This window comes from Hemiscyllium ocellatum, unplaced genomic scaffold (genome assembly GCF_020745735.1).
Source record: "Hemiscyllium ocellatum isolate sHemOce1 unplaced genomic scaffold, sHemOce1.pat.X.cur. scaffold_96_pat_ctg1, whole genome shotgun sequence".
In the NCBI taxonomy this organism is placed as follows: domain Eukaryota; kingdom Metazoa; phylum Chordata; class Chondrichthyes; order Orectolobiformes; family Hemiscylliidae; genus Hemiscyllium; species Hemiscyllium ocellatum.
In genome coordinates this window covers 387,069-448,073 of record NW_026869333.1, presented here as the reverse complement: position 1 = coordinate 448,073, position 61,005 = coordinate 387,069, and the positions used below count along the sequence as shown (strand labels likewise).

Here is a 61,005-nt window from a genome sequence, read left to right as displayed (position 1 = left end):
GACATCGCTCAGCCCCATAGCAAAATGAGGTTTCTCGTTATTACTTAATACATTGATAGACTTTGATGATTTAATTGTTGTTGTTATCTAATAATTTTTAATATTCATTCAATCCAGTACATTGTGCAAATGTGGAATTACGGCACAGTACTTGAACTACTGTAAAGATTTTGCAGTGTACAATGTCACAATCATTGTTAATATCAATTTTTATTTTACCTGTGGAAACATAGTTGAATTCATTTAATTATATGTCACTTCAATGCTAAGATTTATCATGTTTGGAATCACAATAAGACTTAAGGATTTTTCATGCAACAAAATCAAATGATAAAGAATTAACATCTCTTTATTGTTTCATTCAAAAATAACAATAAATTTTGGATTTTTGTAAGTTATATATTTTTGGAAAGAAGGAATGTTGTCTTCAGTCGAATGCTCGCATTGAATCACTAATTCACAGTATCTGCTGTTTATTCTCTTCGAATTTTCAAGAAAATAAATTAACTAGTTCTGCTGTTTCTAAATTCTTGGATCATATTTGAGAATGTTGTAGTCTTAAAGGTGAAAAGGCGAAGTGATCGTAAGTGATCAGTTTTTTTTGTTCAAAAGAGCTTGATTCAAACATTTCGAACACATACATTGTCATTCTGCAGTATTTCAAACGTGTAAAACAAGTCACTTTCTTCATTTGTAAAATAAATATATGCCACTTCCAATTATTCATTAGTCAGCTAATTACCTACGTTTGTTATTAAAAATTGCAATTCGTCTAAATATTGTTATGACCTTTGATCAAATTAAATTTCTAATTAATGTTTAGTCATGATTTTTTTTTTGTTTTCCATTCACCTATTCATATTGAATGTAAATTTGACATGCTTTGACAATATCGGAGTGTGTTCATTTGAAATATGTCTTTGCATATGTATCACTGATTTTACTTATTGCATATGGTTGCACGGTGGCTCAGTGGTTAGCATTGCTGCCTCACAGCATCAGAGATCTCAGTTTGATTCCATTCTCAGGTGACTGTCTGTGTGGAATTTGGAAGTTTTAAAACTGTTATATTCAGACATCTTAATTTATTTTCTTTAATTTTATTTGCTGTGCAAAAAATTTCAAAAACATCTTAAAACCAAAATTTACAAACCTTGTGTTACAGATAAATGTTAAATAAAATCCATCAAACCATCCCTCACTGAAAACTGATGTGGAAGTGCAATCTCCTGGAGAATCCCTGCTCACTCCTTCCTACCCAGGCTCCATGGCTATATACAGACCTGGGAGTTAGCAGCAGGAGGCCATTCAGCCTTTCAATCCTGCTCCACCATCCAATGGGAAACAGCTGACCATCCAGCACAGTCTCCTGTTCCTGCTGTGTTCCAATCCCCTTTCATGACTTTACCTCGAAGAACTATATCTCAGTCCTCCTTTGGCTTCACTGCCTTTTGTACCAGTGACGTTGCGGTGTTACTGTGTGGGTGTAGGCAGGGGTAATGTGATGGTGCTGCCTCCTGGAGGATGCACTCAGCGTCCCTCATCATCCTGCAGTAACATCAACTGGGTTTCAGCAACTAGAGATAGAACCCATTTCCAGGATATGGGCATCACTGGCTCAGCCAGCATTTATTCCCCATCTCTAGTTACCCTTGAGAAGATGGTAGTGAGCTGCTGTCTTGTGCCATTCACAGTCCATTTGGCGCAGATAGACCAACAATGCTGTGAGGAGAGTGTGCAGGATTTTGGCCGAGTTATTCTCCATCTGTGGTTCTTCAAATGCTGGGTAACTTAATCACAATCTGCACGTGATGGTTAGATTTCAGTCTGCAAACCTTCACCATCTAGCACCCTGTATAAAGGAATATGTACAGGTTAGAAATTCAGAACAGACAATTCTAGTTTCTGTGGAATATCTTTTTCCCCTTTCTTTCCCCAAAGCTGTAACCCTCCAGCCCACTTACTCTCCCACCATTCTGACTCTGCTACCCCGTAACGTACACGCTCCCCATTCTCATGGAGTTACTGATAAACAGATCCATGCCACCACTTCCCGTCCCTGGTTAGACTCTGCACCCTTTCTGGGTTCACTTCCTTTCCCTTCAGTTGCTGCAAGTCAATAATGTAACAGCAGAATGAAACAAAAGGAAACAGAAAGGGAGGTGTCAGATCCTGGACAGAAGAGGAACCTTCAGTCTGGGAGAATGGGTCAGATCCTTCTTTGTTTCCCATTAGTTGATTCCCACCATTACAATGAATTGGGGATGGAGAGTGGTCCTACGTGGGAGTGGTGACACTTTGACCCCCCAACAGATCAATAATTTAAGTAGACGCATTCCTCCTCCAGCCAGTGTGAAAAACCTTCCACAAAGTATACTTACCCAAAGCACATGTTCCAAAACCCGCCCACATTCTGTACATGTACAGTGCAGAGTTTCCCCACACACGTGTGGTCCCTGCCACAGGACTGTGGGAGTTGTAGCTCCCATGAAGCCACTGGAGTCCTGTCTCTAGAAAGTAAATGAAAAGTATAGACTGGAGGGTGTTGTGTATACGATCCCCATTCAGACAGACAGGACCTGTGGGCTGTCACTGGGTTTTACTGAGACACCTGCTTCCACAACCTGATTTTCTGATGTAAGGAATATAGATTCAGCCAACTGGAGGGTGGGGAGGTTCATAGGAGGAGCAGATTTTAAGCAGAGGTGGCTCAATGGTTAGCACTGCTGACTCACAGCATCAGGGACCTGGATTTGATTCCAGCCTTAGGCGACTGTCTGGAGTTTACACATTCTCCCCATGTCCGTGAGGGTTTCCTCTGGGTGCTCCAGTTTCATCCCACAGTCCAAAGATGCGCAGGTTAAGTGGATCGGCTATGCTACATTGCCCACAGTGTCCATGCATGTGCAGGTTAAACCATTAACCATGGGAAATACAGGGAATGGGTGAGTCTGAATGGGATGGTCATTAGAGGATTGGTGTGGACTCCATGGACGAATACCCTGTTTCTGCACTGTAGGGATTCTATTCTATTCTCATGAAGAAGAATGTACCTATCTCAATGTGCTGTGAATCTGTAGATTTCCCTATTCAAAATGCGGTGGATGCCAGGACAATGAGCAGATTTAATGAAGAGATACTGATGTTGAATTTGCAATGAGATGAAGGGTGAGAGAGAGCAGGCAGGAAAACCCAGCTGAGACCGAGGTGAGCTCAATCATCACCGGAGTAAATGGTGGGGCTGGTTCGAAGGGCTGCATTGCCTCTCCTGTGCCCAGTGCTCATCTTCTTACGGTAATAACTGGAAAGCTGAATCCAAACATCATCACCTTCACCAAAGGAGATTTTAGGAAAAAGCAGGATAGTCAGGTGGATTAGTGTTCCAAACTTAGATAGTGAGGAAGCATGTGGGAGATAATGATTTTGCAATTTTAAACTGAGGTGAGTTAAAAATCACACAACAGGTTATAGTCCAACAGGTTTAATTGGATTATGATGAAGGAATCTAGTGTGCTTCCAATTAACCTAAGGGACTATAACCTGGTGTTGTGTGATTTTTAACACACCTCAGTTTAAAATTGCAAAATCATTTTCTCCCACATGCTTCCTCTCTATCTAATACAAAGGTATAAGAATGGGAGCCATACATCGGACAGGCGGGGAGTTACCTGATGCTGCCTGGAGGTGTTCTGCATGTACACTATCCAGGTAACTGCCATGTCTCATCAATAAAGATTCAAAGAAGACCTCTCAGAGTTCTGCTAATGTAGTTATTGCTATCCAGCAGGGTTCAGGAATATGAGTACACAGCAGTCAGTCTTCACAACGGAGAATACGAAGAACATGCCTGTTATTGATAAGGAAACTGAGGAAGATGAGGACAAAGAAACAACTATTATCACGAGAGAGTTGGAGCTGGGCAAGCTAATGGAGCTAAAGGTAGACAAGTCTCTTTGCCCTGATGGAATACATCCCAGTTTGCTACCAGAGATAGCAGGAGAAATAGTAAATATACTTGGAGTCAGAGTCCTGCAGCAGAGACAGGCCCTTTGGCCCAAACTGGCCCATGCCGACCAGAATGTCCATCCACACTAACCCCATTTCCCTGCACTTGGCCCATCTGCTTCTGACCCTTTGCTATCCATGTATTTGTCCAAATGTCTTTATATGTTGTTAATGTACCCACCTCAACCACTTCCACTGGCAGCTCAGTCCATATACATACCACCCTCTGCGTAAAACAAGTGCCTCTCAGGTTCCCTTTCATAATTTCTCCTCTAACCTTAAACTGATGCCCTCCACTCCTTCATTCCCTGGGAAAGAGACTGAGTGCATTCACCTTACCCAAGCCTCTCATGGTCTTATACACTTCCAGAAAAGATCCCCCCTCTGTTTCCTCTGCGCTAAACAAAAAAAAAAATCCTCGCTTGTCCAACGTCTCCCTATAACTCAGACCCCTGAGCTCTGGCAAAAATTCTTGTAAATTTCTTCTGCACTTTTTACAGTTTAATAACTGAAACCTACACTGCATCCATCACATTTCCAGTGTTTCCCCACAGCACTGGAATGGACGTGACAACGCCAATGGATTACAAGCCATGATCGATAATTAACTCCTTAATAACAATCCCGTTTTCATAGCATTTTCCATGCTGCAGGTATCCTTGTGTCTTTCTGGTTGCATGGTCAATTAAAAACTTGTCCTCATACAAAACAAATCTGTCGCTTAATTGTTCCTGGGAAATGTGCCATGTTGTTTCAGACTTTTAAAAACAAATTAAATCTCTCTCCACAGTCACCACACTAACATGGACTTGGCTGTGTCGCAGTAATTTTTCCAGTCACACTGAGATTTGAAATATTCGCCCACGGACAGAATACACACCTCTCCTTCCACATGAAAAGGCCAATGATATTCAGACCAGCACGCATCAAGTAACTATCAAAACTGAACATGAAGTTCATTTTGAATTTCTCATCCACAAATCCACCCTTTCAGTACTCTACAACAGAGAAAACAAGTCACCACCGTTAACACAGGATGGAAATTCATAAGACAATTATAGTATTAAATTTTAGTTTCTTTGTTTCCCCCAAAGCTTTGAATCTCAGTCTCACAATTTCTCTCTTCTGTGAACTGAAATCCAAACCAATCTCCTCACTCCTTTCCTCTACACCCAGTTCTAACACTCTCTCCTCTCTTTGAATTCAGCTTCCTAGCTCCTGCCTGCAGAGGAAGAACCAAAAAAAAAGGGCAGCACGATGGCACTGCTGCCCCGCAGCACTAGGGTCCCAGGTTCGATTCCAGCCTCGGGCTCATTCTCTCTGTGTCTGCGTGGGTTTCCTCTGGGTGCTCCGGTTTCCTCCCACAATCCAAAGACTGACAGTGCAGGTCAGGTGAATTAGCCACGGTAAATTACCCATTGTGTTAGGTGCTTTAGTCAGAGGGAAATGAATCTGTTTGGTTGCTCTTCGGGGGGTCGGTGTGGACTGGTTGGGCCGAAGGGCCTTTTTCCACACTGTAGGAAATCTAATCAAATCAATGAGTCTGACTCAGAGCCTCCCGGGTGTTGATGAATCCTCCCCCCATCTCCCAGGGTTTCCTTCCTGGTCAGACCCACATTGATGTTTTTCCCCCCAATCTGGAACCGCTTAATTATTTCCCCCACTCCGACCTCTAATGAGAACCATCCTGCACACACTGGCCAAATCATATCTGGTTGAACTAAAATGAAACAGATTAGAACTCTATTTACAGGCCCACCCCTGTCCCTTTCCATAACATTCCTGAATCTTCACAAGAGTTCTGATAACTTTCTGCAAAATGCTTCCCCATTGATACTTTGACCACTCGTCAGGTTACCAGGGGAGGGGCCAATCCCCTGGGTCCTGTTTTCAGAGGGAGGAAGTTGGCAATGACAGATTAACCCCACACACCCACAGCCTCCCTGGCACTGACCCATACTGCACATATGCCAACAATTAGCCAGCACCGTGCCTGTGCACTGGTCTCCCCTCTTACAGCACACGCTCCAGATCACACAGGAGCATGGGTGATTGACAGCAGCTGCTGCCCAATAGGGTGAAGGGGCGGGGCTGCAGGACTGGGACACTGGGATTGTAAACAATGAATGAATGTGGAGGGACACGGGGAATGGACAGGTCAGTGAGGGACAGGAGCAGTGCAGCAGCAGGAAGGGATCCTGGACAAACTGAGCAATGGGAGAGTCTAACAGGAGAGAAACTACAGGAAGGTTCTGTTTGGAGGCTCAGGCAGGGACAGCTGGGAGACAGTATGGCCTGGTGGCTTGGGCAGGTTTCCTAATCAGCCTTTTCAAAGATGCTGTTACTCAACTCTGACCCCAATCCTCCTGGTCCAGAGGCAAGGACACTACCACCATTTCCTGGTGGGCTAGTGGAAAGAAGGGAAGATGTTCTCAATCTCACTCACATGGAAACTCTATGAGCTCCTCCCACTTACTGTCTACGGTGGGGATGGAGGAGACAGAGCAGATGGGAAGGGGCAGGGATATAGGGACTGCCTTTCTAATGGAACTTACCGGTGTTGGTGATATTAACAAGACTCAATACACAGTCACCAACACAAAGCTGGTGTACGGGAACTTTATCCAGAATATTAACACCTATAGGTGGGCGACGCTGACCCCAATGTAGAGTTAAGTCCTGGATATTAATAACAGCTTTGTGCGTGGAAGACTCAGTTTTCTGAAGAAGTAACAGAGAGGAAAGATGAGGGCAGAGCGGTGGACATGATCTACATGGACTTCAGTAAGGCGGGCGACAAGGTTCCTCATGGGAGACTGGTTAGCGAGGTTAGATCTCAGAATACAGTACAACTAGCCATTTGAACACAGAATTGGCTCAAAGTTAGAAGACAGAGGGCGGTAGCAGATTGTTGCTTTTCAGATTGGAGGCCTGTGACCAGTGCAGTGCCACAAGGATTGGTGCTGGATCCATTCCTTTTCGTCATTTATATCAATGATTTGGACGTGAACATAAGATGTATAGTTTGTAGCTTTCCACATGACACCAAAACTGGAGGTGCAGTGGACAGTGAAAAAGATTACCTCAGAGTACAATGGGATCTTGATCAGATGGGCGGATGGGCTGAGGAGTGGCAGATTGAATTTCATTTACATAATTATGTGGTGCTGCATTTTGGAAAAACACATTTTAGCAGGTCTGATACACTTAATGGTAAGGTCCTGGGGAACGTTCCTAAACAAAGAGACTTTGGAGTGCTGGTTAATAGTTCCTTGAAAGTAGAATCGCAGGTAGATAGGTTAGAGAAGAAGGCAGTTAGTCTGCTGTCCTTTATTTGATGGCATTCCAAAATTGGCCGAGACAATAGAAACATGATCTCCCAATTGCTATACTCAGTGCACTGCTCAATAACAGCTGGCATACCAAACCCTACCTTCACTGACCTGGCTACCTTTAACCCCACTTTCAAGGAACTATCAATCCACACTCTAAGTTCTACTTGTTTGTCAACACTTCCCAGGAACTTGCCATTATGAGGTTGAGTTCTATCCTGGTAACGTCTTTCTGAAATCAGGAAGAATACAACTGAATGCAGTATTCTAAAGTTGACCTCACCGATGCCCTATACAGCTACAACATGACCTCCTAACTCCTATACTCAGTAACAGAATCCCTACAGTGTTGAAAGAGGCCATTCGGCCCATGAGACCTAACCAACCATCAAACAGTTTCCATGTTTCCGAGGATTTCCCACAGCTATTCCACATCTTTGGATTGTGGGAGGAAACCAGAGCACCTAGAGGATGCCCACGCAGACACACAGAGGGAGAATGTGCAAACACCACACAGAAAGTGGAATCGAACCAGAGTCCCTTTACTAATCAATGCCCTAACCAAGAAAGGTCAGCGTGCCAAATACCACGTTCAACACCTGATCTCCCTGAAACTCTACTTTGCAGAAACTATGCAGTTGTTCTGAGCCCTTCAGAGAGATTGCAGGGGACGGGGAGAAAACAGGAACAGGGTTGATCTACAGATCTATGGAATAACGCTCCATCCCGCCTCTTCCGCTCTGTTGCCCCCTGTCTGACCCCCCCCACCGTGTCCGCCTCCTCAGACCAACTGCCTCCCTTTGTCCACCTCCCGAACCGTACTCCCCTGTCTCCCCCTACCCCCCCACCTCCCCCCGGATGTTCCCCACCCTCCTTGTCCCCTAGTTCTGGACTCCACACCACAGGAAAAGACCTTGTCTATTTACCCTACCCATGCCCCTCCTGATTTTATAAATCTCTATAAGGTCACCCATCAGCCTCTGACGCTCCAGGGAAAAAGCCTATTCAGCCTCTTCCTGTAGCTCAAATCCTCCAACCCTGGTAACTTCCTTGCAGTTCTTTTCTGACCCCTTTCCATTTGGAGAATATCGTTTTGATAGGAAGGAGAACAGAGTTGCTTGGAATATTCCAAAAGTTGCCTAACCAATGTCCTGTGCAACCGCAATATGACCTCCCAACCCCTATACACAATGCTCTGACCAATAAAGGAAAACATACCAAAACCGAAGCAACTGCAGATGCTGTAAACCATAAAGACAAAAAAGGTTTCTGGAAAAGCTTAACAGACCTGTAGCATCTGTGAAGAGAAATTCGAGTTAACGTTTTTGAGAAAAGGTGACCAGACCCGAAACTTTAGCTGATTTTTCTTGACAGATGCTGCATGACCTGCTGAGCATTTCCAACATGTGTGAAAGTTTAAAGGGAGTTGTGTCAGGCAGGTTTCTTGTGAAGGTGGTGGTAGGTGACTTCAACATACTCTCCTGGCAGATGGTAAAAGCAGAAACAATCACAACGTTCAAGAGGCATTTGGGCAGACACATAAGCAGGCTAGGGTTGGTAGGGATATGGACCATGTACAAGCAGGTGGAATTAGTTTGGAATAGCATCGTGATCCACACAGACATAGTGGGCCAAGTATTCGGGTGCTGTACTGTTCTGTTTTATGGGACTAGAATGTTTTTTAGAAAAAAAATGATTGATGAGGGCAGAGTGGTGGACATGATCTACATGGACTTTAAGAACACATTCGGCAAGGTTCCCCATGGTAGACTAGTTAGCAAGGTTAGATCTCATGGAATACAGGGAGAACTAGCCATTTGGAGACAGAACTGACTCAAAGGTAGAAGGCAGAGTGTGGTGGTGGAGGGTTGCTTTCAGACTGACCAGTGGAGTGTCACAAGGATCGGTGCTGGGTCCACTCCTTTTCATCATTTATATAAACGATTGGGATGTGAACATAGGAGGTATTGGTAATTTTGCACATGACACCAAAATTGGAGGTGTATTGGAGAGTGAAAAAGGTGACCTCAGAGTACTCCAGGACCTTTATTTGATGGGCAAATGGGCTGAGGAGTGGCAGATGGAGTTTAATTTAGAAAAATGTGAGGTGCTGCATTTTGGAAACGCAAATTTTAGCAGGTCTTATACACTTAATGGTAAGGTCCTCTGAGCATTGCGGAACAAAGAGACCTTGGAGTGCAGGTTCAGAGCTCCTTGAAAGTGGAGTCACAGGTGAAGATAGTGAAGAAGGCTTTTAGTATGCTTTCCTTTAATAGTCAGAGCATTGAGGATAGGAGTTGGGAGATCATACTGAGTCTGAAAAGGACATTAGTTAGGCCACTTTTGGAATATTCCGTGCAATTCCGGTCTTCTTCCTATCCAAACAATATTGTGAAACTTGAAAGGCGTCAGAAAAGATTTGGAGGATTTGAGATACACGGAAAGGTTGAATAGGCTGCTTTTCCTGGAGCGTCAAAGGCTGAGGGGTGACCTTATAAGAGGTTTATAAAATCAGGAGGGGCAGGGATAAGGTAAATAGACAAGGTCTTCTCCCCTCAATGTTGTGGGAGGGGGTGATGAGTAGGGGGAGAAAAAACAGAGGGGGGAGGGAGACACAGTTATTTTATAGATCTACATCTCAACCACATTCCTGCTTTCTCCCCATCCCCTTTAATCCCTCTGAAGGGCTCAGAACAATTGCATAGTTCCACGGAAGTAAAGTTTCACGGAGATCAGGTGCTGAAGGTTGCGTTTGCGACACTGACCTGTATTGGTAAGTGCAGTGATCAACAAAAAGAACCGGGTTCGATTCCACTCTGTGTGGTGTTTGCACATTCTCCCTCTGTATATTTGTGTGGGCTTCCATTCTGTGTCTGTTTCCATTCCAGACACCTCTATGACTCTGTTTTGCGAAACGTGAAGGGTTTCAGAAAATATCTCCAAGGTTATTGTTCGGATTGTGGAGTTAAAGGGAGAGGCTGAATAGTCAGAGTATAGAGATGTCCAGCATGGAAACAGACCTTTTGGTCCAACCCGTCCATGCCGACCAGATATCCAAACCCTATCTAGTCCCACTTACCAGCACCCGGCCCATATCCCTCCAAACCCTTCCTATTCATATACCCATCCAAATGCCTCTTAAATATTGCAATTGTACCAGCCTCCACCACTTCCTCTGGCAGCTCATTCCATACACATAGCAGAATAGGCTGAGACTTTTTCCCTGGAGCATCAGAGACTGAGGGATTACCTTATGAAGGAGCACAGACAGGATGAACAGTCAAGATCTTTGTTTCCATCCAGTGTCAGGGAGTTCAAAACTAGAGAACATTAGGTTTAAGGTGAGAGGGGAAAGAGTGAAAAGGGATCTGAAGGGCAAACATTTCACTCGGAGGTTGCTGTGTATCTGGAATGAGCTGCAACAGGAGTAATGAATGCATGGAGGGTTACAACATTTAAAAGGCATCTGGAGGGGCACATGAATAGAAAGTGTTCAGAGTGATATAGGCCAACTCTCCCAAATGGGACTGGATCAGTGTAGAATATCTGATTGATGTGGATGAGTTAGATTGAAGGGTCTGTTTCCTTGCTGTAAAACTCTATGACCCTAAGTGCCTCAGCAAAATGGTGGAAATCTTCAATAAAAACAAAAAGTACTGGAGATCCTCAGAAGGTCAGGCAGCATTTGAATTGATGACAGATGTAGGAAACACTGCAGAAGTTTTTAGATGACCACAACAGGCATGTGTGCTTGCTGACCGGTATGGATAAGATGGGGACATTGTGTTCAACAGTTTTATACCAGAGACTCTGACCCCATTTTATTCTGTATTTCTCTGTGACTCCCTCTTTTCGGAAGCTGGCAGGATGGGAAGCAGTAGAGGATGTAAATGATGTGTGACCTTCCTAGTGAGAGGATTCGAGTACAGGAGCAGGGATCCCTTTCTGGAAGGGCCTTGGTAAGACCACACCTGGAGTACTGTATACACCTTGGTTCCCCTTTCCCAAGGAAGGCTCTCCCGGTCATTGAGAGACAGTAAAGGAGGGTCACCAGACTGAGCCCTGGGATGTGGAGATAGTTAAGGGCTGCAGATGCTGGAAGTCAGAGTCTATACAATGTGGGCCTGGGGAAGTGCAGCAGGTCAGGCAGTATCAGAGGAGCAGGAAGGTTGATGTTGTGTGTCGGGACCCTTTGTCAGTCCTGATGAATAGTCCTGACCCGAAACATAAACTTTCCAGCCCCATCGTATTCACGCTGGTCATCAAGCACCTATTTATTCTAGCCCCACGTTCTGGCACTCAGCGTGTAACCGATATTGTAGTGTTCTGTGTGATCATCTCAATACTTCTTCAAGGCTGCAATGTTTCCTGCTCCTGTCACCATTTCAGATGATGCCAGACCTGCTGAGGATCTCCAGCATGTTTTGTTTTTATTGTAGATTTCCACCATTTTGCTGAAACATTTGGAGACAGATTTTATTGACTCTGATTCCTGGGATGACAGGACTGATGGATGAAGAGGGACTCAATCCTCATTTAATCCTCCTTTCCTTTGGCTTTCTGAGCTGCTGACTACATCACTAATATTCTACCACCCGTTCCCTGACCCGAATCTGACCCATCTAAGCCTACACTTTAGTTCCCATTGCCCTGCCAGACTAGTTACAACCTCACCAAGGGAAATGCAAAAGCCCCCACCAGAATTGTCTCAGCTCTACCCAGGGGTAACCTGTCAGGGTGGTATAAGTCCCACCTAACCCGAAACAGTCCCAGTCCCTGAACAATCTAAACCTTCTCTGCTACACCATTTCCCCAGCCACACATCCAGCTGATCTGCCCTCTTTTTCCCTCTCTCACTAGCACATGGTACTGGGAGCAAGTCTCGCATTATTACATTTCAGGAACCACATTTTACTGTATCCCTGATCTCTCTGTATCCATCTTTCAGGCTCGGATCCCTTGTTTAGCGATGTCGTTGGTATCTGTGTTCTACAACCACTAGCTTTACCCTCCACACACCATCCTGGATTCATGTCTTTGGCCACAGAAGTGCCCACCCTAACCCTGACCATTGAATCCCCAGTCACTATAGCCGTGTTTCCTCTCTTTCCTCCCGTACTGTGCAGCATAGCTATCTGTGGTGTCATGAACCTAGCTGTTGCTGATTTCTCCTGAGAGACCACCCCACCTGGTCCCCCCAAACAGAATCCGAAGTGCTATACAGCATCTGTTTGACAAAGGGAATAACCACTGAGGACTCCTGCACTCCCTTCCTGAGCCTTTTACTTGATCTGATGCTCACCCATTCCCTTTCTGCCTGTGTAACCCTCACCTGCAGTGTGACTAACTCACTAAACGTGCTGTCAATAACATGCTCAGTATTACAGATGCTCCACAGTGAGTCCACTCACAGCTCCAGGTCTGAAAAGCAGTTTCCCAGTAGCTGCAGATGGGAACCCTTCCTGCACACATAGCCCGTCAGGGACACTGAAAGCGTCCGTTATTTCCCACATCGTACAAGAGGAGCACACCACGGGTCTGAGGGCTCCTGTCACAACATCGCTCTAGATTCATCTCATTACTCCCATTGAGAGAATTTAAATGAGTGAACATTTCACTTCAAACATGTCCATTATAATTAAAAATACACCTTTACTTAAGCTGATATATCATACTTTAAAAACTTAAATACTCCGCAGGTGTCACTTACAAACTGGCTGTTCCCATTGGGACCAGGTGAGTTTCTGAACGGCCAGAACTAAAACTGAGTTTCAGTTTCACCTTCTCCTTGTCTCACTTCACTCTATTTTCATCTAACTCCAAAACACACTCATTGAGCCAAGCAGCCCTCACAGTGCAGCCCTGTTATTTTCATTGTCTGGTCACACCTACACTGCCCTCAACCTCCTGTCCTGTTCCAATGCGTCTCAATGGGAGCTCAGGAACAGCATCTCATCTTTCAGTTCAGCCCTTTGTAACCCCAGAGTCAACATGGACCTCAGCAGTTTCTGAATGAACAGACAGTTGTCAGAATCTGGAACGTTCAATCTGAAATGTTGTTGGAATTTGAGTCCATAAGGAATTTTAATGGGAAGTTTGCAGGGAATTGGAAGTAGAGAGTATACAGGTTAACATCATGGAGTGGATGATTGGGACTAAATCTGACAGTTCCTGCAAAGAGACGAGGTGTAATTTGGATAAATCTGTGCTCTCTCTTAAGACAATACCTCCTTCCACAGCTGCAGGGCCAAGAATTGAACACAAACCCCAAGGGTGATCCAACTATGAACTTGAAGATCTTCCTGCTATTTGCTTGACAAAAATATTGGAGATATTTTCCCACAGACCGAACAGACAAACCTTTCTCCTTCCACAGTTAAATGCCAATGGTATTCAGATCCTGATGACTCAGCTGACTGTAGAAAATGGTTTTTGAGATTCCAGTCTCAATTATTCTCAATATCCTATAAAAAGAATTCACAAAACAAAGATCACAGTCAGTGCAAGATAAATAGTAAAGGCACACACTTCTCTTGGTATGTTTGATGTGTAAATGCTCCTCTTCAAATCACCCCTCCCCCACCCAGGAAGAGGACATGTCCGAGCGCCTCGCTGTACCTTAGCACCAAATAAAGATGGTGGCCAAAACCCAGGACCTCTCACTGCCCGAGGCCCAAGCCATCTTCCCTTTTGCTGCAAATGTGGGACCAAGAGTTTCTAATTCAGACTAACGACCTGCACAGAGTGTAAGTAAACCCTCCCAATCTACACTGAAACATTTCATCCGGTTTCTGCTGCCGCCCTCCCCTTTCCCGTTTCCTCCCTCTGCAAACATCAAGGGTTTAAAGTCTGGTTGAAGATTTGTAGCTCGGGTGTCCGTTGTTGTGGTTCTGTTCGCCGAGCTGGACGTTTTTGCTGCAAACGTTTCGTTCCCTGGCTAGGGAACATCATCAGTGCTATTGGAGCCTCCTGTGAAGCGCTGCTTTGATGTTTCTTCCGGTATTTATAGTGGTTTGTTCTTGCCGCGTCCGGGTGTCAGTTTCAGCTGTAGTAGTTTGTATGTGGGGTCCAGGTCGATGTGTCTGTTGATGTCCATCAACAGACACATCGACCTGGACCCCATATACAAACTACTACAGCTGAAACTGACACCCGGACGCGGCAAGAACAAACCACTATAAATACCGGAAGAAACATCAAAGCAGCGCTTCACAGGAGGCTCCAATAGCACTGATGATGTTCCCTAGCCAGGGAACGAAACGTTTGCAGCAAAAACTTCCAGCTCGGTGAACAGAACCACAACAAACACCAAGGGCCATTCCGGGTCCCATGACCCTTCCTCAGAACCGACGGTAACTGGGAACATTAGAATCCCTACAGCGTGGAAACAGGCCCTTCGGCCCAACAATTCCACACCCACCCTCCGAATGTTATCCCACCAGACCCATTTCCCTTCTCTGTTACTCTCCATTTTCCCGGACTAATGCACATCCCTGAACACTACGGGAAATGTAGCTAGATCAATTCACCCAACCTGCACATCTTTGGACTACATGAGATAGGGGTTAAAGAGTAAATAAGAGGTGGGGACAGGGACCAAAGAGAGACAGGAACATTTGGAAAGACAAAGGAGTGCATAACGATCCGGATGGGAGGGTGGAAAACTGTTAATGGAGGAGACTGGAACCTGGTAGCATCTCAGTGGAGGGGGTGGAAATGGCGGCTGATGATCTACATTCTGCTGCAAAACAGACCCTGAGCTTCCAGTTGCCTGTCACTTTAACACACGAGTCTGTTCCCTGGCCAACATCTCTGTCTCATGCTTACTGCAGTGTTCCAGTGAAGCTTGATGCAAGCTGGCAGAACACTCCAGAACATATCAAATGGCTTCCGATTTCAAGTACTGCAATTTCCCCTCCCATGTGGTCAACAATACTCTCCAGTGTATCTCCTCCACCTCCCACACCAATTCATTTGAATTCCATGCCTCCAACTACAACAAGGATGGAATTGCCATAGTCCTCACTTTCCACCCAGATACAATGCATCATCCTTTCCCATCTCCAGCACCTGCAATCAGACTCCACCACCAGAGATATATTTTCCCTCCGAATCCCTTTCAGCTTCCATAGAGACCATTCCCTCTGTGACTTCCTCATTAGATCAATGTTCCCCACCAACCCATCTTCCACCTCCCAGCACCTTCACTTTCCACTGCAAGAGGTGTAAAACCTGTGCCCACAGCTTCCCCTCACCTCTGTCCAAGGGACCACAGGATCCTCCCACATTCTGCAGAGATTTCCCTGCCCACCCAAACACCTCACCTATTGTGTCCGTTGCTCTCGATGTGGTCTCCTCTACACAAGTCAGGACGCCAACTTGTAGAATACTTCAGGGGACATTTCTGGGACACATGCACCAACCAATCCCATCACCCTGAGGCTGACTACTTCAGCAACACTCCCTCCGCCGCCACGCTATCAAGGGCATACAAGTCCTGGCTGTCCTCCACCCCCAAATCCGAGCCACCCGACGCCTAGAGGAAGAACACCTCATCTTCCATCTTGGGACCTTTCAACCACACAAGCATCAACGTTTCCTCATCTCCCCTCCACCACCTTACTACAGATTTAACCCTCCAACTCGGCACCACCCTTTTGAACTGTCCCACCTGTCCATCATCCTTTCCAATTATCCATTTCACCCTTTCACCATTACCCCCCATCTGCAACCACCTATTGCCTCCCTAGCTCCCTTCCCCCAACCCCAACACCCCTCCCTACTTATCTCTCAGCCCTCTTCCCCCACCACCCACATTTCTGATCAGTGCTTATATGCCCAATATGTTGATTCTCCTGTTCTCCTGACCTGCTGTGCTTTTCCAGCACCACAGTTGAACGCAAGCTGGAAAAACAACACCTCATCTCCCACTTGGGAACCGTGAAATCCTCTGGCTTCAACATCGAATTCAATAATTTTAGGTCCTGAACTCTCCCACGACTTAGTTTATTTGCCCCCTATCCGACATACCAGGCCTTGTTATTTCATAGCCTGCCATTACACACGACCTATGGTTTAGCCACTAAAAGTCCTCATAAACAGCTTTTAACCCTCCCCCAGCTAGCTTGTTATCGACTCCTTTGTCCAACTGTTCCAATCTCTCTCTTTGAACTCTATCCCCTCCTATCATTTACTCCCTAACCCCTACCTTCTGCATATAAACCGACATTGCTTTCGCAGTAACATCAGTACCTGAGGGAGGGTCACCAGATCCAAAATGCGAACTGATTTCTCTTCACAGATGCTGCCAGATCTGCTGAGCTTTTCCAGTACCTTCTGGTTGTTGTGTGTGATTTACAGCATCCGCAATTCTTTTGGCTCTAATTTACCCGGAGTATCTATTTCAGGTCTAGCAGACTGAAACAATGTTTATCAATCTTCCCAGTCCATACTAACTGCATCTCTCTCCCAGTCCCTTCACACTCACTGAGTCCCCCCAATACAGTGACACTGTGCCTACAAAGCTCATGGTCATGTGTTGGTCCACTAGACCCACCCCTCACTCACTCCCATTGGCTGGAGGATCACACCAACTCTCCAATTGGTCTGAAGCTGTGTCAATCAGCCAGGCCCCATTGTGACATGAGTGTTGGGATCCTCCCAGGTGCATCGGAGGCTGAGGGGTGACCAAATAGACATTTATAAAATCATGGGGGGCATTGATGGGATAAATAGACAAGGTCTTTTCCCTGGGGTGGGGGAGTCCAGAACTAGAGAGCATAGGTTTAAGATGAGAGGGGAAGGATTTAAAAGGGATCCGAGGGACAATTTCTTTCACACTGAGGTTGGTGGCTGGATGGAATCTTCTGTTGGGAAGTGGAGGAGGTTGGTACAATTATACCATTTGGCCTCTGGATGGGTATATGACTAGGAAGGGTGTAGACGGATATGTGCCAAGTGTTGGCAAATGGGACTAGTTTAGTTTGGGATATCTGGTAGGCATAGACCAGTTTAACCAAAAGGTTTGTTTTCATGCTGTACATCTCTACGGCTTTGCCCTGTGATGAGCTTCATCATTCACAGTGAATGGGGTAGTATCACTGAGCACAGGGGCCATATCCTTCTCAACCTTGCCTAATCACATATCCAATCAGATGCCTTTTAAATGTTGCATTGTACCAGCCACCACACTTTCTCTGGCAGCTCATTCCATACACATACCACGTTCAGCCTGAAAATAATGCCCCTCACATCCCTTTTAAATCCATTTCCTCACACCTTAAAAGCCTGTGCTCTCTGGTTTTGGACCCACCTAACGTGGGGAAAAGATCCTGGCTGTTCACCCTTACCATGTCCCTCACGGGTGTATCAACCACTGAGGTCACCTTTCAGCATCCGATGCTCCAGGGGAAACAGCCCCTTCCAATTCAGCCTCTCCCTATATCTCAAACTCTCAACCATGGCAACATCGCTGTGCGCTTTTCCTGAAGCCTTTCAAATTTCACAACATCATCCCTATCGTGAGGAAACCAGAACTGAAAGCAGAATTCGAGAAGTAGCAGAATCAATGCCCTGTACAGCCACAAAAAAATGTCGCAACTCCTATACTCAATGCACTGACCAATAAAGGCAGGTGCTCCAAACACCTTCTTCACTACCCTGCCCAAGATTCCACTTTCAAGCAACTGTGAACCGTCACTCCAAGGTCGCTTTGTTCAGCAACACTTCCCAGGACCTCCCTATTAAGTGTACAAGTCCTGCCCTGGTTTGCTTTTCCAAAATGCAGAACCTCATATTTATCTACATTAAACCCATCTGCCCCTCCTTAGTCCATTTGATTGAAGTCCCATTGTACTGAGGTAACCTTCTTCACTGTCCATTACACCTCCAATTTTGGTGTCTACTGTAAACTTACTAACCATACCTCATATATTCACATAGAAATCACTGATATAATTGACAATAAGCAGTGGACCCAGCACCCATCCTGACAGCATGTTTCTCACACAGGCCTCCAGTCCGAAAAGCAACCCTCTACTACTACCAAAAGAGAAAATGCTGGAAAATCTCAACAGGTCCAGCCATATCGTGCAAGTATCTATAATCCTGGAGGCTGCATGCAGGATGGAATCTGAACTGAAATCCACGTGGACTAAGTCAGAGGAGAAGACAGTCACTGAGGAAGGAAATATGGCTGTGGAAGCGAGTCTTATAAATAACATGTCCAACACTGAGAGAAAAGAAAAGCAGTAGAGGTGGATAGGGGGGAGAGAGACAAATGAAAATCCTGTCGGAGAACACAGCAATACTTTTTCAGGGTAGGCATTCCTGGGAGAGGTGGCAGTGGGTTAAAAACTGGATAAAAGCAAATTACTGCCCATGCTGGAATCTGAAACCAAAAGAGAAAATGCTGGAAAATCTCAGCAGGTCTGGCAGCATCTGTAAGGGGAGAAAAGAGCTGACGTTTCGAGTCTAACTGACCCTTTGTCAAAACTGATTACAGGTATTTGCACGATATACAACATTTTTCCAACTGCTGTTCCATTCACTACTACCCTGGCTGCTTAGCAAGGTTAGAGCTCATGGAATACAGGGAGAACTAGTCATTTGGATACAGAACTGGCAGAAAGGCAGAAGACAGAGGGTGGCGGTGGAGAGTTGTTTTACAGACTGGAAGCCTGGTGACCAGTGGAATACTACAAGGATCAGTGCTGGGTCCACTTCTTTTGTCATTGACATAAATGATTTGGATAAGATGGGAGGTATAGTCAGCAAGTTTGCAGATGACACAAAAATTGAAAGTGTAGTGGACAACAAAGAAGGTTACCTCCGAATACGACAGGATCTTGATCAGTTGGGCCAATGGGCTGACAAGTGGCAGATGAAGTTTAATTTAGGTAATTGTGAGGTGCTGCATTTTGGGAAAGCAAATCTTAGCAGGACTGATACACTTAATGGTAAGGTCCTGAGGAGTGTTGCTGCACAAAGACACTTTGGAGTGCAGGGTCATGGCTCCTTGAAAGTGAAGTCGTAGGTAGAGAGGATAATGAAGGAGGTGTTTGGTATGCTTTCCTTTATTGGTCAGAGTAATGAGTACAGAGTTGGCAGGTTATGTTGCGACTGGACAGAACATTGGACATTCCAAAAAGCCACTTTTGGAATATTGCGTGCAAATCTGGTCTCATTCCTATCGGAAAAATGTTGTGAAATTGAAAGGGTTCAGAAAAGATTTACAAGGATGTTGCCAGAGTTGGAGGATTTGACCTATAGGGAGAGGTTGACCAGGCTGGGGCTGTTTTCCCTGAAGCGTTGGGGGCTGAAGGGTGCCCTTATAGACGTATATAAAATCATGAGGGGTGTGGATAGGACAAATAGATAAAGTCCTTTCCCTTGGGTGGGGGAATTCCAGAACGAGAGGGCATAGGTTTAGGGTGAGAGGGGAAAGATATGAAAGAGACCAGAGAGGCAACGTTTTCATGTAGAGGGTGCTGTGTGCATGGAATCAGCTGCCAGAAGATGTGGTGAAGGCTGGTACAATTGTAACAATGATAATCCATCTAGATGGCTATATGATTAGGAAGGTTTGGAAGGATATGGGCTGGGTGCTAGCAGGTTGGACTAGATGGGTTAGGGTAAGTGGTTGGCATGGACGGTATGGGCTGAAGGGTCTGTTTCCATGTTATACATCTCTATGATTCTATGACATTCTAGACAATTCTGTATCCAAATAGCAAGTTCTCCCTGTAGTCTACAGTGTCTAACTTGCTAACCAGTCTGTTATGTAGAACCTTGTGTCTTCCTGAAGTCCAAGTTAGTGACTTCCATGTACAAAGCCTTGCTACCTCTCCCTAATCATTTCTTGCCTTTCCAATTACAGGTAAATCATGTCCCTGAGAATCCCTTCCAACAACTTCTCTGCCACTGACTTCAGGCTCACCGGTCTATTGTTCTCTGGCCTTTCCTTCACACCTTTCTCAAATTATGGCGCCCATCTTCCAGCACCCCACCTGTGACTATCAATGACACAAATATCTCAGCGAGGGGTCGAGCAAACGCTTCCCTAGCTTCCCACAAAGTTCTGGGTTACACCTGAGCAGGTCCCAGGGATTTATCTACCTTGCTACCGTTTAAGATATCCAGTACCACCTCCTCTGTAATATGGACACTTGTCAGGTTATCACTATTTATTTCTCCAAACACTCTCACTGCCACATCCACTTTTAGTAAAATAATCTCTCCCATCTCCTGCGGTTCCACAGACAACCTTGATGATTTTTGTGGGTACCTATTCTCTGCCTGGTTACTTGTTTGTCCTTAGTGTATTTGTAGAATCGCTTTGGATTCTCCTTAAACCTATTTCCTAAAACTATTTCATGCCTCCTGGTTTCCCTCGAGTATACTCCTACTGCCCCTACTGCTGTACAGAGGGAGCTGGGTGTCCTTGTGCATGAATCACAGGAAGTTGGTTTGCAGGTACAGCAGGTAATTAAGGCAGTGAAGGGAATATTGTCCTTCATTGCCAGAGGGATGGTTATGCTGCAGCTGTACAGGGTGCTGGGGAGGCCACACCTGGAGTACTGTGTACATTAGCAAGGATGTACTGGCACTGGAGGGAGAACAGAGGAGGGTCACTAGTTTGAGTTGGGAGTTGTGAGGGTTGGTGTATGTGGAGAGATTGAGAAAAATGGTTCTATACTCATTGTAATTTAGAAGAATGGGAGGTTGGATACGAATGAGGGGAGTAGATAAGATAGAAGCAGGTCAAACTACAGAGCATAACCTCAAAATAAGGGGGAGCAGATTTAGGACTGAGTTCAGGAGGAGCTTCTTCAGCTAAAGGGTTGTGAATCTGTGGAATTCCCTGCCGAGTGCAGCATTTGACGTGATCTTCTTGAATGCCTTTAAGGCAAAAGGTAGATTTGGGAAAATGAGAGGAATTCAGGGTTATGGTGGGAGAGCAGGAAAGTGGAGCTGAGGCCATGAAAAGATCAGCCCTGATCTTATTGAATGGCAGAGCAGGCTAGAGGGGCCAGGTGGCCTACTCTTGCTTCTCTTCCTTATGTTCTTATGTTGCCACTTTCCAGCCATCCCTTTCCCTGGGAATAACATCCCAAAAACAAATTTTGAAAGTTCTTGCCTTGTGCCATCAAAATTGGCCTTTGTCCAATTTAGAAACTTAACAATTAGATCTGGTCTATTATTTTCTGTAACTATTTTAAAACGAGTAGAATTATCAGAGAATCCCGACAGTGTGGAATGAGACCATTCTGCCCATCACATTGATACTGACCCTCAGAACCACCTAACCTTCACCTGTAACGTTGCATGTCCCCGAACCATCCAACCTGCACATCCCTAAACACTGTGGGTAATTCAGCCTGGATAATCCAACCTACCCTGCACATCTTTGGACAATGGGAGGAAACCAGAGCACCCGGACGAAACCCACGCAGTTAACCCCAATAAGGTGGATCATCCTTTTCTTATTTCCCAGTTCCACCCAAATAACTTCACTGGACGTACGCCCAGGAATATCCTCCCTAAGCACAACCATAATGCTACTCCTAATCAAAAACTCCACTCCTCCTGTCTTGTTCCCCCTTTCTATCCTTGCTATAGCATCTATACCTCAGAACATTAAGCTGCCAGTCCTACCCATCCCAGAGCCACCTTTCTGTAATACCCATGATATCCCAATCCCATGTTCAAAACCATACCCTCAGCTCATCTGCCTTCCCTGTCAGGCCTCTTGCATTGTAATAAATGCAGTGTAAGTGTTCAGTCCCACCTCGTTCTGTGCCTTGCCCTTGCCTGCCTTGACTATTTGACCTCTGAACTGTACCAGCCTCAGACATACCTCTTTTCTCACGATCTGTTTGGGATCACACCCACTCCCTCATTGGTTTAATGCCACCTGAGTAGCACTAACAAATCTCCGTGCCTGGATATTAGACACCGTCCAAATCAGGTACAATCCATCCTTATGCAGGTGAACTCTACTCAAGAGGAGATGATCCAAAAATGTGAATCCTTTTTCCCTGCTTCAGCTCCTTAGCCATTCATCCAGCACCTCCTCCTCTGTAATATGGACAATGATCAAGATGTCACCATTTATTTACCCACATTCTATATATCTCATGTACTTCTTCACAGTAAACACTGATGCAAAATATTTGTTTCCCTATCCCGCCCATCGCCTGAAGCTCCACACAATGGTTGCCTTGTTGATCTTTGAGGGTCTCTGTTTTCTCCCTAGTTAGCCTTTTGTTCTTAATATATTTATAAAAGCCCTTTGGATTTTTATCCTTCACCCTATTTTCCAAATCTATCTCACATCCCCTTTTTGCCTCCTAATTTCCCTCTTAATTATACTCCTACTGCCTTTGTACTCCAAAGGATATTTTGGATTGGAATAAATGCAAAATATTACATCTTGATAAAACAAACGAGGGCAGGACTTACACTCATTAAAATTCGGGCCTCAAGTAGTGATATGGAACAAAGAGTCTTTTTTTTTAGATTAGATTACTTACAGTGTGGAAACAGGCCCTTCGGCCCAACAAGTCCACACCGACCCGCCGAAGCGAAACCCACCCATACCCCTACATTTTGCCCTTACCTAACACTATGGGCAATTTAGCATGGCCAATTCACCTGACCTGCACATCTTTGGATTGTGGGAGAAAACCGGAGCACCCGGAGGAAACCCACGCAGTCACGGGGAGAATGTGCAAACTCCTCACAGTCAGTCACCTGAGGTGGGGATTGAACCCGGATTTCTGGCGCTGTGAGGCACCAGTGCTAACCACTGTGCCACCGTGCCGCCTTGTAAACGAGCCTCAGAGTCTGAGGGCTTCCCGTCATTGAGGTTTTTGTTACATGTAGACAGGGTGGTTATGAAGGTGGTCAGCACTTACCTTCGTTGCTCAGACCTTTGACAATAGGAATTGGGACGTTATGTTGAGGTTGTACAGGATGTTGGGGAATTCTCTTCTGGAATACTGTGCCCAGTTCTGGTTGTGCTGTTATAGGACAGATATTATTAAATCGGCGCGGGTTCAGAAGAGATTTACCAGCATGTTGCCATGAATGGAGGGATTGAATTATAAGGAGAGGCTGGATAGGCTGGGAATTTTTTCACTGGAGTGCAGGAGGTGGAGGTTATGAAAGGTTTATAAAATCACAAAGAGTTTAGATAGTGTGGATGGACGGTGGAGAGGGGGGATTCAAACCTCGTGTGCATTCATTTTGGGAAGTGATGAGAAAGTTTTGAGAAAATACATTAACGATTTTTTTAAAAATTACACAGGTGGAATGAACTTCCAGAGGAAGTGGTAGCTGTAAATACAATTACAATATTTAAAAGACATTCAGAGAAGTACATAAATAGGAAATATTTGGATGGATGTGGACCAAGCAGAGGCAGGTACAATTAGTTCAGTTTGGAATTATGGTCGGCATGGACTGGTTGGCCCACAGGGCCTGTTTCCTTGCTGTATAACATTATGACTCTAATTCTCACTAACTCTAAATTCCTCCATCCTCAACTCTCCCGATCACTGTCACCTCATCCAGCTTTAAAACTCTTCTTTATTTATATAATACTTCTCTAGCCACAGAACACTCCCTATCTCATGTCCTCCAGTTTCTCAAATCTCTGTGATATGTGCCTTTCTTTAGTCCCAGCCTTGAGGATGCCCTCATTCACTCCGATTGGTTGGAGGACAAACTGGTACGACCTGTCCTCCAGTACTGCCCTCTGCCCCCTATTGGGCTGCGCTGACATCAATCATCCGGGGCCCATTGTGAAGTGAGTGGTTGGCTCCTGCCTCTCTCTGCCCTGGGATGAGCTTCAACATTCACAGTCAATGGGGCAGTATCACAGAGCACAGGGGCTGGGGGCTATTCAGCCCATTGGGGATGTATCCTCTCCCTCTGGAGATGCTACATCTGTCACAATTCCCTTCCCATTTGCCCATAGCCCCCCAAATCTTCCCTTAAAATGTAAAATTCCAAATCTGTTTATGAATAACTGCTGAGTCTGTCCAGCTGCCATTCAGACTGTTCCAGATGCTCAGAACATACTGAATAAAATAATGTTCACATAATCACATATTACTTGCCAATTACCTGAAAATAGTTACGAAAATTGTGACATTGTTAACAATTCCCCTTTCTCTGCAGATTAAATATCCTCGAAACAAATTTGCAGTTGGTCAAAATCACTGCTTAACTTTCTCAGCTCCAAGAACAATTATCTGTGCTTCTGCTAGCTCTCCACAAAGAGGAATACACCTTATTTTCATTTATTAGTGTCATAGAGATGTACAGCACAGAAACAGACCTTTGGTCCAATTTGTCCATGCCAACCAGGAATCCTCAACAACTGGAGCCCCATTTGCCAGTACTTGGTCTGTATCATTTGAAACTCTTCCTATTCATGTACCCAATTGATGCCTTTCAAATGTTGTAATTGTATCAGCCTCCACTACATCATCTGGCAGCTCAGTCCACACACACACCACACATAGCTTGAAAACTTTGCCCCTTAGATCCGTTTTAAATCTTTGCCCTCTCAACGTAAGCCCATGTGATCTTGTTTTGAACCCACCTAACCTGGGGTGGGGGGCAAGACCCTGGCTGTTCACCTTATCCATGCCCCTCATGATTTTATAAATCTCCATGAAGTCACCTTTCAGTCTTTGACTCTCCAGGGAAATTAACCCTGGCCTATTCAGCCTCTCCCTGTAGCCCAAATCCTCCAATCCTAGCAAAGTCTTTGTAAATCTTGTCTGAACTCTTTCAAGATTCACAACATTCTTTCCAGAATAGGGAAGTTTGAACTTAAAACATAATTCCTGAAATGGCGTAATCAATGTCCTGTCCAGCCTCAATTTGACGCCCCAGCTTCTGTACTCAATGCATTGACCAATAAATATAAATATACGAAACCCCACCTTCACTAGTCTGCCTATCTATGACTGTACTTTCAAGGAACAATGAACCTGCTCTCCATGGTCCCTTTGTTCAGCAACATTCCCAAGGACTTTACCATTAAGTGTATAAGTCCTGCTCTGATTTGCCTTTCCAAAATCCAACAGCTTACATTTGTCTAAATTGAACCCAGTCTGCCATTCCTCGCCCCAATGGCCCATCTGGTCAAGATCCTGTTGCCTTCTGAACTTACCTTCTTCACTGTCCACTACACCTCCAATTTTGGTGTCTTCTGTAAACCCACTGACCATATCTCATATATTCACATCCAAGTCAATTATTTAAGGACCCAGTATCCATTTCTGCAGCACACTGCTGCTCACAGGCCTCCAGCCCACAAAGCAACCCTCCATCACCACCCTCTGCCTCCTACCTTCAAGCCAGTTTTGTTTCCAAATGGCTAGTTCTCCCAACATTTCATGTTATCTAACCCTGCTAACCAGTCTGCTTTGTGGAACATCGTTCAGTGTCCATATAGACAACATCCACAGTCTGCCTTCATCACTCATCTTTGTCACATCTTCAAAAAAACTCAATCAAGTTAGAGAGAGAGAGAATTTCCCACACACAAAGCCATGTTAACTATCCCTAATCAATCCTTGTCTTTCCAAATACATGTAAATCCTGTCCTTCAGAATCCCTTCCAACAACTTACCTACCACTGATGTTAGGTTGACTGTTCTCTTGTTCCCTAGCCTTTCCTTACCACCTTTTTTAAATAATGGCACCCATCTTCCAGCACCTCACCTGTCACAAACAATGATATAAATACCTCAGGGAGGGGCACTGCCATCACCTTCCTAACTTTCCATAAATTTCTGGGATACACCTGATCAGGTCCCAGGGAATTATCCACCTTGCTACTGGTTAAGACATCCAGTACTTCCTCCTCTATAATATAGACACTTTTCATGTTATCACTATTTATTTCTCCAAACTCTCTAGAATAGAATAGCATGGTATTTCTCCCACCTCCTGTTGTTCCATAGATGGCCTTGTTGATCTTTAAGGGGTCCTATTCTCTGTCTGGTTTTTATTTAATCCTTAATGTATTTGTAGAACCTCTTTGGATTCTCCTTCAACTATTTCCTCGAGATATTTCAAGTCCTCTCTTTGCTCTCCTGATTACCCTCGAGTACATTCCTGTAAAAACGTGATCCTGTACTCCCAATTCCTCCGCCTCTGCCGTAGCTGCTCCCAGGAGAAGCAATTCCACTCCAGGACATCCCAGAAAGGTTTACTCTTTCAAGGACCACATTTCCCTCCCACTTGATCAACAATGCACTCCAACGTATATCCTCCACTTCCTGTACCTCTGCCCTCCCCCCATCCCTCCAACCACAATAAGAAAATAATGTTGTTGTGATTCTGTTCGCCGAGCTGGGAGTTTTTGTTGCAAACGTTTCGTCCCCTTTCTAGGTGACATCCTCAGTGCTTGAGAGCCTCCTGTGAAGCGCTTCTGTCATGTTTCCTTCGGCATTTATAATGGTGTGTCTCTGCTGCTTCTGGATGTCAGTTGCTGTCTGCTGCAATGGCCGGTATATTGGGTCCAGGTCGATGTGTTTGTTGATAGAATCAGTGGATGAGTGCCATGCCTCTAGGAATTCCCCGGAGGAATTGTCTTTAGGACCCAATATACCGGCCAATAATCTCCATTAACCTCTGCTATGTCTGCTACCTACAGTCAGACCCCACCACCAGGGATGTATTGCCCTCCCCAGCGCTTTTTATATGCCACAGAGACCATGGGATCTTTGGTGCTGATGTGATGCCCCACAGATACCTCAGTCACTCACCCCTGCCAAATGGCCTAGTGAGATTATCACTAGATGGATAATCCAGATAACGTTCTGGGGTCCAGGGTTTGGATCCAGTCACAGCAGGCAGTTGAATGTGAATTCAATAAAAATTTGGAATTAAGATTCTATTAAAGACCATGAATCCATTGTTGATTATTGTAAAAAAAAACTCATCAGATTTGCTAATATCCTTCAGGGAAGGAATCTTCCATCCTTACCTGGTCTGGCCTACATGTGACTCCAGACCCACAGCAATGTGGTTGACTCTTTACTGCCCTTTGGGCCCAGTCAGTGACACCCTCATCCTGTGAATGAATAACAAAGAAGGTCAAGTCTTGTACACAACCATACTATTCTTACAGATAAGTGATCTCTTAGCAAATTTACTTCTCAACTCCCTGCTGACTATTGGGGAAGTGGGGGGGGGGGGGTCAATAGTACCATCCCAATAAGGAGATCATCCCTTTCTTATTCCTCAGTTCCACCTGTATTACCTGCCTGGATGTATTCCCAGGAATACTCTCTTGAAGCCCAGCTGTAAAGCTATCCCTAATCAAAAAAACTCTCCCCCTGCTCTGTTGCCCCCTTTCTATCTTTGCTATAGCATCTATACACTGGAACATTAAGCTGCTGGTCCTATCTATCATTAAGTGATGCCTCTGTATTTGCTGTAATATCCCAGTGCCATGTTCAAAACCATACCCTGAGCTCCTCTGCCCGGCCTATCGGGCCTCCTGCATTGAAATAAATACCGTGTAACTGCTCATTCTGTGCCTCGCCCTGGTCTACCTTGGCTGTTTGACGTCTGACTTAGCTCTTCCCTCACTCTCTCTCTCTGGGTTTACCCACATTCCTTCACTGGTTTAATGCCTCCTGAATAGCACTAGCAACTGTTCCCTTCCAGTGCCAGTACAATCCATCCTTCTGATGGAGGTCAATTCTACCCCACAAGAGATTCCAATGAACCAACAATGTGAACTCTTCTATTCCTATGTCATTGATACCAATAAACAACAGCCTCCCCTCAAAATGGTTATTCTCCCCTTTCAGAATATTCTGCTCCCTCTCTGAGACATCCTTATACAAAAATTACACATTCGAATAATAAACCTTACACTCATCAGGTCGTCATAAAAGGATTACATGACACATTGAAGGTTTGGGGAGACCTTTTGAGAGAATGCGATGATTCAAAGGAGAATTTCTAAGCAGCAAATGGGATTGATCTGGAACACAATACTCACACACACACACAATGCAAATATCCAGATCCTGACGTATTGAGTAATTCAGAGTTTGGCAGAATATTTACTGAGATTACCATCTGAATGTCCACCTGTAATACCCTGCAATACAAGTTTATAAAATCTGTCACTATCAGTTCAAGTGAGAAACTCACACCATCCCCTCCTCGTGGCCCAGGATTACTGTACATATTACCCCTTGAGGACATCAGCAGTCAATTCAAGGGGAAATCTGTGGGTTTCTAGGAGATTCCGCCCTGGGATCTCATGTGACTGAACACAGCAGTTCTTTGGCACATTGGGGAAAATGATCCAAGCGTCAGTGAGATTTGGGAAACAGGAATTACTTTCTTTTCTTTCATTCCGTGCTGCCGCTCTGCCTCATCAATGACATGGGTGTGAAAGGCAACGATGGGCAACATCCTCTCAATCACTCCAAAGTGTATCCCGAAAAAGATAGAAACTCTGTCTGCTTCCCACTGCGCAGTGCTCCCAGTAAATATTTGGAAGAATGGGAAGGGGGGATATCTCCTAGAAAAGGCATAACTGTTAAGGTCGAAGAGGATTATGAAAAGAGAGAGATGCACAGGAGAAGGGGGCAACAAGTTGCCAGATGGGGATTAACTTGTGAAAATGGGAAGTTGCTCATTTTGTAAGAGATAATAAAAGAACAAAGTACTATTTAAATGGTAGAACGCTGCACCACAAAGGGACCAGGGGTAATTGTTCAGGAAACACAGAAAGCTACCACAGTTACAACAGGGAATCAGGAAGGGGAATGGAATGTTTTGTTTCAAAGGTTTTCAGTATGAGAGTTTGGAGTATATTCCTGAGAGTAACGTGTGGAAGTGCTGGTGAGACCACCATATCTGCAGTATGGAGAGCAGTTTTGGTCCCTTTAGATAAGGAAATGTGTCACTTTATTGGAGGCATTTCAGGGAAGAATCAATGAGACGATCCCTGGTTTGGAGGGATTATCTTTTAAATAAAGGCTGAAAAGGTTGGGACTCTACTCACTGGATTTTGGAGAAAGAGAGGTGATCTCACTGAGACAGATGGGATTCTTAAGGGGTTTGACAGGATAAATACTAAGAGGATAAATACTGAGGGTAAATACTGGGAGGGGAGTCTGAAACCAGATTCTGAGTCACGGAATCAAGGGTTCTGTTTTGGATTCAAGTTTAAGGCGACACAGACACGGGTAAGGGGTTTCAGTAGCAATGGAGCTGGGGTGAGGTGGAGAAAAGCAACGTTTAAGAGATTGGAATTCCTGGTGTTTGTGATTGTGTGGATGTCTGACCAGAAGGTCACCTTGGGGTCAGATATAACAGCAATATTGTGAAGAGAGTCATCCTGCCTCAGAGTTCACAGTAGCGGGGAGGGGCTCAGCAGAAAGGTAAAGGTAAGGCAATGGGTTTAACCGTGACAATGTTTCATTGGAGGAAATTGCACCTAATCGAGTAGTGGGAGGGTGGTAAGCAGTTTGATAACTGAGTAACAGTGGAGCAATGGAGAGGGATGATGGGGAGGGAGAGCTGGGCATTGTCAGTGTCCATGTCAAACCTAACACAGTGTTTTTGGATGAAATCACCTCCTGGTACTATGTAGGTGAGATACAGGAAAGACCAAGGATAAATCGTTGAGGGACACCAAGTGCAAGGAATTCAGAAAGGAAAGAGAGAGTGGAGATGGAGCAGGACTTTCCAATAACGGTGAGGTCAAATATTAGTTTTTCACAGAATGGGAGAGAAGGACATAACGAAAAATGTCCAACAAACAGAACAAGGAACAGTATCTATGAATTGGCGAGGGGGAGTGATGAGGAGGCAGCGGAGGAAAGAGAGTTGGCAAGTGAGTTTAGCGAGATGAGGATAAAGGGTCATGTTGAGCTCTGATAAGGCTTGACAAGAGACTGGAGAAAGAAGTAAGTTTAGGACAAAAATCAGGAACACCATGTGAGGCAGTTTGGCTCGGCGGGCTAGTGGGAGGGAGGGAGGGAGGGAGGGAGGGAAGCAGCAGAGGCAGCTGATCGGATTATCTCAGCCTTAGTGACAGAGAAACTCCATGTGCTCCTTGCTCTTGTTGTTGGAGAGAAGGATGGAGGAGACAGGATGATGGACAGTGTTTTACAAAGTAACAAAACCAGGGTTAGTGATATTTAAAATGAGTGAACAAACCTAATGTATTTAACTTTTATCCAAAATATTAAAACAAACGACTGAAGTCCTGGTTCGAATCCCATCTTGGCAGATGGTGGAATCTGAATTCAAGAAAAAATAACTGGAATTAGGAATCTCCTGATCTCCATGGAACCATTGTCAATGGTGAATAAAAACTCCTGCCAACCTGACAGTGGCCCAGCCAGCTACTCACTGTATTAATCACTGCAAAGTCTCAACAAAGGAATGGAACTGGGTGGCCCACTCGGTATCTAACAAGGCACCAGAAAATACAACCACAGAATCAGCCCGCTCGATGGTGCAATGTCCTCCAGACTAACATCTGGAGTTTGGTGCCAAAATGTGCAGAGCTGTCTCACAGACTAATCAAGGAACAGCCTGACATACTCATACTCACGGAATCAAATCTTACAGACAATGACCAGATACCACCATCCCCATCCCTAGATATCGAGAGTGTTGCTGGAAAAGCACAACAGTCAGGCAGCATCCGAGGAGAAGGAGAATTGATGTTTCGAGCCTAAGCCCTTCATCAGCCTGACCTGCTGTGCTTTTCCAGCACCACACTCTCGACTCTGATCTCCAGCATCTGCAGTCTTCACTTTCTCCTGAAATCTCTGGACATGTCCTGTCCCACCAGCAGGGCAGACCAGGCAGAGGTGGTGGCACAGACAGGGAGGATTTGCCCTGGGAGTACTCAGCATTGACTCCGGACACCAGGAAATCTCATGGCTCCTGCTGATTACCACGTACCGTCCTCCCTTGGCTGATGAATCACTTCTCCTTCATGTTGAGCAACATTTGGAGGAAGCACTGAGGCAATAAAATGGTGTCAAACGTACTCTGGGTACAGGATTTCAATGTCCACAATCGAGACTAGCTCTGCAACAGAATTACTGACTGAGCTGGTCAGGTCCTAAAGGATATAGCTGCTCAACTGAGTCTGCAGTGGGTGGTGAGGGAACCAACAAGAGGGAAAAACATACTAGATCTCATTGTTATGAATTGATCAACTGCAGATACATCTGTCCATGACAGTATCTGCGAGAGCGACCATCACACATTCCTTTTGCAGACACAGTCTTGGCTTAAAGTTGAGAAAAACCTCCATTGTGTTGAGTGGCACTATCACCGTTCTAAATGGGACAGACTTTGAAGAGATGTAGGATCTCAAACTGGATCTCTCTGAGGCACTGTGGGACATCAACACCAGCAGAACTGTACTCCAGCACAATCTGTAATCTCATGGGTTTGTAAATCCTGCTATCACCCATCACAATGGACAGGAAAGGAGGGCATGCCATGAGCAGCACCAGGCATACCTAAAAATGAAGGGCCAAACTGGTGAAGCTACCAAACAGGACCATCTGCATTTCAAACAGCATCAGCAGCAATCAACAGAGCTAAATGATCCCACAACTAATGGATCAGATCAGAGCTCTGCAGTTCTGCCACACCCAGTTGTGAATGGTAATGGACAATTAAACAACTCGTTGCAGGAAGCACTACAGATATCCCCACCCTCACTGATGGAGGGGTCTCACACATCCATGCAGAAGATAAGATGACAGCATTTGCAGCAATTTTCAGCCAGATGCAAAGTGGGATGATCCATCTCAGCCTTCTCCAGTGTTTCCTAACATCACAGATGTGAGCTTTAAGCCAGTTCAATTTAGTTTGAATAATACCGAGAAATGGTTAAGTAGTGTAAAGGCTGTGGGTCCTGCCAATATTCTGGCAATAATACTGATAGCTTGTGCTCCAGAACTTGCCACCCACCAAACCACGTACCGCTCCAGTACTGGCATCTACCCGACAATGTGGAACATTGCCCAGGCATGTACAACACAAAAACACAGGGCAAATCCAACCCAGGAAATTTCCCTCTGTCAGTCCACACTCGATCAGCAGTAAAGTGATGGAAGATGTTATCAACAGGGCTACCAAGCAGCAGCTGCTCAGCAACAGCCAGCTGAGTGACTCTCATTTTCGGCTCCACCAGGGCCACTCAGCTCCCGATTGTGTTACCGCCAGATTCACAACCTGATAACCATCTGAATCCCAGAGGTGAGGTGAGAGTGACAGCTCAGTTCCACTCCAACACCACTATTTCTAGCTGATTCCACCCTCAGCTCAGCTCATATACTCAAACTCTCATCCATTGTGTTATCTCCAGACTTAATTATCCAAACACACTCCTGGCCAGCCTCCCAAATTCAACCTTCCTGTAATCTCAAGGAAAAATTGCAAACTCTATTGCCCATGTGCTCACTTCTTCCCAAACATGTTCATCTGTCAAAAGGATCCTATTCATAAGCAGCAACAATTTAAAATTCTCATTCTTGATTTGATTCCTGGCTGTGATTATCCCTAGTTCCCTGCACCACACATCCTTTGAGACCTCGACAACTCATTTTCTTTGAGACTCCCAACAACTTGTTAATTCATTACTTCAACTGTGTGGCTGATTCTACAGTTGCCAAAGCACCATGATCTGGAATTTGCAGACAAAACCTCACAGGTCTGCTTCCCACCGTTAAGACATTCCTCAAAATCTGCTTTTTGGCAATTGTTTTGGACACCTGACCAAATATCTCTATATCTGGCCTTATATCTAAAGTTCTCAATCGTATTTTTGTGAAATTATAAGCATGATGATAAAACTACAAATTATTCTTGATTTGGACATTATCTTCAAATCATCACTGTTACTGTAATGAATAATCTGTAATGTCTCTTACCCAACCACATTGTGGGAGCACCTTCACCACACAAACTACAGCTGTACAAGAAAGTCAAACATCACCCTCTCCCCAGGCAACAGGGCTTTGGCATTAATCACTGGGATCTGTGGAAGGAGAAATACACATGATGTTTCAGGGAGTGCAAAATGGGTTACAGGGAATGAAAATGGTGCAGAATTTGATAGTCAGAAATGGAAGGAAAATACACTTGCTTATTGGGAAAAAGAATTCTTAACTGTCAAAAATATTCAAGAAAAAAGTAATCTGATAATAGAGCAGCACATGGTCAGGGGCTGGGCCACCGTGAAAAACTCATTTACAAAGGGTCTATAAAAGTAATAAGACAGTATTAAACAGACCAAACATACCCCCATGGTTGGAGACTGAGGAAGCTCGACATTGACAAAGTGGTCCTGAGGGAGCCCAGAGGTGAATCAGAGCAGGATTGGCTGCTGTCATCACAATGACTCTGTACCAGAGACAGGCTGCACATGCGCCTGGCTGCACCGTGCCCCCTACAAAGATGGCGGCTTCGCACGTGTCCAGTGAATCGTCCCGAATAAAGATGGCGGAGCTCACTCAGGCCTGCAGCCGCTGAGGCAATTCCCCATTTACTGCAAACACGGGACTGGGACGTTCAAACTTGTGTTTTCCGACGTGCACAGCTTGTTTGTAAAACCTCTCCGCTCATAGCAACACAGTTTTTCTCCAGTTTCCCTGTTTATTTCTTTCCTTACCGTATTCTTCCTCTCCATAACTTCCCGAGCATTTATTACAGAGACTCTGCGTCGGGCGCGAGGGTGATCACATGGTTTAATTTAGCTCCGCCCTTCACTCACTGTGATTGGTTGGAGGATCAACCTCCCGCTAGGTCCACCAGCTCCGCCCACCGTCCTTTCATTGGTCCGGTGCTGACATCAATCACCCGGGATCACTGTTGGCTGGAGCATGCGCAGTGTGTCCTGTTTTTGCTGAGATGTTGGGTCATGTGATGGGAGGTAACAACAATGACTGCAGATGCTGGAACCCAGATTCTGGGTCAGTGGTGCTGGAAGAGCACAGCAGATCATGCAGCATCCAAAGTGCAGAGAAAAAGCTCTTCATCAGGAATAAAGGCAGTGAGCCTGAAGCGTGGAGAGATAAGCGAGAGGAGGGTGGGGAGAAAGTAGCATAGAGTCCAATGGGTGAGTGGGGGAGAGGGGATGAAGGTGATAGGTCAGGGAGGAGAGGGTGGAGTGGATAGGTGGAAAAGAACACAGGCAGGTAGAGCAAGTCCGGACAAGTCATGGGGACAGTGCTGAGCTGGAATTTTGAACTAGGGTGAGGTGGGGGAAGGGGAAATGAGGAAACTGTTGAAGTCCACATTGGTGCCCTGGGGTTGAAGTGTTCTGAGGCGGAAGATGAGGCATTCTTCCTTCAGGCATCTGGTGGTGAGGGAGCGGTGGTGAAGGAGGCCCAGGACCTCCATGTCCTTGGCAGAGTGGGAGGGGGAGTTGAAATGTTGGGCCACAGGGCAGTGTGATGGATTAGTGGGGGTGTCCCGGAAATCTTCCCTGAAGCTCTCTGCTAGGAGGCACCCCCCAGTCTCCCCAATGTAGAGGAGACCACATCGGGAGCAACGGGTACAATAAATGAAATTAGTGGATGTGCAGGTAAAATTTTGATGGATGTGGAAGGCTCCTTTCGGACCTCGGATAGAGGTGAGGGAGGAGGTGTGGGCACAGGGTTTACAGTTCCTGCGGTGGAAGGGGAAAGTGCCAGGATGGGAGGGTGGGTTGTCAGTGGGCGTGAACATGACCAGGTAGTCATGGAGGGAACGGTCTATGCGGAAGGCGGGAAGGGGTGGGGAGGGAAATATATCCCTGGTGGTGGGGTCTTTTTGGAGGTGTCGGAAATGTCGGTGGATGATTTAGTTTATGCGAAGGATTATAGGGTGGAAGGTGAGCCCCAGGGGCGTTCTGTCCTTGTTACGGTTGGAGGGGTGGGGTGTGAAGGGCGGAGGTGTGGGATGTGGACGAGATGCGTTGGAGGGCATCTTTAACCACGTGGGAAGGGAAATTGCAGTCTCTAAAGAAAGAGGTCATCTGGTGTGTTCTCTGATGGAACTGGTCCGCCTGGGAGCAGATACATCGGAGGCGGAGGAATTGTAAAACGGGATGGCATTTTTGCAAGAGGTAGGGTGGGTTGAGAGTTTACTGACTGTAAGAATTCCCTTTGTGTGAGCTCTGCAGTAGATTTCCTTTATTCATGGAGGGAATTGCCTTCCTACTCATGACTGTATAGCTGTGTCTGATGAATCAATGCCATCTGAATCAGTACATAAACTCCCCATTTTCACAACATCTAAAATCTTTAGCACATTGTATTATGCTCTTCTTTGGAGACAAAAAAAACATGAAATGGAGCCTCAAGGAATTGGAGCAGGAGTAGGCAATTCATCCCTTTCAGCTTGTTCCCCCATTCTGTCAGATCATGGCTGGGCCAACCCAGACCTCAACACCTCTTTTATGCTTGATCCGCATAGCCCTCAACTGCTCAATATTTCAAAAATCTATCTGCCCTCCTTTTAAAATAATTTGAGATAGAATCATAGATTCCCTACTGTGTGGAAACAGGCCCTTCATCCAAACAAGCCACACTGACCCTCCGAAGAGTAACCCAACCATCCCCCTCCCACATTTAACTTCCACTAAAGTTTGGGTGAGAAAATTCTAGCCATTCACTGAGAGAAAAAAATCTTGACTTTTTCTAAAATGAATGTTCCCCTCCCCTGGTTTGAGACTTCACTGGTGCTGGAAGATCTAGTCAACATCTACCCTGTCAAGCTCCTCAGAATCTTGTTTCAATAAGATCACCCCTGCTTATCTATTCTTGATAGGTCAACCCTTTCATGCTCGAAGCAGCTAAGTGAATCTTTTTTTGAATGGTCTCCAATGTTGGTTTATCCTTTATTAAATATGGGAGCTAACATTGTATACAGCACTGCAAGTGAGGACTCAGCAACAGCCAGCGTGGTAAACCAATCCTCAATCCATGCTAATACATTACCCCGATACCATGAGCTCCTCAATTGTGTAATTACCTTTTATGTAGCACCTTATCATTTGCATTTTTAAATTCCAAATACAGAACATCATTGGATTGCCCTTTATCAGCCCTGCTTGTTATCTCCTCAATGAACTGTCGCAAATTTGTCAAATATAGTTTCTCCTTCACAAAACCCAGTCTACCATGTTTAATGATAAGCTTTTCTAAATGTCCTGCTATTTCTTAATTTAATATTTGACTCTGTGGATTCTTTCAGTAGATTTGCTAAGTATGATTCCCCTCTCTTAAATCCATGCGGACTCTGTCCAATCCCGTCACTGTTCAGTGAGAAACTTGAGTGTACTCCAATATAGTTAGTAAATGTATCTGTAGTTATTTTTAAAAATTGATGACTTATAAATGCTGGACCCATGCAACATCAATGAATTTGTGACTCTGAATTTGGGTTATTATGTTTTTTACTGTTAATTCCTTTTCGTACTGTGTTATGCAGACAGTACCAAATGATCACTCTTAATTGTGAGTAACTTTGAAAATAATATGTTTTAAAAATGACATCCCAAAATGCTGCCTCATTATTGTGCAAGGAGGATTTTATTCAATAGTTTGCAGATAAAATTGAACAGCTTTTTGCTGCAATTTGGCCAGACTGCAGGTTACACCAAAGTATCAGTGCCTCACCTTTAGAGTGTTCCCAGATATCGTGCAGCTGCAGTATTTTGTTTTGCACTCCGCTATATGTTGTTCTCACTTGTTTCTTTGTGAAAGATTACAAAATTAACTTGGATGAATGAAGTTATGATTTCTTTCACCAATGTTGGGAGAAACAAAGTCCGTATTTCAAGTGCTGATAAAGTAAAATAAACTGATAATCAGCAGAAAGGGTTTAAGATTGATAGATTCTTGTTGCCTCGAGGAATTAAGGGCTACAGGGAGAATGCGGGGAAGTGGAGTTGAAATGCCCATCAGCCATGATTGAATGGCGGAGTGGACTCGATTGCCGAATGGCCTTACTTCCACTCCTACGTCTTATGGTCTCAGATGGATATGGAACAAATGCTGGCAATGGGACTCGATAAATTTAGGATATCTGGTCAGTGTGGGCAAGTTGGACTGAAGGGTCTGATTTATGTATTGTACAATTGTGACTTCATTCTCTCAATTATTCAAGAAGTTGAATACTTTGAGGAGGAAAAGGAGAATTTATGCATAGAATGCACTTGAAATGATGATTGAGGTATATCAAACTCAAGCCCCTCACCAGGAATAAGAGAGAGTAGCCAAGCAGGCTAAGATAAAAGGTAGGGAGGAGGGACTGGGGGAGGGGCGATGGAGGTGGGATAGGTGGAAGGAGGTCAAGGTGAGGATGATAGGCCGGTCAAACTCACATTGTTTCATCACCTTTTCCTCTGGGTTCTTCAATGAACAAACTTGTTTTGTTCTCTGAATAACTATGTATCATGTGTTTTGTTTCATACAAAATACTTCATTAGGATGGAGTGAACTATTAAGAAGTGTTCATGTTTAAAATTTAGGCAGCTTGATTGTGAATCTCCTTTTGGCCTGAACACCACTTTCCTGCCAGCCCTCCTTAACTCTTCAACCCATTACTGATTAAAAGTCTGTGTGTCTCTTATGTAAATTTACTGAATGTCCCAGAATCCACAGTGTTCGGAGATAGGGAATTCCCCAGGTTCCCCATCCTCTGAGAGAAGTAATTCCTCCAACTTTCCCTTCATTGTAAACTTAGGACGACTCATTGTAGATTGAATCATCTTCTCTGCCTCTACTTGGTCAATCCCTTGACCATTTTATAGACCCTCCAGGATACCACCTCTCATTCTTAGGCTGCAATGAATATGAATGTAAATAGTGGTTGTCGTTCAGCTTGTGGCATTTTGATAACTGTGGCAGAGGATGTTTGTTCAAAACTGAGCTCGACAGTTAGTGCTTTTCAAATAAGAAATAGTTGACGAGATTAAGTACATTAATATGTTGGCGTTTTGTTTTTAGGAAGACTTACTGTTGGGAAGATTTGGTTAAGGGAATATTGCAGTCAAAGCTGTGGAAGGTTAACCTCCACCCATGTGTGAGGTAGTACACTGTGGTCAAAAGAATAAAGAGACCACTTCCTCTTTGGAAATATGTCCTTAAATAGAGCAGAGGGATCTGGAGATAGCAATGAGTGACTGGCAGCAAATGGCACCAGTTTGTGAGGTTAAATAGAAAAGTGTATCATGGGTTTATTTCTGGGACGACAGAATGGAAATGTGTTCGATATGTGTAGAACCATGGACAGATCACCCTTGGAGCACTGCAAACAGTTCCGATCTTCATATTGTAATATGGATGTAGAGGCAGTAGGGAAGATAAAGAATAGTTATTGGAATTATATTCAAACTGAATTTGAATTCATCAAGTAAGATTGGACAGTCTTGTCTCATTGAAAAAGAGTGACATGGTCCAGTTACGTTTGATCGGGTAGACATGGAAAAGATGTTTCTGCTTGTGAATGACAGAATCCACTGGATCTGTGGATATAATTGTAATCACTATTAAATCTAACCGGGAATTTGCAGAGGGCGACAAAGTCTTTACCAAAAAGGGGTTTGAATGTAGAACTTACTTCATCAGGAATAATTGAAGCAAATAACAGATGAATTCAAGGAGGAGCTTGGAATACAAGAAATCAAAGAAAACTATGTGGATGGGTTTAGGTTGAGAAGGAAGCCTGTGTAAATCACAGATACTGAGAACCTGTTTTTGTGTCCTGAAACGATGCATCTGTGTTGTTCTGTGACATTTCTATAGGAGCAGCAGCGGCAGCAGTAAACAAGACAGCTCACCCTTACCATTCTTGGAGAAAAGCAGAACCTCTGGCCACACAAAAGGGAAATAGCTCTACTGAGGAGGTGGTTCAAACAGTGGCCAACGACTCAATCCGCGAGACAGTGTGCCTTCATTACCTGGTGAGAAAGGTGAATTCTTTAACCAGAAATGGTGTTTTGTCCTTCCAATGATCTCATGACTGAAGCAGGGAAATGTGTCTCTTCAGTTAGATGATTTGAATCAATCAAACCTTTTGCTACGTTAGCACTCCTTCCCTACCCAAAGGATATGTGGGTCAAATAGGTACATGTCTTGCACTGCTTTAATTCAAGATTCCTTTATTCAGTCATGAGCTTCACCTATTCAATCCAAGTTCCTTGTGTTTCCCCTGGATCTGTGGTTGTGCACAAGGAAACTTAAACAATGTATGATTCAGTATCAAAGTTGTGTTGAATCAATAATTGTAACCCCACTCTGCTCCTTGAGCAGATAGTTAATCCAAGGATTCTAGCTCAGCTCTTAACTTCAAGTTCAAGTTCTAAACCTTTCAGTGAGCAATGGAAAATAACAAAGAACAATGTCAATCATTTATTGTCTCTTCAGACATTGCTTCTGTTGCCACTGAATGCTCCCATAAGTTTGACGAGCCAATGACTAAAGATGAGATTGAAGAGAAATCCTTCCATTCCCTTCTGCCACCAGAGAGCCAACACCACTTTCATATGGGGAAGGAACGCAGCCAGCAGGATGGTTCAGATGAGGACATAGTGCGGGACCAGTCGGCTTCTCTTATGGATTAGGGTGAGTGGTGTTACCAATTAGAGGGATCTCAGTGCTTGGAATAGTTGCTCCTCTCCATGTTCGAGGTACCTTGCCATGAGATTCAGATGGAGAGGACGAGGACCATATGGTGTAACAAGTGTGAGCCAACAGTTGAGCAGGGCCTGTGTTTCTGAAAAAAAAAGTGAGTCCCACTCGGTCACAATGTGCCCAGAGTTTATAAATCATGAAGGAGAATAAATACTTGACATTGTTAATCTTTGTGATCGAGTTCCCATATAGTGAAGACAACGATTAATATTTATTGGGATTCCTTGCTCCCCCAATCAGATAAACACAAGGCAAATTTGACTGTGAAAAATGTCACTGAATTTACACCTTTCTACTGTTCATTGAAGGTAATAAGATGCAAAAGATATTTTTGCAGAGGAATTTGATTTGAACAAGAGACATTTGTGCAGATAGTAAGAGGTATTCTAATTGGAAGGATATGCTTAGTGATATCCTGCACGGATCCATGTTGGAGCCGTAATTGTTCACTACACATAATGAAAGGAAAGCCACATTCAACATTTGGGGCCACTCTGCAGATGACAGCGATTCCAAGTGTAGGGAGATGGAAGCACAGCATTAGAAAGCAATCTTGATGATTCAGTAAATGAAAAAAACAACGACAGATGAGTTTATGTCGGCAAGTGAGAGGTTGGATCAAAATAGGATATTTTGTGATTGGGAAAATAGAGAGAGAGTGGACTCCAAAGTAACTACGTGGCATTGGTCCAGCTGTATAGTTCACGAGAATGTCTCAAACAGGTTCAGGAAAGTGACCAAGGGGTCGGTGGAATGTTGACATTGATCTCTGAAGAAGATGAGATACCAAAGGATTAGAAGTCATGCTTCAGCAAATCCGAACCTAGTTAGACCAAGCTGTAAGGGCTGGGCAGCATGGCTGAAGGAGAGTATCCCTCTGAGGGGAAGTGCAGTGCAGATTTACTGAAGTGATACTTGGATTCCAAGGCTTAATTTAAGAAGAAAGATTAAACAGATAAAGTGTTCGAGTCAGAACATTGAGGTGTGATAACGGGGAACACTTTTATACACAGAAATGGATAGTTTGATAAAGTTCCACAAACGCGATTGATTGGAAATTATTTGCAAATTTTAAATTTGAGATTGGCAGATTTGGAATGAAAATGCTGAAGGATTATGGGACAAAGACAGGGATTTGTCATGATGATGAAGATGACCAAGATTTGGGTGAATTTTGGAGTAGGCTCACGAAGCTAAATAGCCTCCTCGTGTTCTGATGTTGATGTAACCGTGGCTCCCTTATTCTCTGCAAGTGCAACTCCTGTTGTGTTTTTGGTTATTTATCAGAACCTGGCAGCAAGTTAGTGACTGGAGTCCTGAGCAGAACGTTATCAGGATGAGGGACTTCGCCGGTCTTAATGTGTTTCACAGACGATGAAATGACTTAGCCAGCACTCTCCTTCCGTCTCTCCCCCACTCTCTCCCCGTCTCTCCTCCCCTCCCACCCCCCTCCCACACGCTCTAGAGCCCCCTGTGCCCCCTGGCCCCCCACTCAACTCCACTCACCCCCACTCGCCCCCCACTCGCACTCCAATCGCCCCCACTCTCTCACCTCGTCCCCCCCGCCCACCTCGCCCCCCTCACTACCCTCTCGCCCCCCGCCTCCCTCAAACCCGCTCGCCCCCTCGCACCCCTCTACCTCCCCGCCCCCTCACGCCACCACTCGCCCCCACTCGCCCTCCAATCGCTCCCCTCGCCCCCTCCCACAACCTCCCGTTCCCCCTCGACCCCCACGGCCCCCTTCGTCCCACTCACCCTCCAATCGCCCCCACTCGCCCCCTCTCGCTCCCCTCTCGAACCCCATCCCCCTCACCCCTGCTTGACCCCTCTCGCCCCCTCGCCCCCTCTCGCCCCCACTCACCCCAACCCCCTATCCCCCTCGCACCCCCAACTCCCCGCGCCACCCTTTCGCACCCTGATTCGTCCCCCTCGCACCTATTCTCCCCCTCCCTCTACCCCCTCCCTCTATCCTTTACCCCCTCGCTCTACCCCCTCCCTCTACACCCCCTACCTGCCCTCCCTCTACCCCCTCCCTCTACCCCTCCCTCTCCCCCTCCCTCTATCTCTTCCCTCTGCCCCTCCCACCCACTTCATCTACCCCCTCCCTCTCTCCCCTCCCTCTCTCCCCTCCCTCTCTCCCCTCCCTCCCTCTCCCCCCTCTCTCCTCCCTCCTTCTCCCCCTCCCTCTCTCCCCCTCCCTCTCTCCCACTCCCTCGTTCCCCCCTCCCTCGTTCCCCCTCCCTCGTTCCCCCCTCCCTCGTTCCCCCCTCCCTCGTTCCCCCCTCCCTCCCTCTATCCCCTCCCTCGTTCCCCCCTCCCTCCCTCTATCCCCCCCTCCCTCTATCCCCCTCCCTCGTTCCCCCCTCCCTCCCTCTATCCCCCTCCCTCGTTCCCCCCTCCCTCCCTCTATCCCCCTCTCCCTCCCTCTATCCCCCTCCCTCGTTCCCCCCTCCCTCCCTCTATTCCCCTCCCTCTATCCCACTCCCTCTATCACCCCTCCACATCCCTCTTTCTCTTTCTTGCCACTCCCTCGCTCCCACTCTGCCACTCTCCCTCTTTCTCGCTCCCTCACTCCCTCGTTCCCACACTCCCACGTTTCCATGCTCCCACTCTGCCAATCTCGATCTTTCCTTTCTCTCTCTCGCTCTCTCTCGTATCTGTCCTCTCTGCTGTCTCTGTCTCTCTTGCTCTTTCCTGCAGCTCTCTCTCGTGCTCTCTCTCTCTCAGCCCTCTTTCACTCCCTCACACCACTCTGTCTCTCATCCCTCTGTCTCTCACTCGCCCCCTCTTTCTCTCACACTCTCCCCCTTCCCTCTCTCCCTCTCTCTCTCTCGCTCCTCTCTCTCGCTCTCCTTTTCCCCTCTCTCTCACACCCCCTTTCTCTCCTCTCTCTCCCCCATCACTGTCGCCCTCTCTTGCCTCTCTCTCTTTTGCGCGCGGCCCTCTCTCTCTCTTACACCCACTTTCGCCCCTCTCTCTCTCTCTATATATATATAATATATATATGTGTATATATATATATATCTATATATCTTTGTTCCCCATGTCACCATCGCACACGTCTCTCGCTCTCTCTCTATCACCTCTCCCTCTCACTCCTCTGACTCTTTCTCGCTCTCTCTGTTGCTCCTCTCTAACCCCCTCTTGCTTTTTCTCAATCACTCTCTCCCTCACGCTCTCTCCCACACCCTCTGTCCCTCTCTCTTTCCCTCGCCCTCTCACTCTCTCTCCCGTATTTGCCCATCTTTACCGCAACTCTCTCCTTCTTTCTCTCGTTCCCTCTCGCTCGTTTTCTCTCTCTCTCACTCATTCTCGATCACTCTCTCCCTTTCGCTATCACGCCCCACCCCCCTCTCTCTCTCTCTCCGTCTCGCTCCACTCTCTCTCCCCCCACTCTATCCCTCTCTCTCCCACCCCTCTCTCTCTCTTGCCCCTCTCTTTCTTTGGCACCTCTCTCTCTCTCTCTCTCTCTCTCTCTCTCTCACACCACATCACTCCCTCTTTCACTCTAGCCTCATCGCTCTCACATCCTCTCTTCCTCTATCACCCCTCTGTCTCTGCCTCTCTGGGCCTTCCCTCTGTCTCTCGCCTCCACTATTACTCTGTCGCCTCTCTCTCATTGCTCTACCTCTCGCTCGTCCCGTCTCTCCATCTCGCTATCCCTTCACTCTTGCTTCCTCGCTCTCTCTCGCGGCCTCTCTCTCACACTCTCACTCTCCCCCACTTTCTCTGCAGCCCTCTCTCTCTCTATCCTGACTCCTTCTCACTCTCTCTGCCAATCCTCTCTCTCTCGACCATCTCTCTCTCGCGCGCGCTCACTCTCTCTCTGTCTCTCACTCTCTCTCTCTTACCCCCTCTCTCCATCGCTCTGGCACCTCTCTATCTCGCCGCCTCATTCTCTCGCTGTCTCTCTCACGCGCTCGCTCTCTCTTCCTCTCCCCCTTTGTCCATCTTTCTGTGTCTCTTGCTGTCGGTCTGGCTCTCTCTCGCCCTCGCCCTTCTCTCACTCACCCCTTCCCCTCCCTCTCTCTCTTGACCCCCCCGCCCCCTCCCTCTCTCTCTTGCCCCCTCTCGCCCCCTCCCTCTCTCTCTTGCCCCATCTCTCTCTCTCACCCACTCCCTCTCTTTTTAGCCCGCACCCCTCCCTCTCTCTCTCAACCCCATTTCTCTTTCCCCCTCTCTCTCTCACTCGCCCCCTCCTTCTCTCTCTCTATTGCCCCCTCCCTCTCTTTCTTGCCCCGCTCTCTACCTCTCACCTCCTCCCTCTCTCTCTCTCTCTCGTGTCCTCACTCTCTCTCTCGCCCCCCCTCCCTTTGTCTCTCACACCCTCCCTTTGTCTCTCGCCCCCTCCCTTTGTCTCTCGCCCCCTCCCTTTGTCTCTCGGCCCCCGCCCACTCTCTCGACCCACCTCCCTCTCTCTTGCCCCCTCTCTCTCTCTCTCTCTCGCCCCTTCCCTCGCTCCCTCTCTCGCCCCCTCGCTCCCTCTCTCGCCACCTCTCTCTCTCTCCTCCCCCCTCCCTCTCTCTCTCTCCCCCTCCATCTCTCTCTCTCGACCTCTCCCTCTCTCTCTCTTGTCCCTTCCCTCTCTCTCACTCCCTCCCTCTATCTCTCTTGCCCCCCTCAGTCTCTCTCTCTCGCCCCCGTCTCTCTCTCGCCCCCGTCTCTCTCTCTGACCCCGACATTCTCTCTCTTGCCCCTGCCCTCTCTCTCTCACCCCCTCCCTCTCTCTCTCTCACCCCCTCCCTTTCTCTCTTTCGGCCCCTCCCTCTCTATCTCGCCCACACCCCTCCCCCTCTCCCTTGCCCCTGCCCTCTCCCTCTCACCCCCTCCCTCTCTTTCTCGCCCCTTCCTCTCCCTCTCGCCCCCTACCTCTCACTCACGCTCCTCTCTCTCTCTCTCTCTCTCTCACACACACCCCTCCCACGCTCACGCCCACTCAAACACTCTCTCGCACTTCCCTCTCTCTCTCGGCACCCCTCCGACTCTCTCTCGCCCCCCCACTCTCTCTCGCCCCCTCCCTCTCTACCTCTCGTCCCTCCGGCACTCTATCGCCCAATCTCTCTCTCTCGCACACTGCCCCTCTCTCTCTCGCCCCACCTCTCTCTCTCACCCCACCTCTCTCTCTCGCCCCCTCCCTCTCTGTCTCACCCCCATCCCACTCTCTCTCGCCCCCTCCCACTCTCTCTCGCCCCCATCCCTTGCTCTCGCCCCAGCTCCGACTCTTTCCCGCCCCCCCCACTTTCTATCGCACCCCTCCCTCTCTCTCTCGCCAGCTCCCTCTCACTCTCGCCTCACTACAGGACGTTACAGAGATGCAGAGAGCTGTATGGCCTGCAGGAGTTCATGGAGATGGGGAGTTTGGGAGGGATGGGCCAGTTGACAGGGATAAGGATGTTGGTTGGATGGAGGGGTTTACACAGGCAGGAATGTTTTAGGCGAATCGAGCAGATTACAGCAATAAAGTGGGTTGTATTGACTGGAGGAAGAAACAGAGATATGGAGGATAGTCATGGCTGAAGATGTTTATAGGTTCAGGAAAGTTTAGACTCTGCAGATTATTTAGCTATGGAGGGTGGAGTCTGACAGATTTTCCAGAACGGCAGTAATTTTCGTTGCAGACAGTTTTTTTCAGATAAGGGAGTATTTGTTACCTCCTCCAGAATGGTCAAAGTGGGAAGGGTTGTATGGGATTTTCCCTTCACACTAACAGGGACATACTGGAGGATTCTTGAGATCACACTTTTAAAAGCCTCCCATTTGCTAGTTATTCCTTTTCCTTCAAACAGACTGACCCATGATTTGGACGTGCCAGTGTTGGACTGGGATGGGCAAAGTTACAAATCACACAACACCAGCTTATAGGTTCAATAGGTCTACTTAGAGGCACTAGGTTTCGAAGTGCTGCTTCTTCATCAGGTGGTTGGAGAGCACAGTCATGCGACACAGAATTTATAGCAACAGGATGATAGTGTCATGGAATGAAATATTCAACAAGTTTTGATTAATCTTTCATCTTTTAGAATGATCCCCAGCACTTCTAAATCTAGCACTTCCAAACACAGAGGGTCTTCGATTATCCAAATACCAATTATCCTAATATCTGATTCTCTCAAGGTCCCGAGAGAAACATTACATCAACGAGATGTTTCAACCCTGATTGTGTTTTTTTGTTGTTCACACTGATTAAAACAGATCTTGGCTCACTGAAATGCTGCCATGAATAGTACTGGACATCGAGGCCAGGTACCATCTCCAATTGACTGACCTCCCACCCTCTCCCACACTTAGCCTGAAGTTCTATGCAGGGTTAAATTCTAAAACCCCCTTCCCCAGATATTCTCTCGAACATTTTCCTGTACAGTGCAGAGGTGGAACTTTTCGAAATGTTGCAGTAAAAAGTGGTGTGTGTGTCTATGTGTACGTGTGTGTGTGGCTGTGTGCGCGTGTATGTGTACATGTGCGTGTGCGTGAGTGTGCATGTGCGTGTGCGCTATTTGGAGACTTAACCACCAAGGGCAGTAGATCTCTTACTGTTGGTGTCCACTCCGGCTGCCCAGGAGGGGGAGGAGATGATGGGGACGGGGCGCACAGATGGCAGGGCAGCTTGGAGTATGGGCGCGAATGGTGGGGGGCAGTGTTGGATGGGTTTGGGACCGGTTGGGGGCAGTGTTTGACGGGTTTGGAGGCGGGTGGAGGGTGGTGTTGGATGGGTTTGGCGGCAGTGGCAGGTGGTCAGTGGAGGGTGGTGTTGGATGGTTTTGTTGGCGGGGCGGGTGTGGGTCGGTGTTGGATGGATTTTTGGGGGCTGCCGGGGTGTGAGAGCTCACACATGGTTTGCTGCTGGCGAGTCGCCTCAACGGGGTCTAGCCATTACTAAAAATTCCGAGCTCCAGAGGAAAGGCATTGAATTGATTAATTGAATAATCAATTATCTGAATGAACTTTTGCCCGCCCATTTCATTCAGATAATCGAGGTTCCTGTGTAAACCAGCTGGATGATAGCCTGGTGTTGTGTGATTTTTAACTGCACCCAATCAACCCCTGCTTGATACTTCTGAATGGCCCCAGTATTGGCCCTCTTCCAGTTTAAGACCTTAATCTGTGGACCTGTCTGATCATTTTCCCCTGGCGATGTTAAAACGAAGACAGTTGTGGTCACTGGACGCAATGTGCTCTCCGAATGAAAATTTCAGTCACTTGGCCGACCTCGGTTTCTGAGGGAAGGTCTCGTGTTGCATCCGCCTGAGTAGCATGGAGCCCTCTACATCTTGGTTTAGGAAACTTTCTTAAACATATTTGACAAATTCCACCCCGTATGGACCTTTTACACTCTGGGTGACCCAGTCAATCCAGGGGAAGTTAAAATCTCCAACCAATACTACTGTATTATTTTTATAGGTACCTGCAATCTCACAATGCAATTGCTCCTCTCGTATCCACTGGCTATGTGGGGATCTAGAACACCATCCCAGCAGACTGACCATCCCCTTTTTGTTTCTAACTTTTAAAAATATGGCCTCATTCAAATACCACTTAACAATATTGTCCCTAAGCACTGTTGCTATGTCCTCCCTAATGAAAGGGACAACTTCCCCTACTCACTTACTTGTCCTTCTGTCCAGCCTGTAGCTTCTGTATCCTGGAACACTGGTCTGCCAGTCCTGCCCTTCTCTCAGCCATGTTTCTGTTATGGCTATAATATCCCAGTTCCCAGAGTCAATCCATGCTCTGAGCTCGTCTGCCTTACCAGTCAGGCCTCGTGCGTTGTAATAAATACCCTTTAAACCAGAAGTCTCTTCCCTTCCTTTAATGTGCCCTGGATATCCTGAATAGGAAACTTGCTCTCGATGGCTAATGTATTTTCTCCTGACGAGTTGATGGCCCCTCTCTTATTCAGAGTCTCAACTCCCGGCCAGACTCGTTTAATTCCTGCCCGGTAACACGAGCAAATCTCCACTCAGGGATACTGGTACCCCTGCTTCGAGTGTAAACCATCCCCTTTGTACAGGTCAGCTCTATCCCAGAAGAGACCCCATTGACCTAAGAACTGAAAAATCTTGTCTGAATAAATCAGTTCAGTTTTTTTAAATGGTGTCTGAAAATATTGATGAGTGCAGTGCAAATGATGTGGGTTCCATGGAGTTCATTAAGGTCTTTGACATGTCCCACATGGGAGGCTGGCCCAAAAGGGACGAACCCACGGCATCCAAAGCAAGTTAGTAAATTGGATCCACAATTGGTGGAGGGTTTTTTTTTGTTTGAAAGCCTTTGCCCAGCGGGTGTACCACAGGGACCTGTGCAGGAGCCATTGCTGTTACTTCTGGGCATTAATCACTTGGATATGAAAGCAGAAGGAATCATTAGTAGGTTTGCAAAGACATGAAAGGTGAGAGTGTTGTCCACAGTGAGGGGGATAGTCTCAGGCTGCAGTCTGAAGGTTGAGGCTGGGACAGAATTTCAACAGAGTATTTTCAATTGATAAGCAGGCAAGAGTACAGCAGGCAATGAGGGAAACTGATCAATTAAATTTCTTTTACTTTGATGTAAAATGCCTGACAGGTAAGGCTGATGAAAGCACGGCATGGATGGGAACACGGGACTGGGAAATCACAGGAGTTACAGAAACACAGCTGAGGGAGAGACAGGACTCGCAGATCACTGTTCCGGGGGACAGGTTCAACAGGAAGGATAGAAGGGGAGGCAAGAGAGTAGGGGGAATGGAGTTTTTGATCAGTGAAAACATCACTGCAGCACTGAGAGAGGATATTCCTGGGGATCGCCCAGTGAAGCTATGTTAGTGGAACTGAGAAATAAGAATGAATAGTCAGTTTGATATGACTGTACTACAGGCCCACAGTAGTCAGCAGGATATTGAGCAGCAAATATGTCGGAGATCTCAGATATCTGTAAGAATGATAGGGTTGTAATGGTCGGGGATTTTAACTTTCCAAACCTAGACTGGGACTACAAGAGTGTTCAGAGTTTGGATTGAAGGAATTTGTTCTGCGTGTTCAAGAAAACTGTCTCTATCTATGGATCTGGTCCGACTGGAGAAAGGGATAAAATCTGAACTCCCCTTGGGAGACAAGGTAGTGAAAGGGGCTGAAGTGTTTCTGGGGGAGCACATTTGCAAAGTCACCATAATTCCATTAGTTTGAAAATAGTGATGGAAAAGGACAGCCTGGTCCACAAGTTAAAGGTCAAAACTAACCTTGCCCCAGTCCAGAAGGTATTAGACAAGACAGTCCAAAAGTTGATTTGTGGAGGCTATTTACAAGTAAAGTGGGATTCTTTTGAAAGAGAGATAAATTAAGATTTCAGGACCAGCATATTCCTGTTAGTGTGAAGGACAATGCAGACATAAGAGCGAAATACTGGATGACTGGGGATATTGAGGCTCTGGTCAAGGCAAAAGGGGATACATGTCATATGCAGACAGCTGGATTAAGTCAATCCCTTGAAGAACATTGTGGGTGTAGTAATACTCTTGAGAGGGAAACCATGAGGGTCGAAAGGGGAACTGACAGAGCTTTGGCAGAGAAGGTTCAGGAAAATCCAGAGAGATTGTACAAGTATATTGACAACAGAAGATTAACTCGAGACATAATGTGACTCCTTAAAGTTCAGTGAAGCCATCCATTTCTGGAACAACAGAAAATGGCGAGATCCGAAACATCCATGTGTGGAACCACAGGAGATGGGCTGGAGCCTAAATGAACATTTCATGTCAGAACGTACAAAGAACAAAGACTTGAAAACAAAGGGAAAGAAACAGTGATGTCTTATAAAGAGTCTGCATTACAGAAGAGGTGTTGCTGGAGATCTTAGAACACAAAGGTAGAGAAAGCCCCAGGTCCTGAACAAGTGTATCCCAGAACATTGTGGCAAAGGTGCAGCAGAGACAGTGGCAGAGATATTTGTATCGTCCTTCATATTTCCCTTAGGCGTAGGTGGCTGAGGGGTGACCTTATAAAGGATTATAAAACCACAAGGTATATACGTAGCGTGAATAGTGAAGGTCTCTATCCCCGGGTAGGGGAGTCCATAACTAGAGGGCAAAAATATGAGGTGAGAGAGGAAATACTTAAAAGGGACCGGAGGAGAACATTTCCCACACAGGAGGATGGTGCACGTATTGAATGAGCTGCCAGAGAAATGGGAGAGAAAAGTACAACTACACCATGGAATATACATTTGGGTAGGAACATGGAGAGGAGAAAGTTTGAAGGGATATGGATCAAATGCAGGGAAATGTCACTCGTTCAGGAACCATGGTCAGCATGGACTAGTTGGATTGAAGGTTCTGTTTCCGTGCGGCATGACTTTATCATTGGAGGGGGGGATTACCCAGATAAAGCATGTTGCAGAGTCTGAACCAAGTTACAGCAATAGGGATGGTAGTCCGGAGTGCAGCACATTTCAAATATGTAAAGGGACTGGAGGGGAAGGGAGGAGGTTACAGGAATAGAAGCTGTTATACGAGTTAAAAATTATTGAAGACACTGACATGCTGTAGATAAAGTGTTGGAGAGGGAATACAGAACAGAAAGATCACAGGCAGCATTCCCTCCCTCTTGTGGGAGGCCTGCTTTCCCCTCTGTTCTACTAATACTCACTAAGACGGCACAGACCTGGATGGATAATTGTGAATTCTCTGTGCTGTCTCAAAACAACAAAACTTACAGTAAGGGCGGTGATTGAGCCTGGGGTGTCTCTCTACTGTGCTCCCCCTCCAGCACTGTAACTGTGTCATGTCTTGTTAGCCGATGTTTGGACCCCTCTCATTGCTGTCTGCTCTGTGCAACGTGAGTGATCTTACCTCACTGCGGGATTTATTGATGGCTCCAGATCTCCATTACCTTTATCTCTCTGGCTGACCAACCATCTCCAATGTGGTGATGGCCGAGACACCCAGCATTTGGGAAATGAATTGAGTCAGAAACTTTCTGAGAACCTACAGGAGACTGAAAGATAGACAGAATGGGAAATTAGACTGATGCAAACAGTGTTCCATATGGAGAATGGCATTGAGTCCCACAGAGATCTGGAAAATCCCATTCTCCATCCCTGGCTTGTGCTGCTGCGTCTCTGCGGAGTGGACGATTCTGTTGGCTCAGGATCGGGAGTAGCTGCAAGAGCGAGAGACACTGACAGAGGCAGCAATTAGTCCCCCACACTGAGTGATACCACATGGAGGTATACTGAGTGATATCACAAGAGTGCAGGAAGATGTCAGAAGCAAACAATTGTGTAGAAAGAACGGGTTCTGCTTTGTGGTGCACTGGTATCAGTGCTCAAGGATGAGCAACCTGTGAGCAGGTGAAGTGATGGCCTAGTGGGATTATTCCTTGAGCAAGTATCCAAAACCTCAGCTTATGATCGGGAGAGACAGGTTTGAATCCCACCATCAGAAATGAGCGAATTTCAATTTAATAATTTTAAAAATAATAATTAACAATCCATAAAGAAATATAAAACCATTGCTGATGTACAAAAAAACCCAAACACTTGTCCTTTAGATAACGACATCTGCTCATCCTCACGTGGTCTGCACGACATCCCCACAGCAAAGTGCTTGCCTCTGAATGACCCTCTGAAACGGCCAAGCAAGTTACTCAGCTCAAGGGCAGCTAGGGCTGGGTAAGAAAGACTGGTCAGCCAGAGACACCCACATCTCATACCTGACTTAAAAAACAATCCATTAGAATGGTTACACTGGAACTGAGCTGGGACCAGTGTCCTGGCCAATCATGTCGGTATGTTTATGGACAGGGGTTTAAACTGACAGAGATGATGCAGGGATAGCATTCAGGTGAAAGGAGCTTTCCAAATCCAAAGAGAAGCATTGGAACTGCATGGGAATGTGTCTGAAGACATTCAGAAAGGAACAGGATTGGACAAAGTTTAACTAAAACTGTACATCAGTGAATATTTATGAGACAGGAGATTGTGGGAAAGAGGAAATTATGATTTTCTTTGGAATGGACAAAGTCTCCACAATCAGTTGGATGGATTTTTGACAGACAGATAAATGAGATTTAGACACCAGGGAGATGTGGTTACCGGATGAATAAGAGGTGGAACGTATATAGTCAATGGTTCAATTTTGCGGGGTCTTAAGCAGAATGGGAAAGGAGGGTTGGGTAACGCTGACAGTAATGGGCAACAAAAGCATTACAGAGAAAGCATTTGGCCTCAGATCATGAAGTAGAGTTAGTCTGAATGTAAGTTCTGGCTCCGACTTGCCAAGGACACAAGCAGCTGAACAGTTTTAGGCACCGAACAGCATTTCATTGCTCATCACTGCGTTAAACAGAATTTATTGTAATTTTTAATAAAGGCAGAGTAATAATTTTGGGAAACTTCAATATTGGTATAATCTGTGGCAATCACACCAACAAAAATGATATTGGAAGAAGAGTTCAGAGAATGTGTCTGTCACTGTTTCTTTGAATAACACATTGGGCAACTGGTTAGGGACGTAACAATCTTAGGTTGACCACTGTGTCATGAAGTTGAGGGAATGAGTAATGTCACACTGAGAGGTCCTCCGGGAAATTGTGATAAAGTACCGTTTAAAGGGATATAAAATTTTAAAGTGACTCACGGAAAGGGCATGCAACAACTAGAAACAAAAATAGGAGCAAGTGAGGACTGCAGATGCTTGAGATCAGAGCTGAAAATGTGTTGCTGGAAAAGCGCAGCAAGTCAGGCAGGAATTCCTGAAGAAGGGCTCATGCCCAAAACGTCGACTCTCCTGCTCCTTGGATGCTGCCTGACCTGCTGCGCTTTTCCAGCAACACATTTTCAGCGAGAAACAAATGTAGCCAATTACATGAGTTTGAGAGAAGAACTGACCAAGGGAAACAGGTTAAACAGACTGAAATGTGTGTCTGTAAACAAAGAGTGGAAAACATTTGAAGGAATAGTGTAAAACATGCAACAGACAAAACTTCAGCAAGAAACTCATACCTGTCACTCACTCAAAACAAAATGGAGCATATTAGATTATCAGGCTAAAAATATCACAAAAAAGTACTTAAGCTCTGAGGTGAGAGCTAGGGTTTAAGCAGTAGGTGTTAAAGGAAGATTGCGATGGGTCTGCAAGCAGGAGGAGGGCACTGGGAAGGCGAATAGTTGTCAGTGTTTAATGATACGATAGGAACAGGGAGAGGTGAAGGTGCTGGAGGTGGTGAGAGTGTTACAGAGAGTGATCAGGGCCCGAATGGTGTTACAAAGCCAGTATGGATTACTGCAGCTGGAGGGCTTTGCAGAGATGGGGAGGAATGCATGTATTTTTATTTATTCATGGGATGTGGGTGTCACTGATTGGACCAGCATTCTTTTCACCACTGCTAATTACCCAGAGGGTAGCTCAGAGTCAGTCATATTGCTGTGGGTCTGGAATCACGTGTAGTCTAGACCGGATAAGAGTGTCAGATGTCCTTCCCTTAAGGAGGTAAGTGAACCTGATGAGATCTTCCTACTGATCAACAATGCTTTTATGGTGACCTCACCAATACAGATACAACATGACGTCCCAACTCCTACTCTCAATGCTCTGACCAATGAAGGTAACCATCCCAAATGCCTGCTTCACCAACCTGTCTACCTGTGACACCTCTTGCAAAGAACTGTGTACCTGCATCCCTGGGTCACTGACTGACAAAACTATCCAGGGCTTGAACATTAACTGTACAAGTCCCACCCTGGTTTATTTTACCAAAGTGGAACACTTCACATTTATCTAATTAAACTCCATCTGCTATTCTTCAGCAGTACTGTTAATCCTGTTGTATCACAGATAACCTTCTTCACTGCCTACTATATCACCAATATTAGCGTCACCCACAAACTTAAATACCACGAAACCAAAATTTCCATCCAAAACATTTATCCACATGACAAACAACAATGGACCCACTACAACGCTGGTCACATGCCTCCAGTTAGAAAATCAAAACGTCTCCTACCACGCTCACTCTCCTACCATCAAGACAATTCTACACCTAATGGACACCGTATCCTTTTACATTGACCTGATGTTATTACCCAGTCTACCTCAAGGAACATAGAACGCAGATCAGTACAGGAACCTTCGGCCCTTGTTATCATGCTGAACTTTTTATCCTCCTCTGAGATCAAACGAACCTACACTTAACTCATTTTACTATCATCCACGTACCCATCCAAGAGTTTAGTCAATTAGTTCAATTTATCATTTCTCTGCCCATTTTTTCCAGCTGATGTATTTATTGGTGAATCATATTTTATCCTTACTCGTTATTCACAATTCCACCAAAATTGGTATCATCTGCAAAATTACTAATCGCACCATTGACATTTTCATATGAAAAACAACGAGGGGTGCAGCACTGACCTTTGCAACACCCCATTGGAAACAAACCTCCAAAAAAAGACATTCCTCCAAAACCCGCTGACTTCTTTGTCCAAGGTAATTTTGTCTCCAACTCCAACAAGATTGTAAAGATTGAGTGAGGTTACAGATGTGGAGAAGGGTCAGGTGGTTTGATAATGTTACACAAAGGGAGGATTGGTAGGAAAGGCTGTCGGGACTGGTGGACTTTATACAGATGAGGAGGTTGAGAGGGATGGTAAAAGGTTAGAGGCAGTGAGGTGTATAAGACAGGATGAGGAGTCCTCTGGTGACTGGAGAAAGTTACAGTGATATCGTGTGCTGTGGAGCGTGGATAGGGTATGCAGATGGGGAGGTTGGTAACCTCTGAGGAATGTCACAGAGACAGGATGGGCTGTCGTTACTGGACATGATGACAGAGATATGGATTAGATAGATGTTTGGGGATAGTGACCATAACTCTATGTTTCAATGTCATTGTGTAACGAGGTAAGGATTGTGCAGAAGTAAGTGTCTAAATTTGGGAAAGGCCACTTATCATTTCATTATCACTATCATTTAACTTAATCACTGTCATTAGACAGGATCGGACAACCAAACACTGGGAGGAATTATATGCAGTTGAGGATACAATCGGAAAGTGGGAATATTTTAAAATGATACAGTGAGAATTCCGGGCCAGTGTGTCCTGGGAACAGTGAATGGAAAAGGCAGCAGGTCCGGCGAATACTGATTAAGCGATATCGTGAGTTTGATAAAGAAAATACAGTACAATAAAAAAAAACACAGGTGAAGCCCTTCAAATATAGAGAGAGTGCAAGGGGGTTCTTAAAAAAGAGAAGCAATCAATGGGCATGAACTATCCTTGGCAGAGACTGGTAAGGAAAAGCCACAAGGTATGTTATTAGTTTTCTTACAGTAAAAATGTTCCCAGCTAAAGGGTACGGCCTGTTAGACACCAAAGGACATTCTGTGCATGGAGCCAGAGGAAGTAGGTGAGGTCTTCAATGAATACTTCCCACCTGTACTCACAAAGGGGAAAGACATTGTAGCTGCGGATTTCAGTCGGGATGATCAGGATCTAGAACATGGTAAGATCAATAAAGATGAGGTATTAAATGTTTTCACAGCCATAAAGGTGGTGAAATCCCGGGTGCCCAATGAAATGTATCCAAGGCTGCTAAGGGAGGTAAGGGAGGAGATTGCTGGGGCCCTGGTGGATATATTTAATACTTTGCTGACCACTGGCGAAGTGTCGAATTACTGGAGGATAGCTAATGTGGTTCCTTTGTTCAAGAAACCACTCTCTGGATGAAGAGGTTTCTCGTTGTCTCATTTCTAAACAGGCTTCCAATTACTCAACTCTGGTGCTATTCGGATCTTAATCTCTCCTGCCAGTGAAATAATATTCCAATGTCCACTCTACCACGGGATTTTACTGCTGCTACACTAACTGCTGCGTACATACCACCACAAGCAGAGGGGAGGAAGCTCTGGATGGGCTGTACTCCATCACTAACACCCTGGAGACAAAACACCCCGAGTCCCTGTGCATTGTAACTGGTGACTTCAATCAAGCCAATCTAAGGAAGGTGTTGCCCAAGTACCACCAGGACGTTATCTGCCCATCAGGGGCCCGCAATTTTTAGACCACTGCTACACCACTGGGAAAGATGCTGACCACTCCACCCCCATCATCATTTCAGCCATGTGTCTTCTCCCAGCTTACAGGCATAAGCTCAAGCAGGAGACCTCCTCGCGGATACAGGTCCAGTGCTGGTTGTAGGAGGCGGAGGATCAACTCTGGGGCTGTCTGGAATCAGCTGATTGGGTCGTGTTCAAACAGTCCGCAGGTACCTTGAACAAGTATGCTACCACTGTCACAGGCTTTATCAGCAAGTGTGTGGAGGACTGCACACCGAGGCAGTCAACCCAGGTGTTCCCCAACAGGAAACACTGGATGAATCAGGATATACAGAACCTGCAAAAACAAGGAGTGAGGCCTTCTGATCAGGAGACCCACTTGAATATAAGTAATCCAAGTATGGCCTTCGCAGAGCCATTAAGAGAGCCAAGGGCCAACACCGATCCAAACTAGAGCCCCAGACAGACACCCGGCGACGATGGCTGCAGCTGGAGGGGTTTGCAGTGGTAGCGAGGGAAGATATGTACTTGCATTTATTCATTCATGGAATGTGGATGTCACTGATTGGGTTAGAAATCTTTGCCTCACTACTAATTATCCAGAGGACAGCTCAGAGTCAGCCATATTGATGTGGATCTGGAGTCACATGTTGGCCAGTCCAGGTGAGAATGTCAGATGTTCTACGTTAAAAAGAGATCAGTGAACCAGATGAGATCTTCCAGCTAATCAACAACGATTTCATGGTGGCTTCACCAATGTCTTGTACAGATACAACATGACGTCCCAACTCCTACTCTCAATGCTCTGACCAATGAAGTTAACTATCCTAAACACCTGCTTCACCAGCCTGTCTACCTGTGACACCAAAGAACTGTGTGCCTGGGTCTCTGATTGACGACACTACCCAGGGCCCGAACATTAACTGAACTAGTCCCACCCTGGTTTGTTTCATCAAAATGGAACAAATCATATTTACCTAATTAAACTCCATCTGCTATTCTTCAGCCCACTATGCCATTAGTCCTGTTCATCCTGTAGGTACTTCGCTGTGTCACCAATTTCAGTGTCACCCAAAAAACCTTACTTACCAGGAACCAATACTCCTATCCAATCCATGTATCCAAATGACAAACAACTCTGCAGCCACGACATTGCAAGTCACATGCTTCCAGTCAGAAAAACAATGTTTCCCACCACCTTCTGTCTCCTACCATCAAGCCAATTTTGTATCCAGTTCACTACCTTCTCCTGAATGCCATATCCTTATTACCCAGTTTACCATATGGAACGTAGAACACAGAAGAGTGCAGTACATGTCCCTTCGGCCATGATGTCATGTCAACCTTTAATCCGACTGCAAGATCAAACTAACCTGCAAACTGCTGATTTTAATACCATCCTTGTGCCTATCCAAGAGCCTATTAAATGTCCCAAATGTATATAATTTTCGATTTTACTTCCACCACTGGCAGTGCATTCCACCCATCCAACTCCCTCTGTGCAAAGAACCTACCTCTGAAATATCCCCTAACCATCCTCAATTCACTTAAAATTCTACCCTCTTGTGATAGCCATTTTCTGCCACGGGGAAAAATAATATCTCACTATTCACTCTCTCTGTAAATCTCATCGTCTTGTTCACCTCCTCCAAGACCCCCTCACCGTTTTTCACTCCAATGAGAAAAGCCTTCGTTCCCTCAACCTTTCTTCATAAGACATGTGCTCCAGTCCAGGCAGCATCCTGGTAAATCTCCTCTTTACCATCTATAAAGCTTCCACATCCTTCCTGTTATGAGGGGACCAGCACTGAACACAATATTCCAAGTGGGGTAAACCCAGGGCTACACAGAGGTGCAGCATAACCTCACAGCTTTAAAACTAAGCTAATGAAAGCCAACACAACATATTCCTTCTTAACAATCCTATCAACTTGTGTGGCAACTTTGGTGGGATCTCTGGATGTCTACCCCAAGGTCTATCTGTTCCTCCACATTGCCAAATATCCTGCCTTTATCCCTGCATTCTGCATTCGTTTTCGACCTTCCAAAATGAATCACTTCACATTTTTTGAGGTTGAACTCCAACTGCCACTTCTCAGCCCAGCTTTGCATCCTGTCAATGTCCTGTTGCAACCTACAACACCCCTCCACACTATACACCATTCCAGCAACCTCTTGACATTGGCAAACTTATTAACCCACTCTTCCACACCCACTTCCAAGTCATTTTCTAAAAAAAATGACAAAAAGCAGAGGTTCTGAAACCGATCCCTTCACAACACCACTGGATACCGACCTGCATCTGAGTGATTTCGATCTGTTATCACCCTCTGTTTTCGATGGGACAGGAATTCAGTGTCCAGGCTGGCAGGTTTCCCTGTAACCCATGCTACCGTACTTTCTGAATGAGCCATTAACGTGTTTTGTCACATTCTCAAAGGATTCAATAAGATTTGTAAGGCATGACCTGCCCCTTACACAACCATGCTGACTATCTCTAATCAAACTATGGTTTTCCAAGGAATTATAAATCCTGTCTCTCAGAGGCATCTCCAATAATCAGCCCACCACAGACATAAGACTAAATGGTCTGTAATTCCCAGGATTAATTATATTGCCTTTCTCAAACAAGGTAATAACATTTGCCATCCTCCAATCTTCTGGTACGACACCAGTGGACAGGAAGTGTAATGACCCTCACCAACGGCACACAAATCTCTTCCCTCGCTTCCTACAGTAACTTTGGAAACATCGCGTCTGGCCCAGAGGATTTACTATCCTTATGTTTTACATAATTCTCAGCAAATACGCATTCTTAACATCAACCTGTTGACATACATTAGTTCTTTTCACGCTGCTCTCACAAACAACAAGGTCCCTCACAGTAGTGGATACTGAGGCATAGTATTCATTAAGGACCTCCCCTATCTCCTCTGCCTCCAGACACAAGTTCCCTCCACTATCCCTGACCGGCCCTACACTCAATCTGGCCATCCTCTTATTCCTCTCATAAGTGGAGAATGCCTTAGTGTTTTCCTTAATCCTTGCTTAATGTTTTGTCATGCCCCCCTTGTAGCTGTCCTAAGTCAATTCTTAGTTCCTTTCTAGCTACCTTCAAAGAATCCCTACAGTATGGAAACAGGCCATTTGGTCCAACAATTCTATACGCTTACTCTGAAGCGTATCCCACTCAGAACCATTCCCCCACCCCATTACTCCCCATTTGCCTTGACTAATACACCAAACCTACACATTCGTGAACTCTATGGGTAATTTGCCATGGCTGAGTCACCCAACCTGCACATCTTTGGACTGTGGGTGGAAACCGGAGCACCTGGAGTAAATCCACACAGACATGGGGAGATTGTGCAAACTCCAGACAGACAGTTACCTGAGGCTGGAATCAAAATCGGGTCTCTGGACCTATGAGCCACCATGTTTCTCCATGTAACTCTACAAAGCCCTGTCTGTCCTTACTTCCTCAACCTTAAATAAGCTTCCTTGTTCCTCTTGACTAGATAGTCGACATCCGTTCGAACAGTGTTAAATGTGTCACTAAAGACCATTTGGACAATGTTCACTGCTCTGCCTTCATCTATCTTTGGCCACCTCCTCAAAAAGTCACTCCGGTTTGTGAGGTTTCCCACTCACAAAGCCATGCTGACCATCTTGAATCAACCCTTGCCTTCTAAATATGTGTCGCTCCTTTCTATCAGAATCTCCTCCAACAAATTCCCCACCATTGGGCTCATGGGGCTGTAATTTCCTGGCTTTTCTCTGCAACCTTTAAGTGATGGAACAGCATTAGCCGCCCTGCAGTCTTCAAACACCTCACTGTGTCTGTTGAAAATATAAATATCTCTGTTAGGGACACTACAATCTCTTCCCTCGCTTCCCACAAAAGAAAATCTAGGTTCGACCTAATGAGCTACTGAGGATGGATCTACCTTTATTTGTTTTAAGATTCAAGCACTTTATATTCTCTGTTGAGGATTCTTTCCATGGCATCACTATTATTTCCCAAAGTTCCTGAGCTTCCATGTCTTTCTCGACAGGATTTATTTTGGTTAATATCACATCCATCTCCTCTGTTTCTACACATAGACGATCTTATTTATATTTAATGGGCACTATCCTTGAACAAGTTACCCCTCAGCCCTTACTGAAATTTACATAAAGGCTTCTGAAAATTCACATAGAACGTATCCCTCATAACAAGACGCCCCACCTACACCCTTATCTATTCTGCCATTTATATTTACACCAACAACTAAAGTCCAACTGATTCAAAAACACATTTTATTTACAAAATGTGTTTCTAAGGGTCCAATTATTGTTTATTCACATATCCTTTCTAAAGTATATCAGCATGCTGTCAGGCTAACACTATTTGGTTTCAGACTGACAGCAGAAGGGGGTGAGGGAGTTCTTGTTTGTCAATCTGAAAAAGGTAGCTTCCAGGCTCAGCAGGTATTAGAGAAGGCAAATCCAATGCTGCCACTTATTTCAAAGGGAATGTTGTCTTGCAAAAACTATACAACATACGAGTCAGACCACAACTACAATATTATGAACGGCATGAGTGCCCGAAGGACAGATATTCTTGCAACGGAGGCAGGCCACAGAAGGGTAACTCGGCTAATCCTGAGAATGGATGAACTTTCAAATGGGAAGAGGTGAAGGAGATTGAGGTTGAACCCATTGATGTTTAGAAAAATGAGACAGGAATTGAATGTAACTTCCAAGATTCTGAAGGGCGTTGACATGTTAGATGCTGGGAAGTTAGAAAATAGAACAGTACTGCACAGCAATAGAACCTTCGGCCCACCATGGTTGTGCTTGTCCATGGTGCTGTTCTCGACATATACCACCTGCCTACACGTGATCCATATCCCTCTATTATCTGCCTGTTCATGTTTCTGTGTAAAAGCCACTTCAA

The 61,005-nt window shown here is 45.7% G+C and overlaps 1 long non-coding RNA gene across 2 annotated transcripts; it reads right to left on the bottom strand.

Annotated features, from left to right (window-relative positions):
* Nucleotides 1-1,369: 1,369 nt before the first annotated feature.
* LOC132814924 (uncharacterized) lies at nucleotides 1,370-34,075 on the bottom strand. Of its 2 annotated transcripts, XR_009644597.1 has the most exons (5): nucleotides 34,036-34,075; nucleotides 33,296-33,402; nucleotides 27,349-27,435; nucleotides 13,698-13,801; nucleotides 1,370-1,852 (listed from the first exon to the last, which is right to left on the bottom strand). It is a non-coding gene; the product is annotated as an uncharacterized LOC132814924 (long non-coding RNA). The 2 variants fall into 2 exon arrangements; XR_009644598.1 differs by lacking the exons at nucleotides 1,370-1,852; nucleotides 13,698-13,801 and adding an exon at nucleotides 23,286-23,359.
* Between the last annotated feature and the right edge of the window lie 26,930 nt (nucleotides 34,076-61,005).